This window comes from Artemia franciscana, chromosome 17 (genome assembly GCF_032884065.1).
Source record: "Artemia franciscana chromosome 17, ASM3288406v1, whole genome shotgun sequence".
Taxonomy (NCBI): domain Eukaryota; kingdom Metazoa; phylum Arthropoda; class Branchiopoda; order Anostraca; family Artemiidae; genus Artemia; species Artemia franciscana.
This window is the reverse complement of record NC_088879.1, coordinates 23,449,205-23,505,695: the sequence shown is the minus strand read 5'-3', so window position 1 is coordinate 23,505,695 and position 56,491 is coordinate 23,449,205. Positions and strand designations below refer to the sequence as shown.

General features: G+C 34.2%; 1 protein-coding gene and 3 long non-coding RNA genes across 4 annotated transcripts; 1 reads left to right on the top strand and 3 right to left on the bottom strand.

The window, feature by feature from the left end:
- Positions 1 to 2,474: 2,474 nt before the first annotated feature.
- Positions 2,475 to 18,816, top strand: LOC136038028 (serine/threonine-protein kinase RIO3-like). Its single transcript, XM_065720964.1, has 4 exons — positions 2,475 to 3,910; positions 9,887 to 10,057; positions 14,167 to 14,265; positions 17,263 to 18,816. Exons 1-4 carry the CDS (start codon positions 3,812 to 3,814, stop codon positions 17,338 to 17,340), a joined length of 447 nt encoding a protein of 148 aa, XP_065577036.1. The 5' UTR covers positions 2,475 to 3,811; the 3' UTR covers positions 17,341 to 18,816.
- A 5,329-nt stretch (positions 18,817 to 24,145) lies between these two features.
- Positions 24,146 to 30,657, bottom strand: LOC136038027 (uncharacterized). Its single transcript, XR_010620112.1, has 2 exons — positions 29,072 to 30,657; positions 24,146 to 24,587 (listed from the first exon to the last, which is right to left on the bottom strand). It is a non-coding gene; the product is annotated as an uncharacterized LOC136038027 (long non-coding RNA).
- Positions 30,658 to 32,920: 2,263 nt separating this feature from the next.
- Positions 32,921 to 39,813, bottom strand: LOC136038026 (uncharacterized). The gene is made up of 2 exons (XR_010620111.1): positions 39,748 to 39,813; positions 32,921 to 38,284 (listed from the first exon to the last, which is right to left on the bottom strand). It is a non-coding gene; the product is annotated as an uncharacterized LOC136038026 (long non-coding RNA).
- Positions 39,814 to 42,682: 2,869 nt separating this feature from the next.
- Positions 42,683 to 45,506, bottom strand: LOC136038025 (uncharacterized). The gene is made up of 2 exons (XR_010620110.1): positions 45,405 to 45,506; positions 42,683 to 44,207 (listed from the first exon to the last, which is right to left on the bottom strand). It is a non-coding gene; the product is annotated as an uncharacterized LOC136038025 (long non-coding RNA).
- Positions 45,507 to 56,491: the final 10,985 nt, after the last annotated feature.

Sequence of the window (56,491 nt, the reverse complement as noted above, 5' to 3'; positions counted from 1 at the left end):
TCTCTTTGGGGTAGTTGGGAGGGGGGGAGTAAGTCTTAAAAATTAGAAAAATGAGGTATTTTCAACTTACGAACGGGTGATCGGATCTCAATGAAATTTGATGTTTAGAAGGATATCGTGTCTTAGAGCTCTTATTTTAAATCCCGACCGGATCTGGTGATGGGGGCGGGGAGTTGGGAGGGGGAAACCTAAAACTTGGAAAACACTTAGAGTGGAGGGATCGGGATGAAACATGGTGGGAAAAATAACCACAAGTCCTAGATAGATGATTGACATAAACGGAACGGATCCGCTCTCTTTTGGGTAGTTGGGGGGGGGGGTTAATTCTGAAAAATTAGAAAAAATGAGGTATTTTTAACTTACGAATGGGTGATTGGATCTCCATGAAATTTGATGTTTAGAAGGATATCGTGGCTCAAAGCTCTTATTTTAAATCCTGACCGGATCTGGTGACATTGGGGGAAGTTTGGGGTGGGGAGACCTAAAATGATGGGAAACCCTTAGATTGGAAGGATTGGGATGAAACTTGGTTGGAAAAATAAGCAAAAGTCTTGCATACGTAATTTACATAATTGGAACGGATCCGCTTAATTGCGGGGGGGGGGGGTAATTCTGAAAAATAAGAAAAAATAACGTATTTTTAACTTACGAAGGAGTGATCGGATCTTCATGAAACTTCATATTTAGAAGGACCTCATAACTCTGATATCTTATCTTAAATCTCAACCGGATCAAACGTAATTGGGGGGGGGCAGTTGGGGGGACCGGAAATCTTAGAAAATACTTAAAGCGGTGAGATCAGGATGAAACTGGATGGGAAGAATAGAAACCTGTCTAAGATACGTGACTGACATAACTGGACCGGATCTGCTCTCTTTGGTGGAATTGGGAGGGGGGAGGTAATTTTGAAAATTGAGGTATTTGTAACTTACGAAAGGGTGACCAGATCTTAATGAAATTTGATATTTAGAAGGATCTTGTGCTATAAAGTTTAACTTTAGGTTCTGACCTTCTCACAAGTGCCAAATGAGCTCTTGGCTCTTGGCTCTTCCGACCTCGTCCAAATGAGCTCTTGGCTCTTCCGACCTCGTACCATATGAGCTCTCGGCTCTTCCGACCTCGTCACAAGTGCCATATGAGCTCTTAGCTCTTGTTTTTATTTCTTTTTTATTGAAGGTTGAAAGGTTTAAGCCCCTATAGGCAAATTTTTCCTAAACCCAGGTCGTTGAAATTTCATATTTTTTGCTCATTTGGAACTAAAATAAGAGGAAAATACAGTGGAGGGCGTAATATCGGAAATGTTCTTTGATGTTGCATTAGACATTTTAAAACTTAGCAAGGAGCATGCGTATTTGTATTCTCTCTGAAAAGTCGTAACATTTTCCCCAGAAACTGTAGACAAAATAGTTCAGGGGTGACCCATTCTCCCCCAACAACTCTACGCCTTTAAGCACCACCTGTTCCCCTAAATGCGACACAATTCATGTCACATTTCTGCCATATGTGATGCGTCATCTGTGTACATGATTTGTGATCTCTGTTAGAAATTTTTGAAATCTCTTCTCCCCAAGTTTGAGACCTGTGGAAAATTAATCAGTTTTCATCCTCTTTTTATCAACATATGTCCTTTGTTATCTTATGTAGTTCCAAAGGGGTCCTGCAAAGAAAGTGATTTTTTTTTTTTTTCTAAGGCTATGGTAACAACGTGGACCTTGAGACTGTGTGGCTTTTTTTTTTCACAGAGTTAAATGCCTTGCTGGGAGAGAAACACGCTTTGCAAGGTTCATTTCTCTTTAATAGGTGGCAGAGGGAATTTTGAGGACAACCCTTCTTAAATCCTCATGAGTAGAATAATCTTAGATTATTCTAGATGTTTCGGTGCTCTGATTCCGCGAAAAGTAACGCATAAGCCGTGTTTGCAACAGCTGCAGTAGAGTTGCAACGTTCGACTTGAATCCATTATAATTTTTGTTTATTGGACTTTGGTAATTGTACTTTTGATATTGCAATATGGACTTAACCAGATTTGAGCCTAAGAGTGAAGCACAAGCGATATAACAACTTTCAAAGAAAACATCCGACCTGCCAATAAGCTGTTGAAACTGTAAACTTTATATATTCACTAGTAATACATTCTCATATTAAATTGCTTTTGCAAAATGCGCATATTTACATTTTATCCTTCTCCGGGAGGCCACTTGGATTGATGGTATGTATTATTTAATTGTTGTAATTAAATTAACTAAATTGAACTGAATTGCATATCGTGGTAGCGGCATCCGCCGTAGCCTTGTAAAGAACGGAATCCAGCCCATAGGAACCACAAATTTCAAAACGCGGTCTTAAAAGTCAGGAAGAATTGCCATTTGAAAATTATCCAGGAATTTCAACTAATATTTCGATAAATTTTAATGGTAAAATTTTGTTATGAAAACAATTCTATGGATACCTTGAAACAGTCTTGAAATGTCTTATGACATAGACACGAGCTTTCGTGAAAGACGCACAAAACCCTTACAAGCAGTATCTTTAGAAGTGCTATCAAATTTCACCAATGTTACAACTGAAGTGCCATCAGTTAAAACTTCAAAATTCAAGGTTCCATTGAGCCCATATATAAACCCAGCGGTCAAAATATTATCAGAATTAGATGACTTGTTAAATTAGTAAAATATAACAAATTGCCTAAAATGACAAAATTGTTAGTCAGACACTTTGATTGATCTGGACTGCTTGAATGACGAAATTTCACACTTAAACTTTGACAAATTTTCTTGAAACCTGTCAGTGTGCATATATTACCGGCGGGGGGGGGGGGTTTACTGATTCATTGCTTTAGTAATGTTTTTGAGTTTTGTCTACACAGCCATTTTGAGCTTTAATGTAAAATTGCGAAAACTACAATTCATCACTAAAGACGGTTGTCCGATAAGGAGCACTTCTAATTAGTTTGTTAACTTGCTTTAAACTTAACCATGACCTCTTTAAGTCAAACCATGTTCCTTCCAACTATATTTGTGACTATGGGAAATTACAAGAAGATATGACGAAATCCAGAAGTTCAGGGTAGTTTTTTTTTTTTTTTTGGGGGGGGGGGGGGGTGTTGTTGATAGTTAAACCTTAAGCTGTGCTATTTTTAAGCGGTGGGCCCTCTCAGTGGCCGTTCTAGCCTCTCTTATTCCTCGGGGGCAAAATCTTGATTAGCGCCCTCCTCCCCGTCGCCCACAAAATTTGCAGGCCAAATTTTAACAATTTTCATTTATCAAAAAAAATTTCAATTTATTAATTATTATATAATTAATTTTTTTATTATTTTTTATTTACCCTTTAAATTATTTAATTACATAATTAATAATTGTTGTCTTAATTTAATTATTTTAATTGTTATCGTTTAATCATTTTTACATTTTATTATTTATTCATTAATTGCTGAATTACTTATTAATTATTTTTTATTTATTAACTGCGCCTTCTACTTTATTTACAGAATTTCAAAAATTTCAAAATTACTATAACAATTAGATTATTCGTTTGCAATTCTGCACCCCCCCCCCCGGGGAACTGCCCCTCTGTCTGGTCTCTAAAATCGCATTTGGGCTCTTCTCCAGAAATAACATTCTAGATTTCCTCCCTCCCTAAAAGTTCCCCCCCCCTCTGTGGCCAACGAGCTATTTTATTTCCTTAGCACTAATATTGTTGCATAGTGTGATTGTTGACACTTTTTTTTGTTGACACCATAAGTATTTATTCTTTTTCTTCAACAGGGATTGAATGCCCAGAAGTTATTTGTTTAAAGAAAAATGTGTTGGTGATGTCCCTAATTGGCGAAGATGACAAGCCAGCCAACACATTAAAGGAGTCAGTTCTCAACGAAGAAGAACGAATTCTGGCGTATAATCAAATAAACAAAGTAAATCAGCATTTCATTTTAAATTTATTTTTTTCCAAGTTATCTATATTTTTTAGTTGTGGGGACTCATTTTACGTAATTTAACGGATTGTTTGACATAAACATTCTTATTACAAAGAATTCGGGGGTCTCTCTGCCATTTGGAGTTCAATTGAGATAAAAATATATAGGAATAATGGGTAAAACTTTTCATTAAGACAAAAAAAAAACATATTTATGTTTTTTACAGCAAAAAACAATAAAAGCGTATTTCGGCTGCACGTCGGATAATCTTTATCAACGACAAGAAAAAGACTCGAAAGGGAAATAACTGAAACATACAAGAAAATAACATAAGGTGATAAAAAGCGGTATACAATAAAAAGAAAACGGGTAAAATGAAAGAAACCTAACAAATAAGAATCATTTAAATTCTATGCGATTTTGTTCTGCATTTTAGCTATTTAGTCTTTTCACTTGGTATCTACCAAGTGACATATAGCGATCGCAAATTCTGTCAGTCTGTCTGTCTGTCTGTCGATCTGTCCCAGTTTTGCTACTTTAGGCACTTCCTGGTAAGCTAGGACGATGAAATTTGGCAGGCGTATCAGGAACCAGACCAGATTAAATTAGAAATTGTTATTTCCCAGATTTGACCATCTGGGGGGGGGGGGGGGTAAATCGGAAAGATTAGAAAAAATGAGGCATTTTTCACTTACAAACGGGTGATCAGATCTTAATGAAATTTGATGTTTGGAAGGATATCGTGTCTCAGAGCTCGTATTTTAAATCCCGACCGGATATGGTGACACTGGGGGAGGGGGGATATGGGGGGACTTCTAAAATCTTGGAAAACGCTTAGAATGGAGGGATCGGGATGAAATTTGGTGGGAAAAATAAGCACAAGTCCTAGATACGGGATTGCCATAATTGGAACGGATCCGCTCTATTTGGGGGAGTTGGGGGGGGGGGGGGGGGTAGGTCTGAAAAATGAGAAAAAATAACATATTTTTAACTTGCGAAGGAGTGATCGGATCTTCATGAAACTTCGTATTTAGAATGACGTCGTAACTCAGATCTCTCATTTTCCATCCCAACCGGATCCAGCGTCATTGGGGGGGGGGGAATCTTAGAAATACTTAAAGCGGAGAGATCAGAATGAAACTGGGTGGGAAGAATAAAAACAAGTCCAAGATACGTGACTGACATAACTGGACCAGATCCGCTCTCTTTGGTGGAGTTTGGGGGGGGGTGGGGGTTAATTCGAAAAAATTAGAAAAAATGAGGTATCTGTAACTTACGAAAGAATGACCAGATCTTAATGAAGTTCGATGTTTAGAAGGATCTTGTGCTTTAGAGCTCTTTTTAAAATTTCGACCAGCTCCTGTGACATTGGGGAGAGTTGGAGGGGGAAACTGGAATTCTTGGGAAACATGAAAATTCGTGTAACTCTATCTTACGGATTAGGTGATCGGATCTTAATGAATTTTAATATATAGAAGGATCTTATGTCTCAGATGCTCCATTTTCGACTCGAATTGGATCCGGGGACATAAGGGGTTGGAGGGGGAAAATAGAAATTTTGGAAAACGCTTAGAGTGGAGAGATCAGGATGAAACTTGATGGGAAGAATAAGTACAAGTTCTAGATAAGCGATTGACACAATTGGAACGGATCCGTTCTCTTTGGAGGAGCTGGGGGGTGGGGGGTGTTAATTTGGAAAAACTAGAAAAATTGAGGTATTTTCAACTTATGTACGGGTGACCGAAGCTTAATGAAATTTGATATTTATGTCTCAAAGCTCTTATTGCAAATCCCGACCAGATCTGGTTACATTGGGGGGAGCTGGAGGGGGAAATCAGAAATCTTGGAAAACGCTTAGAGTGGAGGAATCGGGATGAAGCTTGGTGGGTAAAATAAGCAAATGTCGTAGTTTCGTGATTGACGTAACCGTACTGGGTTCGCTCTCTTTGGGGGAGTTAGGGGGTAGGGTTCAGTGCTTTGGCAAGTTTGGTGCTTCTGGAAGTGTTAGGACGATGAAAATTAGTAGGCGTGTCAGGGAGCTGCACAAATTGACTTGATAAAGTAGTTTTCCCTGATTCGACTATCTGGGGGGTTGAAGGGAGAAGAAAAATTAGAAAAATGAGGTATTTATAACTTACGAGTGCGTGATCGGATCTTAATGAATTTTGATATTTAGAAGGACATTGTGACTCCGAGCTCATTATTTCAAATCCCAACCGGTATTAAGCCTTTGGTTTTCTTTTTAATTCAATCTATTGATTCTTAGAATTTGGTTAAAGCTCATATCATATGAGCTCTTGGCTCTTCTGGCCTCGTCACAAGTGCCATATGAGCTCTTAGCTCTTGTTTTACCTTGGCAAAGGCTCCAAGAATGAAACGGAAGCATTAGGCGTTTTATTAGTATATATATATATATATATATATATATATATATATATATATATATATATATATATATATATATATATATATATATATATATATAGCCAGCCTATATAATATAGTTTTCAATGTTTTAACTAAAAGTTTTAGTCGTTATTATATATTTTGCTCTATTATGGTTATAATCGTAGTAGCTAAATACTCGACGTTTTATAAGTCGAGTTTATTGTTGTATTTGAGCTATATAATATACTATACTATATGCACTGATCTATTAATTAGTTTAGTAGTATTTGCTTATATAGCCTAGTATGTGTAACCTATATTTTTCATAGTCTTACTGAAAGGTTTAGGCCTTATTATTACTTTTTTATCTTAAATAATTACAATGGCCGCAATTTAATAAATTCGGCTTATAAGTCAAGCTTATTATTGTTTTTGAGCTAAGTAGTATACTATATACTGAGCTATAATCTATTGACCAATATTAGTTATATTGTTAGCTTGAAATGAGACAGGCTGTCCTTAATGTTCGTTTATGGTTCATGGCTTGTTTTCTTTGAAGGTGGATATGTCCAGAATTGGGTGAATAAAAGATGTAAATATTTGGAGGGGTGCTATCTTTCGAAATTAGCTTGAGCATCTGCAGCCCAGCATTACCGGTTTTTTACTAGACTAGTTATGTTTGCTTCCCATTTTAAATCAGTGGTTATAATAACTCCTAAGAGTTTAATAGAGGTAGTTAGGTAGTCTTACCTAAGAGGTAGTTGGTTGGAAATTTGGTTCAGAAGAATTTAAAAATGAAACAGTTAAAATAGAAGATTTACTGTTATTTACTGTTATATTTGAAACGGAAGCTTTAGTTTTCACGTTATCAATTAAAATTTGAGCTTTACTTCATTCATTTGATTCACAAATTTATTTATCATCAACATATTTCCAACGGTCTTCATAGTCATTAGCAATATCATTTATCATAACTAGAAAAAGAATAGGACCCAGGGCTTAAAAATAAAATGTAAAAGACTGACAAGATAATGGGATGTTGATGTATTCTTTCTGTTACAGTACTGATGAGGATCAAGGAAGGGTTTAATTTCAGCTTTTAACCAATTTGCTACAAAGCTTTCGTACATTTTGCTAAACAAGGGGGTAAAAGTGATTCGTCTCACGCCATCGACATTAAGTTCAGTATTTTTTTAGGGATTGGAGTAACATACCCCGTTTTTCATATCTGTGGGTAAACTGAAGAAGCTGAAATGCAATTAAAAATGTGTGTTAGTGGCCAAGTCAATTTGTCAGAAAATACTTTTACAAGTTCAATCGGAATATCTGGGAGCTATAATTGTTCTTTTAAGTTTATTTGTTTTACTTAAAAACTTGATCCTCAGAAATAGTAGATATAGGTACATCATCATGTGGAATCTTCTGATACTCTTGGTTCGTTTTATTTACATCAAGAGCCGCCAAAGACTGGATTATTCTGGCCAAATGCCCCTTTAACTGGTTAGCAACTGTTTCATCTTTAGAAAGTGAACAAAAATCAACACCACAAGGGATTTACCCCCCAGATAGTTTGCAAAAAAGTAAAACCAATACCAATCCGTGATCCTTCAACTGAATGACCTAATCATTTTAATCTGTCTTAATTATGCTTCTGGAAAGTGTACATGAGCCATATTTTTCATTCAGTGTGATTGCAATAGCTATACAACATAAAAGCTCAGATTATCCTTAGAAAATTGTTTTGAAAAATTTAATTAGTCCTCCTCTCCTTTTAATAGCAACTGTAAAAAAAAAAAAAAATGACGTCCTTTCTGAATCAAATCTTTTGTCTGTTATTATGCTTTCATCTTGTTATGATTACAAATCTCAATAATGCCAATCAGGGTCTAATTATAGACTGAAGCATCAAAATTTACGATTAAAACTTGAAAAATTAAAAAAATTATTTTAACCTTTCTGTCATTATTCTTCTGGAAAATTTTCTTACATCATGATTATGGTTTCATGTAAGTTATGTCAAAGGAATAGCTGAGACTGTCCTTAGACAATTTTCTTCAAGAGACTTTTTTAAATCTTCATCTGCTTTTACTTGCAATCGTATGAGAAAATCCTTTTTTTGACGTTCTCTTTCTTAATTAAAAGTTTTGCGTATTTTGATGCCAAACTTTTTGTTTTAATTACAAACCTTGAAACATCGTAATCTATTAACCTGCAACATAAATTACAAAAATTTAAGTGTATTTTAAAATCTTAAAAAAGCAACTTTAAAATTTAAACTTATTAAAATCTTTCTATCCCTGCAAGTAGGCAAGGTATGAAGGTGAAAATATATTCTTGCATTTTGTTTTGACTTTTCAAAAACTTGTATTATTTGAAATTGTCAAATATCGGAAAAGTTGCAAAAAAGTATTTAAATTCTATGGTATTTGTACTAATATAATGATATTTGTGTAAATTCTATGGTATTATTTGAAGTTGTCAAATATTGGAAAATGTTTTAAACCCTAGTATTGATTTGTTAGACAACGCTGCCTTCCCAACCTTAGAAATGAAGAAGTCATAACTCGTAAAACATTTAATTAAGACGGCGAACGTTGAAAAACTTTTTTTTTTTTTTACAAATAGTGGTAAAAGCCTGAATGTTTTTAGGAATTGTTAACTTATTTATTCTCATTTCTTTCTCTTTGTTAATAACGGCTTCTGGATGTGAATCACAAATATTTGAACTTTTATTAGTAGCATTTATCTAACTACTTTTTTTTACAAATAGTGGTAAAAGCCTGAATGTTTTTAGGAATTGTTAACTTATTTAATCTCATCTCTTTCTCTTTGTTAATAACGGCTTCTGGATGTGAATCCAAAATATTTGAACTTTTACTAGTAGTATCTGTACAAAAACCTAGTTTTTTTTTTCGTCTCTGCGATAACTCCTTCCATGAGAAATGGCTTGGCGAAGAAAAAAAAAAAAAAACAAAACAAATTAACTAATTAAGATATATTCAAAATTTTAATTTCATTTTTAATTCTAATAAAATTTTAGTTAAATTTTTAATTAAATTGATTTTAGGTACAATTAACAGTTAAAAATAAAAACATTAACTAAATAATGAATAAGAATAAAAAACGTATATATAAAAATAAATAATAAAGAACATAAATACAAATAATAAACTATAGCCTCTTTGCAGAGGCTATAGTAAGAAAAGTCAGGTTTAAATAAATGGTAACTTTTGTTAATAAATGAAGACCTTGTTAAGATATGACCTGAATATTTTTGGAGACGTGGAAGCTGATCGTGATTATGCTCCGCGCGCAAGAAAGACCAGAACCGCCTTTTTTTCCATTTTGTTTTGTTTTTCAAGGGCCTTTGACCCGCCTATTTGCTAAAAATTAATTCGTTTCTTTTGCCAGGGCAATATAATCTGTAGTGTAGAGACCAATTTAAGGCCTGCTTTATTTATCATGTTGGCGAGATTATTCTACAGAACTAATTCAGACTTTGTGTTTTAGTTACGGCTACCACTAACCTAAAAACGTTAATTATTGATAAATTGAGGCCATATTTGACATCGATTTCTATTTTAGATGATGAAACGGCTTTATAAAGAAGCGCGTCTGGTACATGGTGATTTATCCGAATATAACATATTATGGCACCAGAATCAGTGCTATTTCATTGATGTGACACAGTCTGTTGACATAGGCGACCAACTAGCCTATCAACTGCTACAGAGAGACTGTGAAAACATAACTGACGTAAGTACATGTATTTACTGTATTTTAAACATTTTAACCCATGCAGAAATGAACCAAATGGCGATTACACCCATCTAGCGAATGATTGACTCTTTTTTAGTAAAATTATGGAAGATAAGCCTCTTTCAGCTACGAATTAGCTATAAAATACTTATAATTTTACGGCTACTCATTAATGTATTTTCAATCTGTATTTTCTGTTTTTATCCAAAACGAAATATGAGACGGTTCAACACCATTATGACTCTTCTCTAAGGGAAAATACCTCAGCTCGGTTAAATCAGTCGCTGGGTGACATTTATTTTTACTTATTTTTTGGGAAGGCTGATTAAACTCGATGAGCTTTGCGTTGATGAGTGCCGTGATTTCTTGCCACTTTGATGTGAAGTTCTTCATCTTTTAAAAGGGTTTTGTTATATCTGTCTGCTACACATTAAAAGCCTCACAATGGAGATAGTCGAATTTGAGAGGTTGGTATAAACTTAAGGGCATTTGCATTGATGACTGATTTTATCTGTGGCTCTTCATCTTTTAGAAGAATTTCATTATTTCAGTGTGCTATGCGTTTCAAGCTTTACAGCGAGGATATTCGAATTTGAGAGATTGGTATAAAATTTGATGAGCTTTTCATTGATGGGTGACTTTATGTACGGCCTCTGCGTTTTGAGACTCTTCATCTTTTAGAAGGATTTGAGATTTTTAGCCCTCTGTGCATTAAATGATTCACAACGAGTATATTCGAATTTGAGAGGTTGGTATAAAACTTGATGAGCTTTTCGTTAATGAATGACAATACTTATGGCCTCTGCAATGTGAGGCTCTTCTTTTTTCGAATTATTTCAGTATTTCAGTCTGCTATGGATTAAAAGCTTCACAACATGTATATTCGAATTTGAGAGGTAGATATAATACTTGATGAGCTTTGGGCTTATTAGTGCCATTACTTGTTGCCACGTTACGTCGGAAGGCTCTTCAATTTTTAGAATGGTTTTATTATTCTAGTCGGCTTTGTATTGAAATTACGACAACAATGCTATTGATCTACAGACACAACAAAAACAAATATTGCTTCCTGAGATGTTCTTGGCCATTCTCTTAGTTTTATGTTATTTTTCTTTCTTTTCCCCATGAAATGTGAGTTCTTTGTCTGAATTGAATTTTGTTGTAAGTTTCTAACACACGTTTGTTTTCTCTTCTAGTAGAAATATTTTCCTCTATAGGGACAACTCTCAAATCTTTTAAATCTGTCACCTGTTGACTCATATATTGTTAATAATGGGCACTCTGGAGTAACAGCTTCTTCTATCTTTAGAAGAATTTCATTATTCTATTTGCTCTTTGTGGAACGCTCCTCTTGAGACTTTCCCAAAAAGTACTGTCATTGCCTGGGACTGCTACTACCACCAATTATTTTGGTACCAAGCCACCTCAGTCCAAGGAGGCTACGGACCCTCCTCTGTCCCAGTCTGGGCAAAACTTCACTCTAATCGCTCGTACGCAAGTTTCTATTCTCTTTAAATATTTTCTCGTGACCCTTTTTCACACTATTTTGGTATGACCTCTTTGTCGTTTATCTCTATATAAATGGTAAAAAGCATGAGTTTTGGTAATCTGTCATCCGTAGGACTTGGCCGTGCCATCTTAACATTCCTTTCATTGTAGCTTGTCAAAGATATCGAAAAAAATGTGGATCAAATTCTCTTAAAGTTCAGGAAAGCACAGCCCCTAAAAATATTCTAGTCTCATTGTTTTCTTTAGTTTCATTGGTTCCTTATGACATCCAATCATCCTCTAATCCAATCACATTATTTCTTATTCTTGGAGTGAAAATTAGCCCCACATTTCTAAAACTCAATTGGCTAATCTTGTCAATTGGCAAATCTAATCAATTGGCTAATTTTTAAGTCTATCTTGCATTGCATTGCATTTTTATGTCTATCTTGGCCACTGTTCTTTGTATCCTATGGAGTAAATATGGCCACTGAATAAACTTTGCCAAAGAAAACTTTCTAGGTTTTAGCTGATTTTTTGAAAAACTTTTCATTTTCTAGAACAGACTATAATCGCTGTTCAAAAAAGGAAGATAGGAGCAAAATTTAAAAGAGGTTAATTAAAGCAATTCTGAAAAAGAATTGTCCCCTTTTTCTAAGTGTTTCAACTTTTAGTTCCATTCTACAAAACGACCATAGTCAGTATAAAGGCATTGAACTAACTTTCAAATTTCACCGGAGAGCAAAGTATTTTTAAGCATTTGTGTGCATGTATGTATTTTTTGTCGAAAACGACTCCATATTTTTTTGGGGAAATTAGCATCCCAGGATCGGCCTAAAAAAACGATCTAGATATGTACGAAGTTTGAGAAAATTCGTCAAGAGCCTAAATTTTGAATAAATTGAAGATTTCGATGTGCGGATAAGTTTAAATTAAATAATCCTAGAGCAGAAAGCTGGTACTTGCAAAAATATTTGCATATATTTTGACAAAGGATTACAACAATTCCAAAACCTTAAAACAGAAACCAAAAGTTTGAAGCGTAGCAGAAATCGTTGTTAGAAATCGGACTTGCTGTAATAATCATTGACTTACGTAATAAAAAGACGGTAAATTGCGTAAAGAGCAAAAAATAGGCAATTGCAAAAATATTTGTATATATTTTAACAAGGGATTACAACAATTCAAAAAGCTTAAAAAAGAAAACCAAAAGTTTTAAGCTTAGTAGAAATTGTTGTTAGAAAACATCATTACCGAATATCTTCTCTTATAAGTATAAGCAATGTCTTTTCAAGACATGAAAAAAGTTTTTAAAAATTTTAAGCTCAGTTCCGAATCGCTAGAGTCATTGTGTAAACTCCAAAAATATTTACAACGCTGGAGCAATAATTTTAATGTTTTAATTCAAACTAGAAAAATACCTGAAAATTTTAAAATTAGTTTTTTTTTATAAAATCAACTCGCTACGTGATTAATCTAACAGGTATGAACGCCACCAGTCATATAATGTCACTAGGACGGCCCAAAAAACGAAAATTTATAGTTATTACAGATCAGGATTCTCTATTTTGACAAGGGATTACAACAATTCGAAAATCTTAAAGAAGACAAACTTAGTAAGTCCTTGTTAGAAATCGGACTAGCTTCAGTAATCAAATATCTTTGAGAAGACGCAGTTCAAAAGACATTAAACTGCGTAAAGAGAAAACAACCGTTGATTGTAAATTTATATTTTAACAAGGGATTACAACAATTCAAAAGCTGTAAAAGAACACTTTTTTGAACGCAACCAGTTATATAATGTCAGTAGGAGAGCCCAAAAATGGGCCCTCCTACTGATTTTAGAATGAAAAGACATTAAATTGCATAAAGAACACACTGGTAATTACAAAATATTTGCATATATTTTATCTAAGGATTATGAAAATTCAAAAACCTTAAAAAGAAAATAGCGAAAACAGATAATTGGGAATGTCGTAAAATAGCCTGAAACCGTTTGAAAAAGGTATTGGATCGAAATGAAAACTGTGCCATTAGAATCACCATATTTGAAAACCCTGAATAGAAGAATTATACTCATTTGTTATTATGAAATAGCGTTACATGAGAAATATTTCTTACTAAAAAGTGCCTTTAAAAACCTGTCTTTTAAATTTTATTTTCCATGGGCCGTAGTTGCTAGGTATAATATACTGCTGCAACCATGATTAAAAAAAAGTTTTGGTAATTTTAATGCAAATGCTACCTGGTATCTTTTTCCGTTCCATAGACTGACAAGAAGCCGAATTATTTACCTATATATTTTTTTAATTTTGTTTCATTTATATTTTCTTTTTCTTTCATGTCACAATTTATTTTAATATTTCTGAAAAGATTTTCTCAGAAATGTTTTCATGCATTTTTTTTTGCAGCCAAATCATTTCGAAATTGAATTTATATCTTTAACATAAAAATTACAGAAAATTACTGTAGCAGATGGACTGATTTCGTAAAATACCTAATATATATTGTTTTTTTCTCTTCTTCAAAATTGAAGAGGTCTGAACTGAAAACTTTAATTTTCTGAACTGAAAAGATTGAAAATATGAGTTTTATTCTAATTTTTCTTTTTGTTACAGTTTTTCAATAAGCTTCGTGTTCCTGGTATTTTACTCCCTGAAGATCTCTTCAGGACCATTTCAGGGGTAGATGTTGAAGAAGCAGAAATGTTATTAAAGGTGAGGTCATATTTTGTTTGATGTGTCAAATAGTCCAAACATTCATACCACTGCCATATGTTGTCAACGAAATCAGGATTTCCACCGTGTACAGCTAAGTACTCAGATATCAACCCCTTCGGTTCTTGCCAAATAGCCCAGAGGTGGACCTGATTTTCTTTAACCTTCTTACACATTGGACACATAAAAAAACCTTCACTAGAACCAATCCTTCTCCTATTAAATAAAAAAAAAAACAAGTTTTTTTAACTGAAAGTAAGGAGCGACATTAAAACTTAAAACGAACAGAAATTACTTCGTATATGAAAGAGGCTGCTTCCTCATCAACGCCCCGCTCTTTACGCTAAAGTTTGACTCTGTCTATCAATTCTTCTTTTTAAAACAGTAAAAAACTTTAGCGTAAAGAGCGGGGCGTTGATGAGGAAGCAGCCCCTTTCATATACGAAGTAATTTCTGTTCGTTTTAAGTTTTAATGTCGCTCCTTACTTTCAGTTAAAAAAAACTTGTTTTTTTTATTTAATTTCTGAACGTTTTTGAATCAATGCATGTTTTGATTTTGGCTCTCCGCAGAGAAATAATTAAAACGAAATTTGCATTTTTTTTTTTTTTTTTATTTTTTTTTTGGCTAAATGGCTTTCTCATAATTTTGATCGAATGATTTTGAGAAAAAAAGAGCGGGGGAGGAAGTATAGTTGCCCTCCGATTTTTTGGTTAATTAAAAAGGCAACTAGAACTTTTAATTTTTTACGAATATTTTTATTAGTAAGAGATTTACGTAACTTATAAATTAGCTTACGTAAAGAACTTTTGTATTCTCATATTTTTATTACATATATGAGGGGGTTCGCCCCCTTGTCAGATCCTCGCTCTTTACACTAAAGCTTAAATTTTGTCCCAATTCATTAAGAATGACCCCAGAATCACAAAAGCCCTAGAATAAATAGTTGAAATTACTAAAAATACTTTAACGTAAAGAGCGAGGTATTAGGAGGAGGTGAGCCCCTCAAATGGGTAATAATTTCTGTTTGTTTTAACTTTTAATGCTGTTCCTTACTTCCAGCTGAAAGTACTTCTTCATATTTATTTTTTCATTGTGTTTTTAAATAATGCTAGTAAATCCTGCGCTCCCTTCATGGAGATTTTCATCCCCCATGACAAATTATCGATGGAAAGTTCCCCCAGCATATCTCCCTCTTCTCAACCCCTCCCCCAACCAAAAAAAATCCTCCTGAAAACGCCTGTACACTTCCCAATAACCATTACTATATGTAAGCATTGGTCAAAGTTTGTAACTTGTTGCCCCTCCCATGGGGACTGTGGGGGAGTAAGTCGTCTCTAAAGACATAGTTATAAGGTTTTTCGACTACGCTGAATAAAATGGCTATCTCAGAATTTTGATCCGTTGACTTTGGTAAAATAATTAGCGTGGGAGGGGGCCTAGGTGCCCTCCAATTTTTTGGTCACTTAAAAAGGGCACTAGAACTTTTCATTTCCGTTAGGTTGAGCCCTCTTGCAACATTCTAGACAACTGGGTCGATACGATCACCCCTGGGAAAAAGAAAAAAAAAACAAAAAAACAAATAAACACGCATCCGTGATCTGCCTTCTGGCAAAAAATACAAAATTCTACATTTTTGTAGATAGGAGCTTGAAACTTCTACACTAGGGTTCTCTGATACGCTGAATATAATGGTGTGATTTTCGTTAAGATTCTATGACTTCTAGGGGGCGTTTCCCCCTATTTTCTAAAATAACGCAAATTTTCTCAGGCTTGTAACTTTTGATGGGTAAGACTAAACTTGATGAAACTTATATATTTAAAATCAGCATTAAAATGCGATTCTTTTGATGTAGGTATTGGTATCAAAATTCCATTTTTTAGAGTGTTGGTTACTATTGAGCCGGGTCGCTCCTTACTACAGTTCGTTACCACGAACTGTTTGATATTTTCCTATGTCCTCTGTCGGGAGAGAGCTAGCACGCAGTGCCATAAACTATCTTAAATCTTTTTCGTACACCCTGATTTAATCAACACTACGATAAAGCTACAAAGATATTCAATATCACGGATATTTTACAAATGTTAATCGCTTAAAACTGTTTTTACCCCCGTAGCTATTCCTTTATCTTAGGTCCCATTTCTTTCTCCTTATTCTAGAGCTCATTAAGATCTTAACTGTTTAAGATTCTTTTTACCTCGGCTGCCCGAGGCCCATTCAGAGTGGGCCCGATAGATTGGTTTTATAGGACGGGTTTTAGGATCCCTAGATTATTGGAAGATATTTTATAGGGCATGTTTTTTATCTTCTAAAGAGACATTTTGATATATGATAAGTCTTGTTTTCAGCATAATGTGAAAATTGCACTGTTCTTGTTTGGTTTGATCTTTTTGGTAGCAATTGCCCATTGCCCAATGGCTGTTGACCTTCAAAAGTAGGGTAGAAAAACGCGCCTTTAATGCTAAGGAGGATTAATCTAAGAATTATTTTTTGTATCTAATGATAATCTTGCGCAAAGACTGGCCGACCAAATTAGCTGTAAGAACAACAAAATTTTGACTTAATCTTAGCAAAGAAACTCCATTTAGTTGTGTTTTGTATTTATGTTTTATTGTTTTGTTTGTATTACAATGTGTAACATGTGTCTGTATTGTTTTGTGTTATGAATTCAACTTCAAAAAATTAACATTATTTTGAAATTGAATTGTCCATAATCGAAATTTGTCTATTGTTAACCTTTGTAGAATCACATTTCCTTTAAAGTAGATAGGGGAGACCTGGCAAGATTGAGGTATAAACTATTTCAATGCCTCAAGGTCAATGTCATCTGTCCACTAATTCAAGTGTTCTATTTTTAATCTTCATTTGATAAGCAAACTATAGGTATAAAGAGGTATATCAAGGAAGAGAGGTATATCTACTTCCCATCTAGGACTGAAAATTAAATTGAGCTAGGCCCAATTTATATCGAAGTTATGATTTTTCTTCTTTTTTTTAGAAAGATAGCTCAGTAGTCACATATGTGCCTTCACCTATGACTTCCCCAGTTAAGAACGTAGAAAGACGTAAAAGTTGACGTCAATCAAGTGTTTACAGTGTAAGGCGTTCTGCTAGGATTAGTTTGTTGCCTGGTATGAAGGAACGTCTCTCCCCTATCCAGACCACTGAAGGAGAAGATTTAATTCACTTTTGAATCGTAAAAATTATTTTTAACACTGTATATCTGAGAAATCTGTCTTTGTGATTTTATAAGGATTTGTGACTGTTTCTTTTTTTTGCGTGTTCGATTGTTACTTTTACTTATGTAACTTATGTACAGCTATTGCAAAGGAATAGGATTTAAATATATCATCGTATTTGAGGTTAATTTGAGGACTTAACTAAGGGGCGGTAAACATAAATGATTTTTTCAGGATGAAAGCTAACATCCGCGTCCCTCTTATACTTCTTCTTTTTACAATTAAATGTATAACGCGAATTTCTGGATGAAAAACTTTCTTATGTAGAAAAGTACATTCAGTTTTTTTTTACACCTAAAACTTCGTAAAATAATTAAGCAAAAAATATCGTCTTTAAAAAAATTGTACTTCATTTTATAGCTTAGTATTCAAACATGTACGAGAAAATCCCTAAAAGCAATTAAATTCTATCTTGTTCTTTTTTTCACCTGTATGCGTACGTTTTATAGACAAGTAAGCTGAAATTTACGCCTAGTATGAAGTTGGCTGAGGAAAAAAGTCCTAATTTCTTGGCTCAAAAACTGAAATATAAAACTTGTCGGGTTACTCTGATTCTTAAACGAAAAACGGGTTAAACTTTTAATAAGAAAGTGAGTTTTACAAGAAAAAAAAACGCCTTTTGTGCAATGTTAAATATTCCAACGTGCATCAATTATGTGAAGGAAAATTTTTTCTTCTTTTCTAGCAAAGTTCAGTGTCCTATTAAAAGTTTAATCCGCTTTCAAACCTTTCATTTTGTCTCAATTATAAATAAAAAGGCATTAAAATATTATTTACCTATTCAAAATGCCACAATAATAATTGTCATACTTTTCAATCTCGCCCGAGGCGTACACATTACGTAAAAACTGTAGTTTTTAGACACTTGTACTTTCTAAAAAGAAAATAAATTGTCATTCAGGGGATTTTACTGTCTTTTACAGCTCGAGAGACTGTTGTACCATTTTGTCTCGACTTACCATTATAAGTAAGATGAGCCTTGATGATTGTAAATTCTTCATTCCATTTTACCGAAAATTTTAAGTTATTGAGGGAGTTTTAAAGGATAGTTACTTTATTTTCTTAAATATGTGTATTTGTTCTAAATGTGTACTGCGAAAAAAACGGGGAAAATTCTTTCTTAATTCCGTGTGTAAGCATAAAATTGTACAAAAGGTTTTTTCAAAAGTTTTAATTGAGAGGAAGTGAAAGGTTGGCTGATATTCTGATAAAGTTTGTTCAGTTTAATTGGAGTGTATTTTAAACCTTTTATGTTCGTTTTACTATGGAATTTTAGACATGTGTGCCAAAATAAATTTTGCGTATTGTTCCGATTTGTTTTCTCTTGCTCTTAATCAGTTTTTAAGGCATGGTCAAGGTTATAAAGAACAGGTAAACCAAGGCCGCACCCAGGAGGATTTGGAGGTTTGAAACCCCTCTCCGCGCAATTAGACCGACTCAAATTTTTTTTTAAATGAATATAAAAAATGCGTATTTTTAAGTTTGTTGTGGACCCCCCCCCCCAAAAAAAAAAAAAAATCATAACTGAGGACTATACCGCTTTGAGGTACATCCCTAAGAGGGCCTTTCTTCCTCCCATATTTCAAGTCTTCTATTATTTTTTACACATAATTCATAAATTTTTATTTTATTTGTTTTTTTTTATTCAGTTATTTTCTAGCGATTCTATTCCAATAAACATAAGCTCTTTCTCAGCCTGCCAATTTGGCTAACAAATAAGTTTTCAAATCGGGCTCGTCATCAGATCGTACTGATGATGATATATATGTGATAAAAATATCTGCACTTTTGTACCTGTTTATTCACTGTCTAAATAAATAGATCCATCCCTATTTGAAAATTTATTTGTTCGTCATAGAACGGCAGTGTGGTCTGAGAAAAAGCATCGCGAATAACATTTTTTTAGAAATACCATCTTAAGGTGTTACGTTGAAAGTATATTCATTTGGCTAAATTACTCTGATTCTTAAACGAAAAACGGGTTAAACTTTTAATAAGAAAGTGAGTTTTACAAGAAAAAAAAACGCCTTTTGTGCAATGATGAATGAAAGGTCGTTAAATATTCCAACGTGCATCAATTATGTGGAGGAAACTTTTTTCTTCTTTTCTAGTAAAGTTCAGTGTCCTATTAAAAGTTTAATCCGCTTTTCAAACCTTTCATTTTGTCTTGCCCACTTCATAGGCATGTCGTAAGGTTTTTTAGAAAATCGTGCCTTACACAAGGCAGAAAAATCTATCTTTCACAAATTTATAACAAACTAATTTCTAAGCACACCAAGAAGCAGAACTTTAGAGCACACAGAAATCACAAAGGAAGTGTTGTGCTCTAGGTAATTATCAGATGTCTGGTTGTGGTTAAGATATAAAGAAACAAGAGCTAAGAGCTCATATGGCACTTGTGACGAGGCGAGAAGAGCTAAGAGCCAAGAGATCATATGGTATGAGCTCTAACAAAATTCTATGAATCAATAGATTGATTTAAAAAGGAAATTAAGAGGCTTAATACCGGTCAAGTTTTAAACTAACAGCTCTGAGTCGCAAAGTCCTTCTAAATATCAAAACTCATTAAGATCTGATCACCCACTCGTAAGTTATAAATACCTAATTTTTTCTAATTTTTCCTCTCCCTTTTGCCCGCAGATGGTCGAATCTGGGAAAAAGACTCTATCAAGTCAAATTGTGCAGCTCCCTGACACGCCTACCAATTTTCATCGCCCTAGCACGTCCAAAAGCACCGAACTCACCAAATCACTGAACCCCTCCCCCAAAGAGAGTGAAGTACGATTCTGTCAATCACGTATCAAGGGCATTTGTTTATTCTATCCACCAAGCTTCATCTCGATTCCTCCACTCCAATTGTTTTTCCAAGATTTCCCCCAGATACATTACAATTTTATATTGTAATGTATACTGTAAATACTTAGTTCAGTAAAAAAAAAAAAAAAAAAAAAAAAAAAAAAAAAAAAAAAAAAAAAAAAAAAAAGCAAGCAAGTTCTATGGACCTATGAAGATAGAGTGGTAGCAGGCCTTAAAAATTTTTGTCAAAGATTGAGCAAAGCACTAGGTATCATCAGTCAAGGGCCCTGTTGCTATATCAAGCAATGTTAACATTAAAGAGCTACAAAAAGAAAGTGGAACAAAACTTGAATTGGCTCTCACTACGTTTGTTACTAAAGAGAACCCGTCCATCAGCAATATGGACACCCCGCCAGAGATATTGAAACAACATGCACGATTCGTAAGGTGTTCAACTTATGGCGTGCTGACACCTTCCCTCCCCCCACGGCAAAATAAAGTTTAACATTCTATTTTTCACTGATTTTATTTTCTTTGGCCAAATTGAATGGAAATTTGACCAAAAATGGCCAAATTGAATGGAACTACAATTAGTATTACAAGGATTGTAGACAGGCAGATACACAGAAGAAATGTCTCAGCCGAAAGCACAGAACAATTTTAAAGAATTAACTTATTCATCTTCTGGATTGAAAGTATAAAACTTTATAGAAGAACGTCTCTTAAAGCACAAGAATATTTTAAAAGGGTTTCACTGTTTGCTTCACACTTATCCACAGAATAGTGAAGAAAGTAGAGATGAAAGAGCCATTTTTGAAGTTGATCGAAATTTATGAAGAAGATTTGGAAAACAACACCTTAAACGTTTGATGGCGGAAAGAAAAATTTGGCAAAAATTTCTCTAACGGAACAAGGCACACCATGTCAATGCAACTGATTTTCTAAATATTTGTGGCAAAGCAATCTCTCCGAACATCCATATCTTACTTAATATTTTAATCACTATACCTGTATCGACCAGCACAACAGAGCGCTCCTTTTACACTTCGGAGAATCAAGACATACCTAAGAAACGTGACGTCTGAAAGTAGCCTAAATGGCTTTGCCAATCTCAATGTCCACAGGGAAATTCTAGTTGACACAAACAGTGTATATATCCATACTGACGAAGACTCAATTTTGTTTTGTAAGACAGCTAATATAGGAATATTGTGTCAGAATAAAACGTAAAATCGTATTTAATCTGCTGGGTTTTATCAATCATTCTTATAGTCCCTACTCGAAACTTGCATCCAAAGAGCTAAAATAAACTTTAAGTAATGCCTTAAATTACCGGTTTTTCTGAGGATTTTTGAAGTTTTTTGTTGATTAGCCCGCACTAGACATCACCACCCTTACTTACGGCAACTTACGTTCATTCTAAGCTTGCTTTCATTCACTCTTTTCATTTTTCTTCATTTTAAGTTTCCTTCTCTTATGGATTTCTGCTTGATTTATCAAAGTTATTTTGCTCAAACAAAGAGTTTATGCAAAATCTTTTGGATTTTACTTTTTGGTTCTCGTTTGGTTTGAACTTTTTGCTTTTTATGCAAAACTTCCTGTTTTCAATAATATAATTCAAAAGAGGCCATTAACCATTTTTATTTAAAGGGCAGTTAATAATCTTGTCAACAGAAAAAAAAATCGGCTTATGTAATTTAAAATGCATTATGGTGCAAATATTAAATATTAGTAGAGAACACTTTCTTTTTGATTTTTTCAACTTCTATCATGACCACATTTATGGACAAGCAGGGCTTTACCGTATGCAAGGTGCAATACATTAAAACAGATTGGACTAATTGACAGTGTTTTCAGATCGACGCTGTTTTGAGGTAAAGAATTCTCTATACTTTTTTACTGATACTGACAAATGTCCTTAGAAATGGAGACACAACCTAGGTTTCCCGGTACCCACAGGTATATCTTGTGGAGACAGAAAAGTTATCTATTGCCAAGAGGGTCAGTTTCCAAAAATCAAAGACAGAGAGAACGAACACAAAAATCAGTTAGTCAGTCAAAGATCGTGCAACACCCTGGTTTCATAGGTAAAGCTATAAAGAATATTGATTAATCCCATCTCCTCATAAATATATTTTCACCATCCATTCACGCGGTAGATATTCTCGAATGGGTTTGTTCCTTCTGGGCAAGAAAGCATGGTGAAATTATACCTTCTATGGACACAATGCCATCCATCTCAATTATACTTCTCTGCAAATTTTACACAAAGCTTGTTCCCAAAAATGAATGCCCGTGTTCTGCAGAGCTCATAGAAAGCTGTTTATACTCCTCCAAAGGATTAATAATACGGCTTCTAGAGATATAACAGGGTGCCAATGGGTATTCTTCTGAGTACCCACCATTCTTACTAGCTATACACTAGTATCACCGTTACGGTAGGTAAAGAAACACCTCACAAGGGATAGTCAATTCCTATGTTTAGACAGCCAGATTGCACTAAGGTCATTACTAAAAAAATACTACTGTTGCCAACAATCTATGAAAAGGGGTTGAGCCTTATATCTCGAATCGGCAAAAGAATTGTTATAAAGGGTACTTTCAATTACAACAGCAGAAAGAACTTGTTTCCCAAAGAGCAAGCTTATGAAAAATGCTGTTGCACTTATGCTATAAATAATTAACGCTTAATGCTATAACCTCTTTTGTTCTTGAGTTACTTTCGATTTACAATCAACTCAAAATCTATTATAACCAAATTTTCATGAGTTTTAGAGACCGAAAGCGTTAAGTACAGGTCTCCTCCACAGTCAAAAGTATAACGTCTTTTCAACAATCGACGGTTTAAAAGGCGTTTTATATTTTTTTTTGCTAATCTTCAACATTTTGTAAAATGTCATAAAATATATGCCATATTTCCAGGACCTTACTGGATAGTTCTTTTGAAGGACGATAAAAATTCTTCTTCAATAATTTTACTAGGTTCTTAAAAGTTTCCTCTAGGCTTCTCATACAAGCCTAGATACTCATGAAAACGCCCAAAGGTTTTTTGGGGTTAGGACGCTCATCCATAGACCAGAAGCTATCGTCAACGCAAAAGTACTGTATACACTGTTATTTGATTTAAAAATTCAATGCATGAAAACGATGCATTTTCGCGAAAGAAAAGACACAATTTTAGAGATCAGAGCGGGCATAAGTCGAATCCTCTAAGTTAACAATCTTAAACCCAACAGACTAAATTGAATGAAGAAATCCAGCACAAAAAGAAACGGAAAAGGCCATTAATATGAGTTGTGTAACCCTCATTTAACTCCCCAAAACAATTAGTAGCATTGCCTCCAATGAATACGCAATATATTTTCAATTGAAATTATTCTTTACCCGATGGTCAATATATTTGAAAGAATGAATTATTTTAGTAATTTTATAATTATTACTTCGCCATTAGTAAGCATATAGATACAGTAAACCCTGGCATTGGGGTTTTTGGACAAGCAAGATCCCCTTTCCTACTTTCATCAGGTTCACTCTATATGTAAAAAAGTCCTAGCTACATTTTTTAAGTTTAGCATTAATCCGCAAATATAAAATGGCGGGCCCAAAATAGGTCTGTCGAAACTGTATTTGAAACATAACCACAATATCACTTTTCCTTCATGGCATCCCCTTCTTAAAAGGGGATGCTTAAAGTTGAAAGTATACAATAGTTGTTCGTGTATAGTAAGTGCTCTTCATAAATTGTTTTGATAAACATAGTTATCTATTTATTTTAATTTTCTCTATCTTGTACTCCGTCCCTATGAACTATACCTAGCTCTAAGAACAACAAGCAGTTTGCAAGAATACAAAGAAACAATATTTTATTGATTAAATTTATATTAAAATATAAAATAAAAAAATGCTGTTGTATGTTGAGTCAGGAAGAGGTTCTTTGGCAGGAGCAGAGGCTTCAATGAGCAGTAAATTCGTTAGGTGAAGGATGAGCAAAAAATTGAAGCAAAATTGATTAAAAATTTTTGAGGGTTCTATTTTTTTAGTAAAATATAAAAAGGGAAGCAAAAAAAAATATACGCGAATTTTACTGAGATTCTATTTAACTTGAGGTTTAGAACCCTTGTTTGTTTTTTTTTTTTTATTTAAACTTGAAAATTATAAAAAACCAGTTCTGCTGCACTGTCTTTTTATGTAAAAATAAGCGTCTATACACAAAAGGACGAATGCAACAGAGAACAGGCTTATACAGAGTTTACAGACCGAAATTTACTGCCCAGCTACTTTCTTTTATCTAGAAAAGAAAAGAAAAGTCAATCATTTGCAGACAATAGACAATACGTTTTTCCGAACTAAAAAATTTATAAAAGGATAAACTTTAAAGACTGGCTAAATACATTACAAGAACGAAAACCTCAAGATGGTTGCGATGTCTGGTCAAGACCTTTTTTCTTCACATGTAATTATGCTTGCTATTAACAAATCCTTTTAGACTTTCCTGGAACATTTTGTGATATAGGAAAAGCACAGATACAAATGAGTTCCTTAATACTGAATTAGTCAATACAAGATAAATGCTAAATGTGAAAATGAGCACTACCTAAGGAGGGGCGGGGGTACCATGGATTAGTTTTTGGCGGAAAAGAAATTTTCTGGGCAAAAACTTTCATGGGTAAATAAGGTGTGATTTAAAAAAATTACATTTTCTAAGAGCCCCACGGAGATAAAACCATCGAAAAAGTGATGAAGAACTAATATATTATACAATATATATATATATATATATATATATATATATATATATATATATATATATATATATATATATATATATGTAGCTAAGCGTATTTTACTTATTATCAATTCTGGTACCCCTTTTATTGCAATCCTTTGAAATCAAATTTAGTCAGGAAGGTGTACTACGTGTAACAAGGTCGTAAGAAAGACGCATTTGCACTATCAAGAACGACTCAGGAGCGACTAAGGCCCAGCGGCCACGGGGCAACTGTTTTGAGACTAGAATTGCTAACTGATTGCGCATGCAACTGTTGTGTGACCATGGCCTTGAGGAAGCGAGGTCCAACCATGAGGCAATCCAGATGTTACTGGTTTCCAATCAGTCTAAAACCGGTTCCGAATGAGACCCCAGTCATGGTCACAGTTGCGTTGCAGTGCTGTCCCAGACATTTTCGGGAGCTACCGCGTTGATATTGTCCAATTATTTTGGCTCTTAACATGTTAGACCAGGAATTAAACATGAAAGTAGACTAAAAGTAGACTAATATCATGATTGTCAAAATGGCTAGTATACAATAACTGAGCAGCTAGGGGTTTTAAGTTTAAACTTTAAGGAGAAGGTTGAGAAGAAAATCGAACTGAATCATAAGAATATATGTGCACCCAGGTAGTCAAAAGAGCACATCTCCAATATCTTAGTAATTTCTAAGGGTATTAAGTTGAAACCTTCAATCATTGGTGAGGAGGGTGTCGAACAAAATCAAAGTATACTATATACACCTAAGTAATCGAAAGGGCGCGTCTGCAAAATATCAAGGGCGGCTAAGAGTATTTAGTAGACGCTTTCAGAGAATGCTGGGGGAGGATTCTAAACTAAATCAAAAGACACTATGTGCATCCATTTCGTCAAAATGATGAACCTATAATATAACAAGAATCGCTTAAAGTTGATATAATATAACAAGAATTGCTTAAAGTATAAAGCTGAAACCTTCGGTGCATGTTGAGATAAATCCCGAACAAATTGTCAAAAGACAGTATCCGCAACATGTCACGAACAGCTTTTGATATCAAGTTTAACTTTCAAGGAATGATAACTTTCGTAGAATAAATAGTTAAAATTACTAAAAATACTTTAGTTTCGCTAAAGATGGTATAACGAAGAGGTAAACCCCTCATATGCGTAATAATTTTTGTTAGTTTTAAGTTTTAATGCTGCTCCTTACTTTCAAAAACTTTTCATGTTTAATTTTCAGTGTTTTTATCAAATAATGCTAGTAAATCCCGCGCCCCCTTCATTAAAATTCTCTTGAAACTCTCTTTGAAACATTACTCCGTATATGAAAGGGACTTTTCCTCCTCAACGCCTCGCTCTTTACGGTAAAATTTGACTCTTTCTCTTAGCTTTTTTTTAAAACAGTAAACAACTTTAGCTTAAAGAGCGGGGCGTTGAGGAGGAAAAGCCCCTTTCACATACGGAGTAATTTCTGTTCGTTTTAAGTTTTAATATTGCTCCTTACTTTCATTTAAAAAAACTTATTTAATTTTATTTAATTTTTTATTTAATTTCTGGACGTTTTTGAATTAATGCATGGTTTGATCTTGGCTCTCCACAGATTAGTAATTAAAACGAAACTTGCATATTATTTAATTGCAATTAATCGGAAGATTTTGAGAAAAAAGGAGCGAGGGAGGAGGCCTAGTTGCCCTCCAATTTTTTGATTACTTAAAAAAGCAACTAGAACTTTTAATTTTTTACAAACATTTTCATTGGTAAGAAATATACGTAACTTACGAATTAATTTACGTAACGAACTTCTATATTCGTATGTTTTTATTGCGTGTAGGAGGGGGTTCAACCCTCGTCGACTCGCTCTTTACCCTAAAGCTTAAATTTTGTCCCAATTCCTTAAGAATGAGCTCTGAATCACAAAGGTCGTCGAATAAATAGTTGAAATTACTAAAAATACTTTAGCGTAAAGATTGAGGTATAACGAGGAGGTAAACCCCTCATATGCGTAATAATTTTTGTTCGTTTTAAGTTTTAATGCTGCTCCTTACTTTCAGTAGAAAAAAACTTTACATATTTATTTTTTCATTGTTTTTTCAAATAATGCTAGAAATTCCTGCGCCCCTTCATCAACACTTTTCACAACACTTTTTTTTTTGATTCTACCAATTAATACAATCCTTAGATAAGACATTCAGCTTTTTATAGATTTACTTCGATAGTTCCGTCTTTATTTTCTTCAAATTTAAAAAGACAATATGCTTCTTTCGATTTTTTTGTTTTTCTTCTATCAATCAAACAGTTCGTGGTAACGAACTGTAGTAAGGAGCGACCCGGCTCACTAGTAAACGAAACTCTAAAAAACGGAATTTTGATGCTAAAATATACATCAAAAGAATCGGATTTTTATGCTGATTTTAAATATATATGTTTCATCAAATTTAGTCTTTGTCATCAAAAGTTACGAGCCTGAGAAAATTTGCCTTATTTTGGAAAATAGGGGATAAACCCCCTAAAAGACATAGAATCTTAGCGAAAATCACAAATCGCATTTGGCGTATCAGAGAACCCTATAGCGAAAATTTCAAGCTCCTATCTAAAAAAATATGGAATTTCGTATTTTTTGCCATAAGACAAATATTCTACTTACATAATGTCTTAGGCTTAAATCACGGCTGCGTGTTTATTTGTTTTGTTTTTTCCCAGGGGTCATCTTATCAACCAAGTGGTCCTAGAATGTCGCAAGAGGGCTCATTCTAACGGAAATGAAAAGTTCTAGTGCCCTTTTTAAGTGACCAAAAAATTGGAGGGCACCTAGGCCCCCTCCCAAGCTCATTTTTTCTCCAAAGTAAAGGGATCAAAATTTTGAGATAGTCATTTTGTTCCACATAGTCAAAAACCATAATAACTATGTCTTTGGGAATGGCTTACTCCCCCACAGTCCCTGGGGGAGGGGCTGCAAGTTACAAACTTCGACCAGTGTTTACATATAATAATGGTTATTGGGAAGTGTACAGACGTTTTCAGGGGATTTTTTTTTGGTTTTGGGGGTGTGGTTGAGGGGAAGGGGCTATGTGGGAGGATCTTTCCTTGGAGAAATATGTCATGGGGGAACATAAATTTAATGAATAGGACGCAGGATTTTCTAAAATTACTACAAGAAAATAATGAAAAAATAAACATGGAAAAGTTTTTTTTTTTCAATTGAAAGTAACGAGTGGCATTGAAACTTAAAAACAAACAGAGATAATTACGCATATGAGGGGTTCTAAAATAATTTAGCATAAAGAGTATTTAGGAGGAGATAAATACCTCGCTCTTTATTCTATAATATTTTTAGTAATTTCAACTATTTATTCTACGGCCTTTCTGATTCAGGTGTCATTCTTAAAGAATTGGGACAAAACTTACGATTTAGTGTAAAGAGCAAGGTATTAACGAGGGTTTAAATCCCCTCATATACATAATAAAAATCTAAGAATATAAAAGTTTGTTACGTAAGTTAATTCTTAAGTTACGTATATTTTTTACTAATAAAAACACTCGTTAAAAATTATAATTTATAGTTGCCTTTTTATGTAACTGAAAAATTGTAGGGCAACTAAGCCTCTTTCCCCACCCCTTATTTCTCAAATTTATTTCTACAAAATTTCATTTTAATAATTTATGTGCGGATAGCCAAAATCAAACATGCATTAATTCAAAAACGTTCAGAAATTAAATAAAAAAAAACTAGTTTTTTTTTAACTGAAAGTAAGGAGCGACATTAAAACTTAAAACGAATAGAAATTACTCCGTATATGCAATTGTTTGTCCCCTCCGCAATCCCTCGCTCTTTACGCTAAAGTTTGACTCTGCCACAATTCTACTTTTTAAAACAATTAAAAGCTTTAGCGTAAAGAGCGAGGGATTGCGGAGGGGACAACCGATTGCATATAGGGAGTAATTTCTGTTCGTTTTAAGTTTTAATGTCGCTCTTACTTTCAATTAAAAAAAAGTTTTTTTTTATTTAATTAAACAAAAAGACTTACTGTCCAGTAGCTCCCAGCCAAACAGCTGCTTCTTTCCCCGTCATTATTTGCTGTATGTATGTGAGTGTATGTTCTTCAGCAGCCAAAGCTGGAGGAGCTGGAGCAGCCTTGTTTGATGTTTGTGGATGTTTTGATGTTTGATGTCTGATGTTTGCAGCCTTGTTGGACTGTTCTACCTAGAGCTTAAAAAAAACGCTTGCTTAGAAAAATAAAATTCAAGAAGTTCTAGAAGAAATTGTCGTTTGTGATTCCAATATGATGTAATGCTATTTTCCGCCCTTAATTTTTATATTGATAAAGGTTTTCATTTGTGATTTTTAAATTTTGAAAAGGAAACTCATTTTCCTGAAAAAGAAAAAGTAAGTTTCATACACCTGGCCCCTGAAAGAGTGACTTTATTGTTTTAAACCAATTAAAAGTCATTAAAACTTGTGTGAAAACAGACGAGATAGTATGTTAACCCCCTCCCCCAAAGGTAGCGCAAAAATTACGTTTTTAAAACTCTGGATGGCTTATAAGACTGTCAAATATTTCACAACTCTAGCATTTTGATACTAAGTATTTAGACTAGAAAATACTAAAAAAAAAAAAAACAGCAAATGTGAAACGCAAGGGATTCAAGTATTAACTCTCCGTTTTCAATAAAATGAAATTTAACTTTCGTGAAAATAAAGGGGATAGTTTGGAATCTGCCACGAAGTTAATCCAAGAGCTCCATTTTTAAAGCTTTGAATTTGGAGTACTCATAAACATGACAAATATATAAAAATTCCAATATCCTAAGACCAAACATCTAGACAAAATAGATTAGAAGCCGCAAATCGAAAACCTGAGAATTCGTAGCCTAACACTATATTTGTGGTATAGCTCAGAGTAATCTCAGAAACCTTAGACATACAAAATATTTTGGCTCACACTTATCAAGGCAAAAAGTAACTCAGGTTTTGAAATGTTAGTCAGTCCAACACTTAAAAAAGGTTATTATTGTAAATAAACAGCTTATTTATTTCAGGATTCGTTCTTCATTAATTGGAACAGAAAGTGAAACTTTAGCTTAAAGTATTTACTGAAAAAGAATTTAACTAAAAACAGCTTTTGTGTTCGAAGGTTCATCCTTTAATATTTGGGAGAAAAAGTAAAACTTTAGCGTAACGAGCGAGTTATTGAGGATTGTCCAACCATCCTCAAATACTGAATAATTTCTGTTTGTTTTAAGTTTCAATATTGCTCCTTGCTTTCAGTTGAAATTACTTGTTTTTTGTTTAATTATCAGCAAATAATGGTATTTTAAAGTAAAATAGGATCGGAAGCTGCAATCAGGGTTGCCACCCAGTGAAAAAATCACTAGATGTTAATGATAGGTTGATTTAGATATTTCAATATTGAAGTTTCAATATTGCTCCTTGCTTTCAGTTGAAATTACTTGTTTTTTGTTTAATTATCAGCAAATGATGGTATTTTTAAGTAAAATAGGATCGGAAGCTGCAATCAGGGTTGCCACCCAGTGAAAAAATCACTAGATGTTAATGATAGGTTGATTTAGTGATTTTCTTCAATAGTCTAGGGATTTATGTGCTGATTTAGTGATTTTTGTAGGTAATATGAAAATTACTGTAAATAGTGATAAATCACTAGGGGTGGCAACCCTGGCTGCAGTCATGACATAAATTCGTGTCGCAGCAATGTGGTGTTTTTTGCCAAAACAGGGTCAATATAAAAAGAAAGGCAAATTATAAGATAACCAATAAAGTTTTCACGATTTGATACCCTAAATAGGAGGTTTTCAGCCCACAAACGACTCTATAGCATGCGAATCAGGTCTTATAGCGTAAAGTCAATACCAAATGAGTTCTGTCTTTATTCATAAATCATCACCTGATAATTACACGAATGTTGCGGTGAATACGAAAGCTGTTGATCAATCCTTAGCACATGATGATTTTTTAAAGTAATTTTCGTTGGAAACCTTCATTGTCTTTTTACGCAATAATTCAGTAAGGCAGTTACATGATAAATGATTTGACAACAAGCCAGTTCATGTGCTGTCATTCACATAATTGATGTTTGTAAGCAGTGACAAGAACCCCAAAACTCTGACTAATATTTCGGGGCTCTTTGCAATCAAAGGATACAATAGGTTTATGGATGAAGTGGGCATACGCACTCTGCACCTGAAGAAGTATAACACGTTGAATAAATTCCAGTTTTTTCTTGGTCAATTCTGTCCATTTAATATCCTCTAAAATTTACGTTAATATGAGTGGACCATCATGTTTTTCGTCGAAAAATTATCGTCCAAGAATTATTCACGACGTATAAAAAATAATATAGTTAGATAATCAACAAAACGAGGGTAATATCAGCCAGTGGACAGAAAAGAAGTGAAGAGGACAAAAGAAGATATTTCAGCAAGCACCTCCGCCAAGCCGTCTTCAGTGGACACTGCTCGAGTTTACTTCAAAAGCTAGTTTTCCTTCTCTCTCTTTTTTTTTTTTTTTTTAACTTGGCGGAGGTTCTTGCCAGAGCATCTGGTACTCAATTATTAATCTAAGAGTGAACATCTTGTGGAGGCGTCTTATACCATTCCAAAAACCACGTTGTTCTTCTCTTAAAACTTTATCTACATCTCTAATTCTAAAATGTGTAATCATACTAAGTAATTTGCCTCTCTACCTCTATAATTACCACGCTCATTCTTATCACCTTTCTCAGAGAGGGGTTTAATTAGTGTTTTCCGAAAATCTCTAGATGCTTCCCCTTTTTCGAAAATCATATTCACAATATTCACTAACCTCACAACCACCATATAAAAATAGTTTTTTAATCCTTTTAGTACTGTCATTAATTCTTTGTAAGAAAAGAATTCTTTCTTCACATCCAAAGTGTCAACCAACTTTTTCACTTTACTCTATATCTTTTCCTGCAACTCTATCACGTTTTAACATATTCTCAAAATGTTCTGCTCATGTCTCTTTCCTTATATTTAGTTGTGTCCCCGTCCCTATCTTTAACTGGGACAAGCCCAGGTTGACGACTCGCTCTAAATTTATTAGCAAGCCAGTACAATATTTTACTAATATGTCGTCTAGCTACATCACCACGATACCCGGCAATTTTATCAATGACCTTTTTTGCCGTGCTAGTAGTTTCTTAATGCCTTTTATAGCCGTGCAAAACCGCCAACACTAGATTCTCTTCAGTTTACCTTGCATAATTTAGCCAAATTAATATACTTTCAACGTAACACCTTAAGATAGTATTTCTAAAAAAATGTTATTCGCGATGCTTTTCTCAGACCACACTGCCGTTCTATGACGAACAAATAAATTTTCAAATAGGGATGGATCTATTTATTTAGACAGTGAATAAACAGGTACAAAAGTGCAGATATTTTTATCACATATATATCATCATCAGTACGATCTGATGACGAGCCCGATTTGAAAACTTATTTGTTAGCCAAATTGGCAGGCTGAGAAAGAGCTTATTTTTATTGGAATAGAATCGCTAGAAAATAACTGAATAAAAAAACAAACAAAATGAAAATTTATGAATTATGTGTAAAAAATAATAGAAGACTTGAAATATGGGAGGATGAAAGACCCTCTTAGGGATGTACTTCAGGGCCGTATAGTCCTCAGTTATGATTTTTTTTTTTTTGGGGGGGGGGGGGTCCACAACAAACTTTAAAAAACGCATTTTTTTATATTCATTTAAAGAAAATTTCGAGTCGGTCTAATTGCACGGGGAGGGGTTTCAAACCTCCAAACCCCCCTGGGTGCGGCCTTGGTTTACCTGTTCTTTATAACCTTGACCATACCTTAAAAACTGATTAAGAGCAAGAGCCGCAAGTTTTTTTCTTTTTTAGTTTTTATTTTTTACCTTTTTTTAGTTTTTTTGTAGTTTTTACCTTTTTTAGTTTTTCTTCTTCTTTTGTATTAATGCTAAAGCCAAAGTTCGAGCCTGGAACCTTTCAGACCTAGAACCTGGAACATAACGCTTTACCAACTCAGCTACTTTGGCTTGAATACATCCGTTTTGGGCAGCTTCCTCAGCTATTGCCATTGTAGGTTCTTCAGTCATTTTGCAATTAGTAATTTCTCTTTTAATGATCTTCTTACAATTAAAAATTTATCTTTGAACGATTTTCTTAAATACCTGTGTTCTGGTCGTCATTTATATTCCCTGTGCACCGGTCGTCATTTGTGTCCCAGTATCCCAGTCTGTAATTTCTCTTTGAATGTCCCAGTCGTCATTTATATTCCCTCTGTCTCAGTCGTCATTTGTGTCCCGGTCTGTAATTTCTCTTTTGAGTGTTTTTTCTTTTTAGTTTTTTACCTTTTTTCAGTTTTAGTTTTCTTCTTTATTTTTCAGCGTCACTATGAAATACATATCGCCGAACCTTAGTTTTTTTAACTAAAATCTGGTAGGCATTGATGACCTTATCCAAGTCAAAATCCCAAACCCATCAAACATGATTGCTATCATTTTCAGTTTTGACTCTTGCTGTCCAGGTGGATTTTCATCTAACTGCGCGGTTTTGCGTTCTTTAGCCGCAATCCTGTTTTCTTGCTGTTCTTGTGCATGCTTTCTTTTCTTACTTTCTCTATCAGCTGCAAGTTTTTTGGCATAGACTCTTTGAGCAGCTTCCTTGGCGGTTGCCATTGTAGGTTCTTCAGTCATTTTACAATTAAACATTTTTCCGTCCACAATCTTCTTACAATTAAAAATTTGTCTTGGAACGATTTTCTTAAATACTTTTAATGACGTCATTGTCATAACAAACATGACGACAACTAACTTCATGACGACATGATGACATGACGTCACTCGACAGACACACAGACAACTTATTTTTAAATATATAAAACTAGCTGTTGGGGTCAAAATCCCAAACCCATCAAACATGATCGCTATCATTTTCAGTTTTGACTCTTGCTGTCCAGGTGGATTTTCATCTAACTGCGCGGTTTTGCGTTCTTTAGCCGCAATCCTGTTTTCTTGCTGTTCTTGTGCATGCTTTCTTTTCTTACTTTCTCTATCAGCAGCAAGTTTTTTGGCATAGACTCTTTGAGCAGCTTCCTTGGCGGTTGCCATTGTAGGTTCTTCAGTCATTTTACAATTAAACATTTTTCCATCCACAATCTTCTTACAATTAAAAATTTGTCTTGGAACGATTTTCTTAAATACTTTTAATGACGTCATTGTCATAACAAACATGACGACAACTAACTTCATGACGACATGACGTCACTCGACAGACACACAGACAACTTATTTTTAAATATATAAAACTAGCTGTTGGGGTGGCGCTTCGCGCCCCCCAAGCCCCCTCGCGCGCGTAAGTCGTTACGCGCCATATTAGTTTTTTTGTAGTTTTTACCTTTTTTAGTTTTTTTCTTCTTTTGTATTAATGCTAAAGCCAAGGTTCAAACCTGGAGCCTCTCGGACCTAGAACCTGAAACATAACGCTTTACCAACTCAGCTACTTTGGCTTGAATACATTCGTTTTGAGCAGCTTCCTCGGGTGTTGCCATTGTAGGTTCTTCAGTCATTTTACAATTAGAAATTTCTCTTTCAATGGTCTTCTTACAATTAAAAATTTGTCTTTAAACGATATTCTTAAATACCCGTGTCCTGGTCGTCATTTATATTCCCTGTGTCCCGGTCGTCATTTGTGTCCCGGTATCCCAGTCTGTAATTTCTCTTTGAGCGTCCCGGTTGTTATTTATATTCCCTCTGTCCCGGTCGTCATTTGTGTCCCAGTCTGTAATTTCTCTTTGAGTGTTTTTTCTTTGTAGTATTTTTTAGTTTTTTACATTTTTTCTTTTTTCAGTTTTCTTTTTCTTCTTTATTTTTCAGCTTCACTATGAAATACATATCGCCGAACCTTTGTTTTTTTAACTAAAATCTGGTAGGCATTGATGACCTTATCCAAGTCAAAATCCCAAACCCAATCATCATTGCTATCATTTTCAGTTTTGATATGTTTTGACTCTTGCTGTCCAGGTGGATCTTCATCTAACTGCGCGGTTTTGCGTTCTTTAGCCTCAAGCCTGTTTCCCTGCTGTTCTTTTGATTCCTCGGCACACTTTCTTTTCTGACTTTCTCTATCAGCAGCAAGTTTTTTGGCATAGACTCTTTGAGCATCTTCATCGACTTTTGCCATTGTAAGTTCATCAGTCATTTCAAACTTAAACATTAATAGATTTCTACGTGAACATATATGTCTTAAATATCTTTAATGACGTCACCGTCAGAGCAAAAATGATGACAACTAACTTCATGACGTCAGTCAACACAGAAACATTTTTTTGTAGTTTTTACCTTTTTTAGTTTTTTTCTTCTTTTGTATGAATGCTAAAGCCAAGGTTCAAACCTGGAGCCTCTTGGACCTAGAACCTGAAACATAACGCTTTACCAACTCAGCTACTTCAGCTTGAATACATTCGTTTTGAGCAGCTTCCTCGGGTGTTGCCATTGTAGGTTCTTCAGTCATTTTACAATTAGAAATTTCTCTTTCAACAGTCTTCTTACAATTAAAAATTTGTCTTTGAACCATATTCTTAAATACCTGTGTCCTGGTCATCATTTATATTCTCTGTGTCCTGGTCGTCATTTGTGTCCTGGTATCCCAGTCTGTAATTTCTCTTTGAGTGTCCTGGTCGTTATTTATATTCCCTCTGTCCTGGTCGTCATTTGTGTCCCAGTCTGTAATTTCTCTTTGAGTGTTTTTTCTTTTTAGTATTTTTTAGTTTTTTACATTTTTTCTTTTTTCAGTTTTCTTCTTTATTTTTCAGCTTCACTATGAAATACATATCGCCGAACCTTTGTTTTTTTAACTAAAATCTGGTAGGCATTGATGACCTTATCCAAGTCAAAATCCCAAACCCAATCATCATCTCTATCATTTTCAGTTTTGATATGTTTTGACTCTCGCTGTCCAGGTGGATATTTATCTAGCTGCGCGGTTTTGCGTTCTTTAGCCTCAAGCCTGCTTCCTTGCTGTTCTTTTGATTCCTCGGCATGCTTTCTTTTCTGACTTTCTCTATCAGCAGTAAGTTTTTTGGCATAGACTCTTTGAGCATCTTCATCAGCTTTTGCCATTGTAAGTTCATCAGTCATTTTAAACTTAAACATTAATAGATTTCTACGTGAACATATATGTCTTAAATATCTTTAATGACATCACCGTCATAGCAAAAATGACGACAACTACCTTCATGACGTCAGTCGACACAGAAACATGACGTCACCTGACAGACAGACAATTTATTTTTATATATATAGATATAATTTTTATTTAGATTCCAAAGTCTAACACTATGTAAATAAGGAAATTCACCCATGGGAATCCAACTAAGAGATAAAGGCACAAACATGACAAACTATGAGTAATTAGGCAGTACAGTAGCTTCCCATTGTGACAAAAAAAAAAAACTATGCATCAGAATAGCCAAAGCAGTATTACAGATTTTAACCAATCTGAAAATCAACAGTATACTCACAGAACTTGAAGCCCCAACTGTTACTGAGCAAAATTTTTTTTCTGTTCTCAGTTGATCAATAGAATGCAAAAAGCTAATTGTAGAACAGGAGAAACCCTGTTTGAAAATCACTGTCTTTGCTGGATCATCTGGCAAGATCATGTCAGCAATGACAAGATCTGTACTTGTACATAACAAAAAAATTGTCTCTGTGGTGAGGCAATGAGGATGCCATTACCTTGGACATATTCTTTGTCTGCCAGATAAACAATGCTAATCCACTGGGAGGAGTATTTGAGAGGTAGTGCTATAGCATTGCCTATGGTAAAGGTCATATGGTTGCAATTTTTTCTACCAGAGGTACTTAGTATGGAAGGGATTGTTATATAAAATTCACGGGGGCTCATTTGATTGAAAATTGAGTTCTAGTGCCACTAGTAAGAGTCAAAAGTGATTGGAGGGCAACTAGCCATCCTAACCATGCTGTTTTTCCCCAAATATATCAGATCTACCCTCCTTGTGCCCTTTTTTCAAAAACCCATCTGACAAACATTTTGAGATAATCATTTTGTTAAAACTACTTTGCACATCAGAAAAGTTAAACTTCTCGGTTAAGACAGTTCCCCAGGGCCAGGGGGACCAGAATAGCCCTAGTGTTCCTCCACAGACAGGAGCATTTAAACAAGAAATGCCAGTTTTCAGGAAAACAAAATACAGTCATGCATAGAAAAAACACTGTATCAGATGCACAAACATATCTAATATTTCATAAAAATATTTTAGCTAATTCTTAGAAATGAAAATTATAAAAAATTTCATGTACAAAATTATTGCTCAATTAATGAAATAGAAACAATAGCATGGACAGCATCTTTGAAAGAGATGGAAATAAATTTTGTTTATAAATCTTCACGTAAGGTTAAATTATAATAGCTGTGGCAGCCAGAAGCAACTTATAATCAAACCTTTACTTTATGCCAAGGAAATTTAAAGATGTAAAAAAAAAAATCCAAGACAGTGACTAGTACTTCCACAGCTCACTTGCTAAAACTGTTAAGGTAGGGGAAGACAATGGATTAATATAGATTGGCTAAAGCTAAAAATAAATTTTCTTTCTGTTCCTCACCCCCTCTTGCCAGCAAATTAAATTAAACAGATTACACATTTAATTTACCTATTAACTAGGTGATGGAACAAATTTCAACCCTAGAGAGGTATAATCTGAGAAGCAATATTAAAAAGAACTGGTCATGTTGATATTAAGGTTGACTTATTATAATGCATCTTTTAATAATAAGTAATACACCTCTGATTTGTAAAACAATATTTTACTTGTAATATATAACATAAAGTAGTTTATTTCTATTCCCTTTTAGGCCTAATAGTATCATACATTTTTTTTCATTTTTGAAAACGATTTTCATAAGTTATACTGCAAGTCTCTTCTTCAGCAAACATTTTAACACTAACACAAACCATTTTCCTCACAAAAAGGGAAGACTGAGAAATGATTATCCTATTCATATTAATACAAAGGATGCAAGACATTGAGACCTGTCTCTAAAAGACAAAATATTTATTGACTCTTACCCTGATACATGATATGCAATTCTGTAGAAGCAGCATAAGGCAAAACAAGAGGAAGTAGGATGCGACCAAAAACCATCTTTAGAACTGGGCTATAACATATTTATATTCATTCCAATAATATGGTTTGCAGTACCAACTAGGAAAAGTAAATACTAATTACTCAAAAATATTTAAATATAATTTATTGGGTCCTCTGCTGTATTGATCTACAGTATGGGTCTACATGCTAAAGTATATCCCAGGAAGGTATTTTAAAGTACCCACATCTACTCCTTCCCCTCTAGAGTGTCCTGAAATTTGCCTAAATGATGGGTCAATGCATATTGAAATTTTGACAAAACACTTTTTTACCTAAATTTTCAACTACCAGTTTCTTTTTCTCTGCCTTTAGTTCTGAAAATGCAATTTCTGTTATTTCCATAGAATTCTGAGCCATATCAATATTTTTTTCAAAATTTAGGAAATGTATTAGCATATCTTTAAAACCTTATAAATGGGATTGAGCAATGTGAAGCTGAAAACAATTTTGTTGTACTTCATTCAAGCAGAAGATCTATTTTGCAAGGTTTCACTTTTATAACACATATATTTTTAAAGGTCATCAAAGGTTAGGACCCTCTAGAGAAAAAAGGGAGCAGTTAGGTAGTTCAAAATACTTTCAGGGGACAAAATTTGGCCTGTAAACCCATCCCTGAAAGTTTAATTTGGTAAAACTTTAGTTAATTGACTTCTTGCTATCTTGGAAAGGGTTTAGGTTAGGAAAATAAAACTTTCAGGGATAGGTCTGCAGGCTACATTATGTCCTGGGAAGGTATTTTAAAGTACCCACCTCAACTCTTTCTCCCTCTAGAGGGCCCTGAAATTTGCCAACATGACTGGTCTATAGGCCTACCAATTGAAATTTTGACAAAACAACATTTTACCTTAATTTTCAGTTACTAGTTGCTTTTTCTCTGCCTTTAGTTCTAAAAATGCAATTCTGCTATTTGAGTAGAATTCTGAGCCATATCAATGGTTTTTTTTTCAAAATTTAGGAAATTTAATTGCATATCTTTAATCCTTATAAAAAAGAATTGAGCAAAGTCATGAAGCTAAAAATAATTTTGTTGTACTTCAATTAAGCAGAAGATCTATTTTGCAGGGTTTCAATTTTATAACACACATATTTTAAAAGGTCGTCAAAGGTCAGGGCCCTCTAGAGAGGGGAGTGGAGGTAATTGCTTCAAAATAACTTCCAAGGATATACTTTAATTGGTAGATTCATCCCTGAAAGTTTCATTTTCTTAACCTAAACCCTTTCTGAGATAGCAAGAAGTCAATTAACTAGAAGTTTACCTTCCCAACCTAACCCCTTTCCAAGATAGCAAGAGATAACTAAACTAGAATTTAACCTTAATGCTTATTACACCTTAAAAATGAATCTGTAATAACCAATGAGTTTGAAAGTTTGATGTCAATAATTTGACCCATTTAGGGACCAAAAAACTGAAGAGAAATTTATTATTTTCAAGGATATATCAAGCACTTGAAACAAAATGTCATAAATGTTAAAAGCCTTCTATTTTACTGGATCGAAAACAATGAATTTGGATTAAGTACGCAATGCATGGTATATATTTAAGGGCTGGCTGGAATGGCAGCCTAAGTGCAGACAAAATGTCGGAGGAGCTTGATGATGGTGATAGAGGGAATATCCGACCAGCGTTGCAACGTTTTCTGTCTATGAATATGTTCCCTGAGTATCGTAAATGTCACACTTAAGCCCTGTCTTAATTGATGTATCGGCTTGCCTTTAGTTGGTAGATTAAATAAGGCGTGGCTTCTTGACTTAAATATAAAGAATTGTCAATTCATTCATATCAGCAAAATGAATCCTTGTCAATTCTATTTTCTTTGAAGCCATCCAATCCTCTTTGTAAATAACGAGTGAGATTTTTTATTCACAGTGAACTAAATTTCAGCACCCATCTGTGGCTAGTTAAGTATAAGCCTTCCGTGTGATCCTCCCTATATTAAAAAAAGCATACAACAGTTTTGAAAGACGTGCCACCAAACTTATATCCAAGGGGTGGAAGCTTTTCTACTCTTGAAGACTAGCTAACCTAGTTCTCCAAACACTTATATAAAGAAGAAATAGATATGATGCCATGCAGCCAATAATAACCGATGAGCTATGCGAGAAACGGACAATCAACATAAACTAATAGTTTCCCCGATGCTGAATTTTGTTCAAAGGAGTTTTAACACGGGAATTAATAAAGATGGCATTATAAGTTATGGTTCAAATTTGAAGGAAATAAAGACGGAACTATCGAAGTAAATACAGCATATGTAAAAAGCTGAATGTCTTATCTAAGTATTGTATTAATTGGTAGAATCAAAAAAAAAGTGTTGTGAAAAGTGTCGATGAAGGGGCGCAGGAATTTCTAGCATTATTTGAAAAAAACAATGAAAAAATAAATATGTAAAGTTTTTTTCTACTGAAAGTAAGGAGCAGCATTAAAACTTAAAACGAACAAAAATTATTACGCATATGAGGGGTTTACCTCCTCGTTATACCTCAATCTTTACGCTAAAGTATTTTTAGTAATTTCAACTATTTATTCGACGACCTTTGTGATTCAGAGCTCATTCTTAAGGAATTGGGACAAAATTTTAGCTTTAGGGTAAAGAACGCCATAAGTTGAAGACCTTACGAATCGTGCATGTTGTTTCAATATCTCTGGCGGGGTGTCCATATTGCTGATGGACGGGTTCTCTTTAGTAACAAACGTAGTGAGAGCCAATTCAAGTTTTGTTCCACTTTCTTTTTGTAGCTCTTTAATGTTAACAATGCTTGATATAGCAACAGGGCCCTTGACTGATACCTAGTGCTTTGCTCAATCTTTGACAAAATTTTTTAAGGCCTGCTACCGCTCTATCTTCATAGGTCCATAGAACTTGCTTGCTTTTTTTTTTTTTTTTACTGAACTAAGTATTTACAGTATACATTACAATATAAAATTGTAATGTATCTGGGGGAAATCTTGGAAAAACAATTGGAGTGGAGGAATCGAGATGAAGCTTGGTGGATAGAATAAACAAATGCCCTTGATACGTGATTGACAGAATCGTACTTCACTCTCTTTGGGGGAGGGGTTCAGTGATTTGGTGAGTTCGGTGCTTTTGGACGTGCTAGGGCGATGAAAATTGGTAGGCGTTCCCAGATTCGACCATCTGCAGGCAAAAGGGAGAGGAAAAATTAGAAAAAATTAGGTATTTATAACTTACGAGTGGGTGATCGGATCTTAATGAGTTTTGATATTTAGAAGGACTTGGCGACTCAGAGCAGTTAGTTTAAAACTTGACCGGTATTAAGCCTCTTAATTTCCTTTTTAAATCAATCTATTGATTCATAGAATTTTGTTAGAGCTCATAGCATATGATCTCTTGGCTCTTAGCTCTTCTCGCCTCGTCACAAGTGCCATATGAGCTCTTGTTTCTTTATATCTTAACCACAACCAGACATCTGATAATTACCTAGAGCACAACACTTCCTTTGTGATTTCTGTGTGCTCTAAAGTTCTGCTTCTTGGTGTGCTTAGAAATTAGTTTGTTATAAATTTGTGAAAGATAGATTTTTCTGCCTTGTGTAAGGCACGATTTTCTAAAAAACCTTACGACATCCCTATGAAGTGGGCAAGACAAAATGAAAGGTTTGAAAAGCGGATTAAACTTTTAATAGGACACTGAACTTTACTAGAAAAGAAGAAAAAAGTTTCCTCCACATAATTGATGCACGTTGGAATATTTAACGACCTTTCATTCATCATTGCACAAAAGGCGTTTTTTTTTCTTGTAAAACTCACTTTCTTATTAAAAGTTTAACCCGTTTTTCGTTTAAGAATCAGAGTAATTTAGCCAAATTAATATACTTTCAACGTAACACCTTAAGATGGTATTTCTAAAAAAATGTTATTCGCGATGCTTTTTCTCAGACCACACTGCCGTTCTATGACGAACAAATAAATTTTCAAATAGGGATGGATCTATTTATTTAGACAGTGAATAAACAGGTACAAAAGTGCAGATATTTTTATCACATATATATCATCATCAGTACGATCTGATGACGAGCCCGATTTGAAAACTTATTTGTTAGCCAAATTGGCAGGCTGAGAAAGAGCTTATGTTTATTGGAATAGAATCGCTAGAAAATAACTGAATAAAAAAAAACAAATAAAATAAAAATTTATGAATTATGTGTAAAAAATAATAGAGGACTTGAAATATGGGAGGAAGAAAGGCCCTCTTAGGGATGTACCTCAAAGCCGTATAGTCCTCAGTTTTGATTTTTTTTTTTGGGGGGGGGGGGTCCACAACTAACTTAAAAACGCATTTTTTTATATTCATTTAAAAAAAAAAATTTGAGTCGGTCTAATTGCGCGGAGAGGGGTTTCAAACCTCCAAACCCCCCTGGGTGCGGCCCTGGTTTACCTGTTCTTTATAACCTTGACCATGCCTTAAAAACTGATTAAGAGCAAGAGAAAACAAATCGGAACAATACGTAAAATTTATTTTGGCACACATGTCTAAAATTCCATAGTAAAACGAACATAAAAGGTTTAAAATACACTCCAATTAAACTGAACAAACTTTATCGGAATATCAGCCAACCTTTCACTTCCTCTCAATTAAAACTTTTGAAAAAACCTTTTGTGCAATTTTATGCTTACACACGGAATTAAGAAAGAATTTCCCCCGTTTTTTACACAATACACATTTACAACTATCCTTTAAAACTCCCTCAATAACTTAAAATTTTTCGGTAAAATGGAATGAAGAATTTACAATCATCAAGGCTCATCTTACTTATAATGGTAAGTCAAGACAAAATGGTACAACAGTCTCTCGAGCTGTAAAAGACAGTAAAATCCCCTGAATGACAATTTATTTTCTTTTTAGAAAGCACAAGTGTCTAAAAACTACAGTTTTTACGGAATGTGTACGCCTCGGGCGAGATTGAAAAGTATGACAATTATTATTGTGGCATTTTGAATAGGTAAATAATATTTTAATGCCTTTTTATTTATAATTGAGACAAAATGAAAGGTTTGAAAGCGGATTAAACTTATAATAGGACACTGAACTTTGCTAGAAAAGAAGAAAAAAGTTTCCTTCACATAATTGATGCACGTTGGAATATTTAACATTGCACAAAAGGCGTTTTTTTTTTCTTGTAAAACTCTCTTTCTTATTAAAAGTTTAACCCGTTTTTCGTTTAAGAATCAGAGTAACCCAACAAGTTTTATATTTCAGTTTTTGAGCCAAGAAATTAGGACTTTTTTCCTCAGCCAACTTCATACTAGGCGTAAATTTCAGCTTACTTGTCTATAAAACGTACGCATACAGGTGAAAAAAAAGAACAAGATAGAATTTAATTGCTTTTAGGGATTTTCTCGTACATGTTTGAATACTAAGCTATAAAATGAAGTATAATTTTTTTAAAGACGATATTTTTTGCTTAATTATTTTACGAAGTTTTAGGTGTAAAAAAAACTGAATGTACTTTTCTACATAAGAAAGTTTTTCATCCAGAAATTCGCGTTATACATTTAATTGTAAAAAGAAGAAGTATAAGAGGGACGCGGATGTTAGCTTTCATCCTGAAAAAATCATTTATGTTTACCGCCCCTTAGTTAAGTCCTCAAATTAACCTCAAATACGATGATATATTTAAATCCTATTCCTTTGCAATAACTGTACATAAGTTACATAAGTAAAAGTAACAATCGAACACGCAAAAAAAGAAACAGTCACAAATCCTTATAAAATCACAAAGACAGATTTCTCAGATATACAGTGTTAAAAATAATTTTTACGATTCAAAAGTCAATTAAAACCTCTCCTTCAGTGGTCTGGATAGGGGAGAGACGTTCCTTCATACCAGGCAACAAACTAATCCTAGTAGAGCGCCTTACACTGTGAATACTTGATTGACGTCAACTTTTACGTCTTTCCACGTTCTTAACTGGGGAAGTCATAGATGAAGGCACATATGTGACTACTGAGCTATCTCTCTAAAAAAAAAAGAAGAAAAATCATAACTTCGATATAAATTGGGCCTAGCTCAATTTAATTTTCAGTCCTAGATGGGAAGTAGATATACCTCTCTTCCTTGATATACCTCTTTATACCTATAGTTTGCTTATCAAATGAAGATTAAAAATAGAACACTTGAATTAGTGGACAGAGTACATTGACCTTGAGGCATTGAAATAGTTTATACCTCAATCTTGCCAGGTCTCCCCTATCTACTTTAAAGGAAATGTGATTCTACAAAGGTTAACAATAGACAAATTTCGATGACGAACAATTCAATTTCAAAATAATGTCAATTTTTTGAAGTTGAATTCATAACACAAAACAATACAGACACATGTTACACATTGTAATACAAACAAAACAATAAAACATAAATACAAAACACAATTAAATGGAGTTTATCTGCTAAGACTAAGTCAAAATTTTGTTGTTCTTACAGCTAATTTGGTAGGCCAGTCTTTGCGCAAGATTATCATTAGATACAAAAAATAATTCTTAGATTAATCCTCCTTAGCATTAAAGGCGCGTTTTTCTACCCTACTTTTGAAGGTCAACAGCCTGTATAGATGGAAAGACTTGTTTTGGTATAGTAAGAAAAATAACATGCCCTATAAAATATCTTCCAATAATCTAGGGATCCTAAAACCCATCCTATAAAACCAATCTATCGGGTCCACTCTGAATGGGCCTCGGGTAGCCGAGGTAAAAAGAATCTTAAACAGTTAAGATCTAATGAGCTCTAGAATAAGGAGAAAGAAATGAGACCTAAGATAAAGGAATAGCTACGGGGGTGAAAACAGTTTTAAGCGATTAACATTTGTAAAATATCCGTGATATTGAATATCCTTGTAGCTTTATAGTAGTGTTAATCAAATCAGGGTGTACGAAAAAGATTTAAGATAGTTTATGGCACTGCGTGCTAGCTCTCTCCCGACAGAGGACATAGGAAAATATAGGAGAAGGATTGGTTCTAGTGAAGGTTTTTCTATGTGTCCAATGTGTAAGAAGGTTAAAGAAAATCAGGTCCACCTCTGGGCTATTTGGTAAGAACCGAAGGGATTGATATCTGAGTACTTAGCTGTACACGGTGGAAATCCTGATTTCGTTGACAACATATGGCAGTGGTATGAATGTTTGGACTATTTGACACATCAAACAAAATATGACCTTACCTTTAATAACATTTCTGCTTCTTCAACATCTACCCCTGAAATGGTCCTGCAGAGATCTTCAGGGAGTAAAATACCAGGAACACGAAGCTTATTGAAAAACTGTAACAAAAAGAAAAATTAGAATAAAACTCATATTTTCAATCTTTTCAGTTCAGAAAATTAAAGTTTTCAGTTCAGACCTCTTCAATTTTGAAGAAGAGGAAAAAACAATATATATTAGGTATTTTACGAAATCAGTCCATCTTCTACAGAAATTTTCTGTAATTTTTATTTTAAAGATATAAATTCAATTTTGAAATGATTTGGCTGTAAAAAAAAATGCATGAAAACATTTCTGAGAAAATCTTTTCAGAAATATTAAAATAAATTATGACATGAAAGAAAAAGAAAATATAAATGAAACAAAATTAAAAATTAAATATAGGTAAATAATTCGGCTTCTTGTCAGTCTATGGAACGGAAAAAGATGCCAGGTAGCATTTGCATTAAAATTACCGAAACTTTTTTTTTAATCATGGTTGCAGCAGTATATTATACCTAGCAACTACGGCCCATGGAAAATAAAATTTAAAAGACAGGTTTTTAAAGGCACTTTTTAGTAAGAAATATTTCTCATGTAACGCTATTTCATAATAACAAATGAGTATAATTCTTCTATTCAGGGTTTTCAAATATGGTGATTCTAATGGCCAGTTTTCATTTCGATCCAATACCTTTTTCAAACGGTTTCAGGCTATTTTACGACATTCCCAATTATCTGTTTTCGCTATTTTCTTTTGAAGGTTTTTGAATTTTCATAATCCTTAGTTAAAATATATGCAAATATTTTGCAATTACCAGTGTGTTCTTTACGCAATTTAATGTCTTTTCATTCTAAAGTCAGTAGGAGGGCCCATTTTTGGGCTCTCCTACTGACATTATATAACTGGTTGCGTTCAAAAAGGTGTTCTTTTTACAGCTTTTGAATTGTTGTAATCCCTTGTTAAAATATAAATTTGCAATCAACGGTTGTTTTCTCTTTACGCAGTTTAATGTCTTTTGAACTGCGTCTTCTCAAAGATATTTGATTACTGAAGCTAGTCCGATTTCTAACAAGGACTTACTAAGTTTGTCTTCTTTAAGATTTTCGAATTGTTGTAATCCCTTGTCAAAATAGAGAATCCTGATCTGTAATAACTATAAATTTTCGTTTTTTGGGCCGTCCTAGTGACATTATATGACTGGTGGCGTTCAGACCTGTTAGCTTAATCACATAGAGAGTTGATTTTATAAAAAAAAACTAATTTTAAAATTTTCAGGTATTTTTCTAGTTTGAATTAAAACATTAAAATTATTGCTCCAGCGTTGTAAATATTTTGGAGTTTACACAATGACTCTAGCGATTCGGAACTGAGCTTAAAATTTTTAAAAACTTTTTTCATGTCTTGAAAAGACATTGCTTATACTTATAAGAGAAGATATTCGGTAATGATGTTTTCTAACAACAATTTCTACTAAGCTTAAAACTTTTGGTTTTCTTTTTTAAGCTTTTTGAATTGTTGTAATCCCTTGTTAAATATATACAAATATTTTTGCAATTGCCTATTTTTTGCTCTTTACGCAATTTACCGTCTTTTTATTACGTAAGTCAATGATTTAGAGATCATTACATTTAGAGATCACATTAAAGAGAAATGAAATATTATTTTCTTATACACCCCATTCCTCGCGGGAAAAACATTCAAATGCGGAAGGGAAATGTGATAAATTTCTATTTTCTTTCGTGACGCACAACATATCTTAGAAACGTCGCAATCTCACCACTACAATGAAAAAGATAATGATCGTGATAAAAATCAAGGAGAATCAATCTTAGCATGCAGAGATAGGATATTATTACTATCTACGACAGATTGGCATCCATCGGCAATTATTAATTAAGACAATAGAACCTATTTAAAAAAGAATCATTTGGCAATGGTCTAATAGGCCCATTCTGGTCTAGAAGGGAGCGTCAATACATTATAGTTTTGAGAAACCTGGTAAACATATCTGTTAAAACACTAAGATTCACGGGGGAGGGGGATCTTCAAGTGTATAATTGTTCAAATATAAGCATTCACAAGGCCAAAATTAATATCTTTCATAGTTTCTCGGATAAGATTATTCTACTCATAAGGATTTAAGAAGGGTTGTCCCCAAAATTCCCTCTGCCACCTATTAAAGAGAAATGAACCTTGCAAAGCGTGTTTCTCTCCCAGCAAGGCATTTAACTCTGTGAAAAAAAAAGCCACACAGTCTCAAGGGCCACGTTGTTACCATAGTCTTAGAAAAAAAATCACTTTCTTTGCAGAACCCCTTTGGAACTTCATAAGATAACAAAGGACATATGTTGATAAAAAGAGGATGAAAACTGATTAATTTTCCACAGGTCTCAAACTTGGGGAGAAGAGATTTCAAAAATTTCTAACGGAGATCACAAATCGTGTACACAGATGACGCATCACATATGGCAGAAATGTGACATGAATTGTGTCGCATTTAGGGGAACAGGTGGTGCTTAAAGGCGTAGAGTTGTTGGGGGAGAATGGGTCACCCCTGAACTATTTTGTCTACAGTTTCTGGGGAAAATGTTACGACTTTTCAGAGAGAGTACAAATACGCATGCTCCTTGCTAAGTTTTAAAATGTCTAATGCAACATCAAAGAACATTTCCGATATTACGCCCTCCACTGTATTTTCCTCTTATTTTAGTTCCAAATGAGCAAAAATATGAAATTTCAACGCCCTGGGTTTAGGAAAAATTTGCCTATAGGGACTTAAAGCTTTCAACCTTCAATAAAAAAAAAAAAAAAAAAACATTATTCGTTTGTTAATATTTCACATTATAATTAGCTTGATTATTTGATTCCATTTTCATTTTAATTTATCCTATTTATTCTTTCTCTAAGACACTTTAACTTAAACTACAATAGGGGGATTACGATCAGTAACTCATCATTAAAGAAACAGGAAGAAAATACTTCAAATAAGGTCGAGAATTTAAATTACGAAGTCCATCAGAATGAAAACACTTTTCGCCACCTGGCTCCATTTAGATCTGTCCATAACTGAAATTCAAGATTTTCTACGATTTTTCGTTTAGTTGTTATAGAATATAAATTTTCACCAGCGTTTCTAAATCGAATCGTTAAAAGCAATATGCGGAAACTAATTGGGTTAGTTCAACGCACTCAAAAATTTTCGAAACAATAATTTTTTTTCGCAGCAATGCTTTTCACATTTAAAAATTAAAAGATGTTACAGAAACCTGTAAATAAATGAATTAAAGACCTATCTTGAGCTTTAATTATGCAATATTTCATATTTAATCTCTATGGTGTACTTTGACTTTTTATCTTACATTTACCTCTAGCCAAAGGGGGATTTTTCTTTATTTATTAGACTTGAATCTGTCATGTGTTCATCTCTGTCATCTAAATAACGACGAAGGCCACACTGCCTTTCCATCATAAACAACAAGTAGATTTTGTTCATTAAAATTTGGTTCTCGGTTTTATCTATATTATTTTTTTTTTTACAGATGTATATGGTTGTGTAAATTTCCACTTAACCAATTTAAAGAATTAGTTTTCATTATTGATGTCCCTGGTAATTCAATGAAAACCATCAAATACAACAAATGCGACAAGATGAACAATTTTGGAGACTTCAGTCTAATAGTCTTTATTTTTTTATTTTTTTAGCAGGATCATGATAGAAATGTTCTTTTCCTCTTTATGGGTGATCGTATCAATCTGGCGATCATGGAGGAACGAGGCCTGTTTTAGTTAGAAACCATTACACAAATTCATTCTTATCATTCCAGATTAACTATATTATTGTTTATAAGAAATGAAGTTACTTAAAGAGGAATTTGCTCCAGCAGCAATATCTGACCATTTCAAATAGTAATTGTATATTATAATTACATTATGATTACATTAAAGTACATTAGTTGGTTTCCCTTCGCGAGCAAAAGACCGGTATTTGGGTGACATAATTATGAAGGTTAGTTTGATGGTATTGTCTAATTTTAAATGACAATGAAAAATCAGCAGTGTAATTTCTAGCCATTTTTTTGCTTGCACAAAATACAAATTTTGTCCAAATATTGCAAAACAATATTATATTGAGCAAAAATTCACCCCCAACCTAGTGGTTTCCAACCTTTTTGTACCGGCATCCCCTTAAAAAAAATTGGTGCACCCCCCCCTTAAAAACCAAATTGTCGCATCCCGTTAATTTATCTAAAAATCAAATTTCATAGATACTCAACTGATGTTATAATTTATTTAATGGGCTACAAAATATTAACAATATTATATATATATATATATATATATATATATATATATATATATATATATATATATATATATATATATATATATATATATATATATATATATATATATATATATATATATATATATATATAAACATATATCTATATATATATATATATTTATTTTAAGAAATATAATAACAAAACAAAAAAAGACTATATAATTACTATTACTACAACATAACAAGAGCTAAGAGCTCATATGGCACTTGTGACGAGGCGAGAAAAGCTAAGAGCCAAGAGATCATATGGTATGAGCTCTAACAAAATTCTATGAATCAATAGATTTATTTAAAAAGGAAAATAAGAGGCTTAATGCCGGTCAAGATTTAAAATAAGAGCTCTGAGTCACAAAGTCCTTCTAAATATCAAAATTCATTAAGATCCGATCACCCACTCGTAAGTTATAAATACCTAATTTTTTCTAATTTTTCCTCTCCCTTTTGCCCCCCAGATGGTCAAATCTGGGAAAACGACTTTATCAAGTCAAATTGTGCAGCTCCCTGAGACGCCTACCAATTTTCATCGCCCTAGCACGTCCAGAAGCACCGAACTCGCCAAATCACTGAACCCCTCCCTCCAACTCCCCCAAAGAGAGTGAATCCAGTACGATTCTGTCAATCACGTATCAAGGACATTTGTTTATTCTATCCACCAAGCTTCATCCCGATTCCTACACTCCAAGTGTTTTTCCAAGATTTCCCCCTCCAAATCCCCACAATGTCAAAAGATCTGGTCGGGATTTGAAATAAGAGCTCTGAGACATGAATTCCTTCTAAAAATCAAATTTCATTACGATCCGATCATCTATTCGTAAGATATAAATACTCCAATTTTCATGTTTTCCAAGAATTCCGGTTCCCCCCTCCAACTCCCCCGAATGTCACAGGATCTGGTCGGAATTTGAAATTAGAACTTTAAAGCACAAGATCCTTCTAAATATCAAATTTCATTAAGATCTGGTCACCCTTTCGTAAGTTACAAATACCTCAATTTTCAAAATTACCCCCCCCCCCAATTCCACCAAAGAGAGCAGATCCGGTCCAGTTATGTCAGTCACGTATCTTAGACAGGTTTCTATTGTTCCCATCCAGTTTCATCCTGATCTCACCGCTTTAAGTATTTTCTAAGATTTCTGGTCCCCCAACTACCCCCCCCCCAATTATGCTTGATCCGGTTGAGATTTAAAATAAGATATCGAGGTTACGAGGTCCTTCTAAATATGAAGTTTCATGAAGATCCGATCACTCCTTCGTAAGTTAAAAATACGTAATTTTTCTTATTTTTCAGAATTACCCCCCCCCCCCCCGCAATTGAGCGGATCCGTTCCAATTATGTAAATCACGTATGCAAGACTTCTGCTTATTTTTCCAACCAAGTTTCATCCCAATCCCACCAATCTAATCGTTTCCCATCATTTTAGGTTTTCCCAACCCAAACTTCCCCCAATGTCACCAGATCCGGTCAGGATTTAAAATAAGAGCTTTGAGACACGATATCCTTCTAAAAATCCAATTTCATGGAGATCCAATCACCCGTTCGTAAGTTAAAAATACCTCATTTTTTCTAATTTTTCAGAATTAACCACCCCCCCCCTCAACTACCCCAAAGAGAGTGGATCTGTTCTGGTTATGTCATTCATGTATCTAGGACTCGTGTTTTTTTTCCACCAAGTTTCATCCCGATCCCTCCACTCTAAGTGTTTTCCAATTTTTAGGTTTCTCCCTCCCAACTCCCTCCCCAATGTCACCAGATCCGGTCGGGTTTAAAATAAGAGCTCTGAGCCACGATATCCTTCTAAATATCAAATTTCATTGAGATCCGATCACCCGTTCGTAAGTTAAAAATACCTCCTTTTTTTCAGAAATACCCCCCCCCCAACTACCCAAAAGAGAGCAGATCCGTTCCGTTTATGTAATCCGTTCCGTTTATGTAAATCATCTATCTAGGACTTCTGTTTATTTTTCCCACCATGTTTCATCCCGATCCCTCCATTCTAAGTGTTTTCCAAGTTTTAGGTTTCCCCCTCCCAACTCCCCGCCCCCATCACCAAATCCGGTCGGGATTTAAAATAAGAACTCTAAGACACGATATCCTTCTAAACATCAAATTTCATTGAGATCCGATCACCCGTTCGTAAGTTGAAAATACCTCATTTTTCTAATTTTTAAGAATTACTCCCTCCCCCCCCAACTACCCAAAAGAGAGCAAATCAGTTCCGATTATGTCAATCATGTATCTGGGACTTGCGCTTATTTTTCCCATCAAGTTTCATCCCGACCCCTCCACTCTAAGTGTTTTCCAAGATTTTAGGTTTTCCCCCTCCAACTCCCCCCAATGTCATCAGTCCCAGTCGGGATTTAAAATAAGAGCTCTGAGACACAATATCCTTCCAAACATCAAATTTCATTAAGATCCAATCACCCGCTCATAAGTTAAAACTACTTCATTTTTTCTATTTTTTTCAGAATTAACCGGCCCCCACTCCCCCCCCCCCAGATGGTCAAATCGGGAAAACGACTATTTCTAATTTAATCTGGTCCGGTTCCTGATACGCTTGCCAAATTTCATCGTCCTAGCTTACCTGGAAGTGCCTAAAGTAGCAAAACCGGGACTTTAGGTTTTCCCCCTCCAACTCCCCCAATGTCATCAGATCCAGTTGGGATTTAAAATAAGAGCTCTGAGACACAATATCATTCTAAACATCAAATTTCATTAAGATCCAATCACCCGCTGATAAGTTAAAAATACTTCATTTTTTCTATTTTTTGCGAATTAACCGGGCCCCCACTCCCCCCAGATGGTCAAATCGAGAAAACGACTATTTCTAATTTAATCTGGTCCGGTCCCTGATACGCTTGCCAAATTTCATCGTCCTAGCTTACCTGGAAGTGCCTAAAGTAGCAAAACCGGGACCGACAGACAGACCGACAGAATTGGCGACTGCTATATGTCACTTGGTTAATACCAAGTGCCATAAAAAAACAGGGACAAAACCAAAGTGTTGCTCTCGCAACACAATAATAGTCTTCACGTGATGCTAGAATTCCAGACGCACATGGGGGTAGGTATAAAAAAAAATTCTCAACAAACTGAGGTAATAGTTCCCTGGGCTTTGGACAAGATCTAAATATTCAAAATAGGGACTGATTTTGAAAAATCTAAACACCTTGGTAAAAGTTTCTTACTGTTTTAAAAATAGAGTTAAGAGAAAGAGTCAAACTTTAGCGTAAAGAGCGGGGCGTTGAGGAGGAAAAGCCCCTTTCATATACGGAGTAATTTCTGTTCGTTTTAAGTTTTAATGTCGCTCCTTACTTTCATTAAAAAAAACTTGTTTTTTTATTTAATTTCTGGACGTTTTTTAATTAATGCACGTTTTGATCTTGGCTCTCCGCATATAAGTAATTAAAACGAAATTTGCATGTTAATTTTTTTGGCTAAATGACTTTCTCATAGTTTTAATCGGAAGATTTTGAGGAAAAAGGAGCGAGGGAGGAAGCCTAGTTGCCTTCCAATTTTTTTATTACTTAAAAAAGCAATTAAAACTTTTAGTTTTTTACGAACATTTTCATTAGTAAAAAATATACTTAATTTACGAATTAACTTACGTAATGAACTTCTATATTCGTATGTTGTTATTGCGTATATGAGAGGATCACCCCTCGTCGATACCTTGCTCTTTACACTAAAGCTTAAATTCTGTCCCAATTCCTTAAGAATGACCCTTGAATCACAAAGGCCGTAGAATAAATAGTTGAAATTACTAAAAATACTTTAGCGTAAAGAGAAAGGTATTACGAAGAGGTAAACCCCTCATATGCGTAATAATTTCTGCTTGTTTTAAGTTTTAATGCTGCTCCTCACTTTCAGTAGAAAAAAAAACTTCATATTTATTTTTTCATTGTTTTTTTAAATAATGCTAAAAAATCCTGCCCCCCTTCATTGAAAGTCTCTTCCCAATTAAGAAGTTTTTCCATGGAAAGATACTCCCATGTACCCCCCCCCCCCACCTCAAACCTCCCTCCCAAACCAAAAAAAAAATCCCCCTGAAAACGTCCGTACACTTCCCAGTAACCATTAATATATACAAACACAGGTCAAAGTTTGTAACTTGCGACCCCTCCCTTGGGGACTGCGGGAGAGTAGTTATTAGGTTTTTCGACTATGGTGAATAAAATAGCTTTATCAGAATTTTGATCCGGTAGCTTTGGGGAAAAAATGAGCGTGGGAAGGGGCTTAGGTGCCCTCCATTTTTTTGGTCCCTTAAAAAGGGGACTAGAACTTTTAATTTCCATTAAAATAAGCCCTCTTTTGACATTTTAGGACCACTGGGTAAATACGATCACCCCTGGAAAAAAAAAATAAACACGCATCCGTGATTTGTCTTCTGGCAAAAAATGCGAAATTCCACATTTTTGTAGATAGGAGCTTGAAACTTCTACACTAAGGTTCTCTGATACGCTGAAATCTGATGGTGTGATTTTCGTTAAGATTGTATGACTTTTAGGGGGTGTTTTCCCCTATTTTCTAAAATGAGGCAAATTTTCTCAGGCTCGTAACTTTTGATAGGTACGACTAATCTTGATGAAAGATATATATTTAAAATCAGCATTCAAATGCGATTTTTTATATAACTATTGGTATCAAAATTCCATTTTTTAGAGTTTCGGTTACTATTGAGCCGGGTCGCTCCTTACCACAGTTCGTTACCACAAACTGTTTGATATCGACTGATTTTAAAGCAACACTAGCAAGTTAAATTAACTAGCCTTTAAAAAAGATGGCATCTTCTTCCCCTCTGGCTCGCGAATGAGATACATGGCTGCGGGGGTGAGACATTTTCCTTTAAAAAGATAAAATTAAAGAAATGAAATTCGGGAATGGGTTTTTTAAGGCCATCGAAAATACTGGACGAAACCAATATTTCTGGAAGATAACTGCTTGCCTTTTTCAGCGCCGAGGTCACATTTTCTGAACGAAAAAATAAAAAAAAAATCGATTAAAAACAAGCAACGCGGAAAGCCAAAAAAAAGAATTGCAAGGATATAAACCTAAAAAAAGGTAAAACAAAATAATAGAATAAATATTTAAAAGCCAAATACCCTCATTTCAAAAGCAAACCACTGCCAATATCAACAATTAACAAAAACAATGTCACTCGCTTAATGCCAGCAAGTAACTGAATTGGTGAAGATTCTTTCAAGCGCTTAATAAGTGGCCACAGTTATCTACATAAGGAAGAAAAAACTGCATCAAAGGTTGTCTAATGTTAATCAGAGCTTTTTTAGCGATTCTTCTGTGACGCAGTTTTTTTTTCTCGGAATATTCTGGAATATTTTGGAAGTTTTTTTCCAGAAATATTTGTCTTGTTTCATCCAGTATTTTCGTTTCTTTAATTTCTTTTCTTACAATATTCATACATATCCTATTTTTAATATATATTTTAAAAAAGGATCAAAGAATAAACCACGAAAAAAGCCAGAATAACCAAGAAAGCAGGTGTTGATGTCATTCTGAAGACAGACTTTTTTCTTGAAAAACAAGATGAAATGAAACTTTTTGGCCAATCTTCATAAAAGCAGTAATTACTACCAAATTGTGCAATGCCCATGGAGTAATTCATTGTTAGAAAAATTGTCGCGAAACAAGCAGTGAAGCAAATTTTTCGCTGTAACTAAAAATTTATAAGAAAAACCTTAAATAGAACACAGTTCTTATACATATATATATATATATATATATGAGTAATATATATATATACTTATAATACTTATAATATATATACATATATTATATAAAATGAATAATATCCATCTTTTTCAGTGAAAAACCCCTGAGTTTAATGACGGCAGTGAAATCTGATAACCTTGAGTGTTAGTGATTTGCCGCGATTGAAAAAGCATTGAACAGGCAGTATAATTTCTGGACGTGCGTCCGCCCTTAAAAGGAAAATCAGAGGCCTAATGCCGGTCGGCATTTAAAATAAGAGCTCTGAGTGACGAGGATTGATTCACTGAGAATCAAATTCTCTCCGAGACCGCCTTTTTCGTGAATTCTGTAAGCAAAATGGAGAAGAGTTTGAGCAGCTTGTATTATATACAGAGGTGAGATGGCTATCAAAGGGGAATTGTCTTAAGCGTTTCATTGCACTTTGGGATTATATTTTTTTTTCCGTTATGCTGACACACAACTTGGAGCAGAACTGCTTGCAAATAAATGTGATGTGTTTTACTTATCAGATATATGTGAAAAACTTAATTCACTTAATAAACAGCTCCAAGGAAACTACAGCTGTATAAGAATAATATCAGGCATTGTGCATTTGAACAGTTTCCTTGTTTGGCCTGTGTTAACAGCAATTTGCAAGATGAAGATCTTGCATTATATGGTGAATATTTGGAAAATATACATGAAGATATGCAAACTCAGTTTAGCGACCTACTCGGGATGGATATACCGAATTGGGTTTCAATTCCTTTCGAAGTTAATGTTGCCGAAATAGAATTATCTTTGCAAGAGCCCATCATCGAATTACAAAGTGATGAAATAATGCGTGCAAAATTCAAAGATGGAAAGTACAATATATGGAAAACAAACGATGTTGCTATAAAGTACCCTTTGCTCTGGGATAAAGCGCAGTTCTACGTTATTGCTTTTCCTACATCTTATCTTGTTGAAGCGGGATTTAGTCGTGTTTCTCAAATATTATCAAAAGCTCGCA

Bases quoted from the DNA above. Each gene is read 5' to 3' on its own strand.
- LOC136038028 (XM_065720964.1), top strand. From the start codon at position 3,812: ATGTCCCTAATTGGCGAAGATGACAAGCCAGCCAACACATTAAAGGAG. The intron at 10,058-14,166 runs GTAAGTACATGT...TTTTTGTTACAG, and splicing joins ACTGTGAAAACATAACTGAC to TTTTTCAATAAGCTTCGTGT. The intron at 14,266-17,262 runs GTGAGGTCATAT...TCTTTTTTTTAG, and splicing joins AAGCAGAAATGTTATTAAAG to AAAGATAGCTCAGTAGTCAC.